This window comes from Coptis chinensis, chromosome 9 (genome assembly GCF_015680905.1).
Source record: "Coptis chinensis isolate HL-2020 chromosome 9, ASM1568090v1, whole genome shotgun sequence".
NCBI classification, from domain to species: domain Eukaryota; kingdom Viridiplantae; phylum Streptophyta; class Magnoliopsida; order Ranunculales; family Ranunculaceae; genus Coptis; species Coptis chinensis.
The window spans coordinates 68,536,510-68,606,890 of NC_141464.1; the positions used below are offsets into that span (position 1 = coordinate 68,536,510).

Below are 70,381 nucleotides of genomic sequence, written 5' to 3' on the forward strand. Positions count from 1 at the left end.
TAGATAAATGACAACCAAATTTATACAAGCTTTCACAGTATTTTAGCATTGGATTTGTCCATACAATTTACAACATAAAATGTAGCACAATTAAAACGATCCACGATCCACAATCAAAGCCCAATAGCTATATGTTTTACACACTACTCACGTCAAATCATAATTAGATAATGACAAACAACGTTATATAATGTTCGACAACATTTTATTATTACAATAGTCCATAAAATCAAATATGTTAAAAACTGGAAAAAAATCAACATTCCACAGTCACTGGTCAACGGTCAAAGTCAAAGTCGGAACGTCATGGTCAACGTCAAAGGTCAACAGTCAACAGTCAATGGTCAACGGTCAAAGTCAAAGTCAACACATCATGATCAAAGTCAACACATCATGGTCAAAGTCAACCCATCATGGTCAAAGTCAAAGTCAAACTGTCGTTTCCATGTTCGACAGGTTCAGGGTCAGAGCCATGGTTCATGGCTAAAGTCAAAGTGCATGGCTCATGGCTAAGGTAATGGTTCGAACCCAACTGGCCAAGCCCAAATCTTAGAACCCGAAAGTCTAAAAGTTGGAAGACCCATTTAGATCTATTTTAAGTCCTATGGACTGGCCCAAGAAATATTAGAAACTGGCCCAAAACCTTTAAATTAAACTGGTCCATAAATTAAACAAAACAAATAGAAAAGGGCCCAAAAGTTAACATAAAAACCGGCCCAAACTAAAATAGATTTTTGGGCCCAACCAAACAAACACATTTCGGCCCAACATACAATAAGGGGTTTGGCCCAAAAACTTAAGACAAAACCGGGCCCAAGCCTCAAGCCCAATTCGGTCAACAGTGCATCTTCTCCAACTGCCACCACCGGATCGACCACCGTCGACCTCCACTCGATCACCCAATCAAACCCACCGATTTTAATCCTCCTACAAACCCCTACCACTTTAATAAAACCAAAAATCTCAAATCCTTAAATCTCGATTTACCCAAAACTAGATATGTAAAGAATTTTGGACTGCCATTAATGGCTATCGAAGCTTCCAACAGCCCCTATCGATAGCCCACTACCACCATTCATCAAACCATAATCACACAACCAACAAAATCCATCCAAAACAGTTCGAATTATATTTTTACAGGAGGATGATGGGCGAGCCACCATTACTGCCGGTTCAAAGCTTCACCCACACCTACCCAATCCAGTTATACAACTCGACACAACAAGAGTATAACCAAAAAAGAAATACAAACACTTCCAAAACATATACAGGACCACTGTTTTGTTTGGGCACGAGGACTTGCGCGCCATTAACGAGCTCAGTTCCAACAGTTCAATAAAACTTGGTAATTAAAAACAACAACCAATATACAACAGGTTTTAACAATGCTACAGGACGCCGAGTAATGAACAGTAAAAATTTAGTAAAAACATTGGACAATAAAACAGTTTCTGTATTCCGGTGAAATAGCAAAATAGGTACTCACCTGTATGAACAGCTCCTACGAATTCCTCCGAGTCCGAGCCGTCGCGCTCCACTGCTCGAGCAAACGAGCTTCAAGCTCTGCCTCCATTTTCATTATTTTATTATCTTCAAAACCCTATTCTCTAGAACAATGTGTTTATATACTTGGGTCTAAAACCCAAACCCAACACAGACTCGGGCCCAGAAATCAGGCCCACGTATCCCGAATTTAATCCAACCAATTTTAAATAAATAAATAAATAAATAATTAATTAATAAATATGTATTTTAAAATACGGGCGTTACAATAGGGTTCTTGGAGAATAAAAAAAATGATAAAAATGGAGGCTCGAGCGTTGGAGCGCGACGACTTGGACTCGGAGAAATTCGTGGAGCTTGGGATTAAGGTGAGTAGCTATTTTGCTATTTCACCGGATTTATAGTTTACGTATATCGGTGTATACTGTCTAATATTTTTTTTTATACTGTTCATTGTCTTGTTTTTATTCGACGTCGTGCTGTCGAGTTGTTAAAACTCTAGTGAAACTCGGATTTGATATAGAACTGTCGAAACTCTGTTGAGGCTAGGAAATCCACATTTGAACTGTCGAAGCTTTATGGGCGCTAATGGCGTCGCCCAGAACAGTAACGAAATCCTATTGGCTTGTTGAACTTTCTTTACTTGTTGTGGTATGGATATATTGTTTTGAACCTGTATAATAGGTATACTGTGTTGTTTCGAGTTGTTGGTTTGATGTCGGGGCTGTTGAAGCTCTGTCCGAGCTTGGAGAAATCGTTAATGGCAGCTCAAACTCGAATTTCGTTTTTATTTGGTTGATTGGTTTGTTGGCTGGAGGCAGATAGAATTGTGGTTGGATTAAGTTGTTGGTGATGGGGGTCGTGTAGGGTGTGTGCGGTATCGCTCAACCCCCCCCAGCAAAATATAAAATTGCTTAGGGCCCCGCGTAAAGAGGCCCCAATATAATTCAGCCCAATGCTTTCTTTTCAGCCTACAATCGTTTTTCTGACCCTTATTTAAGGGTTAGATAACGTACATTGGAATCTATGAAATAACGTTAGATAACCATTTGTTTCCCTCGCTTTCTCCAACGTTTCTCTTGCGTTCTCTGACCAAAAAAATTCCTCGCATCCATTGGCATTTGAACTTTCCCTAGGGCCCCTGATTGTCTTGAGCCGCCCCTGGGTGTGTGGGGGCGGTAGATGGGAGCTGTCAAAGCTCTGTAAATGGCGGCTTGCCCAAACCCTGCAGTAAAGCAGTTTGAACGGTTTTTAGTTGATATTGTTGGTTGTGGATGTTGGTTTGAGTGTTGTAGAGTGGTGGGGTCATTGAAAAAGCTTGTAGCAGCCATTAATGGCGGCGGGAATTGTTTCACAGATCTAGTTTTGGAGAATATGGGGGTTTAAGAGTTGGGGTTTTAGCTTTTAGTAAAGTGGTAGGGGTTGTCGCGGGGATCAAAACCGTGGGCTTGGAATGGGTGGTCGAGTGGAGGTCGGCGGTGGCCGAATTGGTGGCTGCTGGAGGGAGAAGATGACTACCTGGGCTTGGGCCTGGGTCGGTTTCTCTTGGGTTTGGTTGGTTTGGTTGGGCCGAAATGTTTTAGTTTTGTTTGGGCCCGATTTAATTAAGTTTTGGGACCAGTTTTAGTATTAGTCTATGGGCCAGTTTCATTTGTTGTTGGGCCCGATTCTATTTTGTTTTGATTGGGCGGTTTCAATTCAATTCGTTGGGCCGAACCCATTTGTGTTTTGGACCAGTTTAATTAGTTTTCTTTGGGCCGGTTTCTAATTTATGTGGGCTGGTCCTTATGACCCCAATTAGGTCAGGTTGAATAATAAGTTGGTTTAGACTTTTGGGGCCGGGTTTTAAGGTTTGGGCTTGGCCAGTTGGGTCAGAACCATTACCTTGGTCATGAGCCCATGAGCCATGCACCAATCACCTTAGCCATGAACCATGGCTATGACCCTGAACCTGTCGAACATGGAAACGACAGTTTGACTTTGACACTAACAGTTTGACTTCGACCATGATGTGTTGACCATTGACCGTTGACTGTGGAATGTTGACTTTTTCCAGTTTTTCACATATTTAAGAATATGGACAAATATAGTAATAAAATATTGTCGAAAATTATATAACGTTATTTGTCATTATCTAATTAAGATTTGACGTGAGTAGTGTATAAAGCATATATATATATTGGGCTTTGATTGTGGACTGTGGACTGTTTAATTGCATGTGCTACATTTTATGTTGTAAATTGTATGGACAAATCAAATGCTAAAATGCTGTGGAAGCTTGTATAAATTTGGTGGTCATTATCTAATTAAGATTTGGCGTTGATATTGTGACAGTATATCATATGTTGGTATATATATATTAAATGCAATAGTTTTGGAGAAATAAATGTATAAACACTCCATTATTTTATATGTGAGATGCTACTATGAGATAGTATAGTATGTGTGGATATTTTCCCACGGGATTATGGCTTAGTGCAATAATATATTGGCACGTGAAAGAATGAAAGTGGTTATGAGATATAATTGAGATATTTCTAAATATTGTGGCTTAATGCAATAAGGTAATTGACCTGCACGTGATATAGTGGAATGATTGAGTCATAAATGTATGACACCTGAATAAATTACGTAACGAAAATCCTAGAACCTGACTACCAACTCATGTGATTTGCTCTGTGTAGGCGTATGTGATATGATTGGCCCTTATGTAGGGTGTATATATAAGATGTTGATTGACCCATGTGTTGAGCAATCGTAGCCGAATAGTGGCTTGATTATTCCGTTCGCAAATATTGGAATGAGACGCGCGATATTTTATGCCGAATAGTGACAGTACTTACATAATGGCTTTCGTGTGAGGGTTACCCTCGTCGCGGCATCCCGCCGGGGTAGTTACGCACGGAGTGGTACATTATGTAAGGGGAGTCATGTGGATGTACATGTTCGGCGTTGGGTAACGATTGTGGTAGCCAGGGAAACTAGGTAAGACATAGATACGACGTGAATTTTAGGGACACACAAAGAAAGGTTTAATTAATATAATTTTGGTAATATGTTGGTAAATGATATATCTTTAGATAGATGATTGTATATGTTTTGGCTGGTTAGTAGTTTAGTTCGAACCTAAGGCGCCTCGTGGAGGAACTAAATGCCTTTTTATTATGCGTATGGTATGTTGTATTAGTTGTTGGAAGTTAAGGCGCCTCAGTGGAGGAACTACCTGCCTTACCTATTGTAGTTAAGAATGTCGTATTAGTTGTTGGGAGTTAAAGCGCCTCGGTGGAAGAACTAACTGCCTTATAGATTGTGTAAATATATGTATAAGTATATGTTGTATTTTAGAGCTACTCACACAAGCAGACCCGATTTGCATGTTTGCTTATCGGGTGTGTTTATTAAATGAACATAGTTGATAAGTCTTGACAGGTTTAGTATTGAAGAAGATTGGTTGCTGCTCGTGGTTTGCGTTAGCGTCGCTTTTCAAGATAGGCTTTGTTTTCCTTTGAGGTGATATAGTTTTTCAGTTGAGACAAAGTTATTTGTATTTTCATTTGTTAATTTTTGTAATGAAGATGACTTTTGTTTAAGTTAAAATTTTTATTGGTTTTTAATTATCCGCATATTTAAACTGTTTATGGGTTTTTGGGAGTTGAAAGTGCGTCACACCTCAGAGATTGAAGAGTCGGGAACAAATAATGTTTTTCCGAATTCTGTCGAAATTCGGGTGTGACAGTTTTACAATATCTCTACTACTTATAAGAGGCTTGGGTGAGTTAGCTGAATAAGCTGTATTCGGTTCTGTCCGTTCTCTATTTCGCGACACATGATTTTTTGTTTTGAGAAACAAAAGTATGAGAGGAGAGAGAGAGGCGCGTGGGATAATAAAAAAAAACCTACGTGGCTTTTTATCTCTTTATGCCTTTTAACAAATTTTTTCTCTTTCTACTTTTAACCCTTCGCAACTTTAACTGTTCTATCTCCTAAACAAATTTTTGCTCTCTCTACTTTTATCCCTTCGCAACTTTAATTGTTCTCTCTCCTAACCCACGTGTCTAATGCAAACGTGCAAAGCACTTGCTTAAGTCTAGTATATAATAGAGTCCCGATTAATGGTTAGAACTTGAGTTCTCCGCAAAAAAGGGGGAAAACATAACACGTATACATAGTCTCGGATGACAACTTCTTGCTTTTAACTCTCAAAGACTAGAGACCCTAAACCAACCATCTCCACATTCAATCAAGGTTTTACAATATCTCTACTACTTATAAGAGGCTTGGGTGAGTTAGCCGAATAAGCCGTATTCGATTCTGTCTGTTCTCTATTTCGTGACACGTGGTTTTTTGTTTTGAGAAACAAAAGTATGAGAGGAGAGAGAGAGGCGCGTGGGATTAAAAAAAAAAGTACCTACGTGGCTTTTTGTCTCTTTATGCCTTTTAACAAATTTTTTCTTTTTCTACTTTTAACCCTTCGCAACTTTAACTGTTCTCTCTCCTAAACAAATTTTTTCTCTTTCTACTTTTAACCCTTCGCAACTTTAACTGTTCTCTCTCCTAACCCCACGTGTCTAATGCAAACATACTTTGCATGTGCTTAAGTCTAATATAGAATAGAGTACGATTAATGGTTAGAATAGGGGTGGAACTCGGGCAGGTTGGGTTAGGTTGAGGCATAACCCAAGCCTAACCCGAGTTTCAAATGTTTCAACCCGAGCCCGGGACCAAGTCCTAGTCGGTCCTTAAATTTTCAACCCAAGCTCTAGTCCGACCAATTCGGGTTGGGTCGGATTATATCGGGTTTGTCAAACTTATCGGGTTTTCTTTTGGAATTAGGAGGTAAAAAATTATATTATTCTCTTTAAAATAGAGATTCTCAACTTTAGTTTTTACAAAAATAGAAATATTGAAAAATATACGAACATGGGGTTCGGGTTTTTCGGTTTTTTGATATTCTAACCCGAGCCCAATTCAAAACCGAGTCGGGGTTTGATTTTACAAAACCAAGCCCGGACCACGGATATGATATGTTAGCCCAGGACCAATAGAAATCGGGTTTTAGTCTATCGGGCTTGGGCACCCAAATTCCACCCCTAGTTAGAACTTGAGTTCTACTCAAAAAAGGGAAAACATAACACGTACATAGTCTCGATGCTTTTAACTCTCAAAGACCGGAGACCCTAAACCAACCATCTCCACATTCAATCAAGGTTTTACAATATAGCTGATAATAACGATGGATAGTCTTCCGAGCGAGATCACAACACACATCCTATCAATGGTTCCAGTCAGGTATGTTTCTCGATGCAAGTCTGTATGTAAAACATGGCAGAATATTATAGGTGATGATAACTTTGTTCACATGCACTTCAATAGATCAACCCAAGCCGATAACCAATCAACTTTTATCTTCTTACCGTGTGATAGACATCCAGTAGATTATTATGTTGTAGAGAAAGATGGAGATTCACCCCTTTTCAAAGCCACAATGATCGAATATCCTCGTTCAAAAATTCGCTCACATGTATTATTATTATGCACGAATGGACTTTTTTGCTTTACCTATCGTGACTTCATCGCTTCAAATAATGGCAATGTTTGGCGTACGTGCATCTATAATCCTGCTAGAAAAGACTTTGTAAATCTGCCTCGCTTCGAGTTTCCTGAATATAGTATCACTAGTGTCGTCTGTGGATTTGGCTTTGATCGGCATAGTAAAGACTACAAAGTGGTACAAATATTCAGACGACGTAGTGGGTTTTTTACTGATAGCGTCAGAAAAGAAGTTCATCTATTAACACTAGGAACGAACACTTGGAGAGAATTAGATGTTCCAGATTTGTTCTTGCAATGCCCTGTATCAGGTGAGTCATCGGCATTCGTCAACGGGTTTGTGTATTGGCTCTCCACCAATAAACAGATTATGTGGTTTGATATGGCTCTGGAGAATTTTGGATTCATTCAAATTCCTGAATCCGTCTATTTAACAAACTATGAAGTTGAATTATTTGAAGATCAAACATTACAAGTCATTAATTTAAGTGGCTGTCTATCTGTAGCTGATTATTCCCTTCTTGATCGTATTACAATATGGACAATGAAGGATTATAACATCAAGGATTCATGGAACAAAATTATTATCTATAAAAACTTTGTGGTGGATAAGATGATTCGATGTGATGCAGAGGTTCGTATTATTTCCTTATGGAAGAAAGGTGAAGTCTTACTACTTTATGATTCAAGGGTACTGATTTCATATAACCTTGAAAGTAAAAGTTACACTCGTCTTCAAATTGATGGACTTCCAGAAAAGAAAAATGGAAAAGGTTATATCGCCTTCCCGTATATTGGGAACCTCACCTCACTGTAAGTAGTCTGTAGGGTTGAAGAGAAACTGCATGTAAAGATTGGAAGAAGGAATGACAAGTCGAACTACCGAGTAGGTGGAATCTTTATGTCTAATGATTTCTATTGCATATTTATCTCTTTTCTTATACTGTTGGAATATTTGTGTAAAGACCCCCACCCCAAGGCCTAAACCAACCATCTTCACTTGCAATTGAAACAAGGGTTTACTACATTTGATATGAGGGATGGATAGTCTTCCATAGGAGATCACAACACAAAGCATCTCAATGCTTTCAGCCAGGCACGTTTCTCGATGCTGGTCTGTATGTAAAACATGGCGGAATATTGTAGATGATCAGCAAATTGTTTACATATATGCATGCACTTCGATAGATCAACGCAAACCGATAACCAATCAACTTTTCTCTCCCTGGCCGGCTCGAGCTCCCTGCCGTCTGGTAGGCGTGTATTTTATATTGTAGAAGCAAGTGAAAGCTCACTTCTTTTCAAGGCTACAAAGATCAAACTTCCTAGTTCACAGCAGCTTCACTTAGATGCTAGATGTTTCGTGAATGGACTCTTATGCTTTTACTTGCCTACGCCGATTCCAGAGATTCCAATGCCGTCTTCAACCCGGCTACACAGGACAATGTAAACCTGTCACTTTAGATCCCCTCATTATGATTCGGCTATGACCAATATACTAAGAAATTCAAAGTGGTATGAATAATTTATGTAGGGAATTTTGTTGGTGATTTATGAAAAGAGGTCTATACTATATTCACACTAGGCTCGAATTACCGGATAAAAATACTAGTACAAATGCTCATGGTAATCCTAAAGCTGACTGTCAATATATGTGTTCTTACAGCGTAGCTAACTTAATTTGTTTATATATTTAGTTCTGCAGGCCGTCAATGTGACGAGACCAGAATGAACACTAAGAGTTTTGATGATATGATCATGGTAAGACAATATGCTGCCATTCTAGTTTGGAGCATACCGCTATAAAACAATGGCGGCAATTACTATGACAGGCACTCAAACCTTAATGTGCCAGTTTCCCAGACAAAACTAGTGTGGAGACTTCGACAACATCGATCATTCCGCCACTAAAATACAATTAGATGAGGTTGGAGGATGAAATAAATTGATCCTAAAGCCTAATCTCTTTTTTCTCACAACTCGATGGATTGTCTTCCAAGAGAAATCATCAAAGAAATCCTCTCAATACTTCCAATCAGATATGTCCTTCGAAGCAGATCCGTTTGTAAAACATGGAGGACTGTTATTGATGATCGTCGATTTGCTGACTTGCATTTCGGTAAATCAATAGCATTTGATACGACTCCTACTTTTCTCTTCGTACCTTCTGATGGCCATGCAGTGTATATTGTAGACCAACATGGTAAAGATTCCAACCTTTTCAAGGCCACAAAGATTGATTTTTCATGTCCTCCCCACTGCCCAATGTACCCAAAACCTTACACTGATGGACTCGTATGCTTCTCTTCCAGAAAGCTATTCCCCGATGGTCACACGTACATTTGTAATCCAGGTACGAGAGAATGCGTAAAACTGCCTAGTTTAAATTCCACAGAACTGAAACAGGGCGTTCTTCTGCCGGGTTTTGGTTTTGATCACTCAATTAAGCAATTCAAAGTGGTGCAAATGTTTTACTGGTGCAATAAGTATAATGGTCTCGCAATAGAAGCTCAAGTACTCACACTGGGACCGAATTCATGGAGAAATTTAAAAAATGTCCCTGAAGAGATTTGTGTTAGACACTCAACTGTAGTTGTTAATGGATCAGTGCATTGGCTTACCAACGGTACCCACAGCATCTTATCATTTGATTTAGAGACCGAAAACTTTGGGTATCTCGCAACTCCTCAACTTGCTTGTTTGGTAACTGGATATGAAATAGTAACCTTGCGAATTATGAATCTAGAGGGTTGTTTAGCTATAACTGATTCTTCTTATTATGATCATATTGATGTGTGGATTATGAAGGATTATGGTGTCAAAGAATCTTGGAGTAAAGTTGTTAGCATCAGAAACGCCGTGGAGTTTGTGACCATACTCCCAATTTCGCTAGGGAAAAACGGTGAAATTATACTACTTTGCAATTCAAGCATTTTGGTCTCTTACAAGATTGAAAGTGGTATATATACCCGACTCGTCATTGCTGGCCTTCCACAGTACAACCTAGATGATAACAAGTATCTATATGATGTTCATCCATATGTCGGGAACCTCTTATCACTGCAACCTGCAGAATCGAGGTGCAACCATGAAGAAGAGATGAGAGTTCAATATTGAAGTGAACGTACAATAGGTAAGGTGAAGTTGAGGGAGAACTGTCTCGTCGTGTAAAATCGCACAGAAAGCTAAATATCCATGATATTTCAAGACATATATCGACTTTTGTGGTTTGAGTTTCAATCAGAGAGAAAATATTTTTCTTTCATTGTACATTCTAAAGTTAATAAATACTTAAATATGCTATTGAAGTTAGTCTCCTACCAAACTCTTCAAATGACGCCCTTAGATGTGCAGATGAAAGCCTAACAAAACATACCTTTTCTTAATTCATATGTTGTACCCGGAATTCATATCTCATATATTGAATGCAGTTTTCTTACCAACGCCGTTCAATCAACATAAAAAATCAAGCCAAACACAATTCTATGTTTCCAGTCTTCATTTCCTTCTTCAGTCAACCAAGCTCTTTGAAGAGCTAATAATACAACAGACTATAATTTGCATGTTGAAAAACATGCTCTATTGAATTTCTCCCACCATCAGCAGCGACTGACTTACAGTTTTTCCAGATTATCAACTGCTTTTTTACCGTCGACTGGATCATCCATGGTAAACAAGACTTGCTGGCGCAACATCAGACTTATACTACAAATCATTTCATGATGCAATCAGTTGATGACTTGATGGGAGCTTTATGTTCCTTTCTTGAAATTCCAGCGTACACTAGCAATTTGTCTGCGCCATTCATTGATTGGAACCTGCATGATCGCAAATCAAGGAAGCAATACATAACCCACTTAGAACACATATTTTCCAATCGAAGTCAAATGAAAGAAAAGTTGGGACTGATATACTTACTGCAGGAAATCCACCATAATCACCTGGCTCTCTTATGTCTTTCGTGACACAACTATTAGCCGCAAGGCGAACCTAACATCATTATATGTATTATTACTATGAGTATAAATTCATCAGGGAGTAGATGAATGACTGACTAACAAAATATATATGTAAAAATGTAATATGCAACTATATTCCAGAAAAGAGACAACAAACAAGTAAGGATGACATTTGTAGCAACTATGAAGGTACGCATATTGGCAATATTAACAGGGGAGGACATGAAAGACGTTTGACAGACCTCATCCCATATGTTTTTTCTCAAGATAATTGCAAATCATTCTTAGCACAGATGGATGCCTCTTCTTGTCTTTGAGCTAAATCTCAGGCGTAAAAGAGCTAAATCTGGTGGATCTTTAAACTTCATGAGCTGGATGAAACCAGCCACATAGTCATGCAACATAGAAGAAAGAAAACACTAGCAAGTGTGTATCCAAGTATCCAACTATGATTAAATCAATATCACAGAGCCTCTAGGTTCAAACAGTATATAGATTCCAAACCTAGAAGCAACTACACTAGCATATAGAATTCTAGGGAACTTGGAATTAGATCACTAATTGATCTAATTCCTAGGAAGAACTATATTTTTAATTGACTTATCAAGCTCGGCCACGGGAAATATCTGAACTGAACAACTACAACTGAAATGACTAATACAGTGTTAAGAGCATGAATGCTGGTGGTGACATACCTTTGACGCAATAGAAACATGATCTCGTATGGCTACCCTGCCTCCCAAAGTTACATAGTCGCCCATCCTAAAAGCCAAATGGAATTTGAATTTCAAAATTCAGAGATGTGAATGATCAGAAAAGGGGAACAAATTCTAGAGATTGTCCGAAGGTACATACGTCACTGAACCAGCGACGCCAACTTGTCCACAAAGCATGCAACATCTCCCAATTACAACGTTATGACCAATCTGCAAATTTCGGTGGGTTCTACTATGTTATCCCACTAATTAGGAAAATAGTAAAGTAAAAGGCACCAACCCACCTGAACAAGATTGTCAATCTTGGAAAACTCCCCAATGACAGTGTCTCGCCAACTGCATTAACAGGCTCAGTTAGACAATCTACTATATGTCATCCAATATTCCAACTATATAATGATATTAATAGGATTAATTTAAATCAGTCAAATTCAAATGAAAGCGAGGACCCCTTCAGTAACCTCATTACGAATACTCAAAGGGCATACTCATTTACCTTCCTCTGTCAATGCATGTATTAGCACCTATCTCCACATGGTTCCCTATCCTTGCATAAAGCATCTGTAACCAATAATAATAAAATAATAATAATAATAATCATAAAAAAAAAACATATCTGTCAAAATCTGATATAGAAAATTGACACCATTATTGTGAAATTGTGCTGAAAGAATATTAACAGAACTGTGTATTCAATATTACCGAATAATAAGACTATCCTCGTGTGAAAACTCTATAAATTCAGTATTAAGCAGCCATAGTATTGAACAATTTAATGTTAACACAACCTATCTTATAACACTTATTCTAGGTTCATGTAGCAGTAAACTGCAAAACTAGCAGGCTGGCCCATTTATAAGTGTTGCACATCCATGGGGGTGGAAGCACCACATCATCCGGCTAGTAGTTTGGCAAGCTTCATCAATTGATTTCTATTGCTTGCTAGCAGAAGTTCTTTAGTTCTGTGTTACTGATAATATTCTACAGATGAAATGATAGCTCTAGAACTCAAAAATGCATTAAACACTTTTCATTGTAAAACTAGACTAAACGCTCTGTATATTATTTTTCTATATGTATTTTCTACGGAATCAGCATTTCCAAAAAAATTTACATGTCATACAGCCACCTGCATATCAGACTTGGCTGTTGGCACCTGTTCAATTTTTTTCTTTAGCTATTACCTTATGTAGTATCTGTACAATTCTGAGGTCCAAAAGAAGCTATTATGTCATACTGACATGCACTTTTGCTATTTTCAGGAGTCGGGCCCTTTGAGTCCAACATTTATCACAAATGTTTGTATACTTGAGTGACCGCTCATGTTCTTCTTCAAAGGTACTAAGATCATATCCAAATTACCGAAACACTATGCGGATAAGTTATTTTCCTGATATGTTCAAGAATCCAATCCTAACATAACTCAAAATGCTCGGTTTTGAGCATACAAAGTTTTGACTTGAACTTGACGATGCTATAAGATATCCCAATTTGACCATTTTTTGAGTATGGGGTGGTAGGTATAATATACTCGCAAAGCAATCTTTCACAAAAATGCTTCTATTTAAAGGAAAGAGTCTTAGGAACAAAGGTCTTCAACTAAAAAAATTGAAAAGAAATACAGTTGGAATAAAGAAGTAATCAGAAAATCACCAACTTGAGGCTTCTTCAACATGTTTCCTAGCTCATCCATGAAAAACCCAAATCCTGTTGTGAAACATATATACACGCCCAACTTCAGAACATGAAATGAGGCCATTCTAGTTTTCCTATTGCAAAACTCAGAACATTAGATATACAAAGTAGCGAAAATTCCAATCTTACCATCTTGACCAATGCATGCTCCATTGTGAACGATGCATGAATCACCTATAGAACAATTACTAAGTGCAGCATTATACCTGGTGACAATTCAAACTGAACCATCACTAATAACAAACAATGAAGAGAATTATACAAACATAAAGAAACAAACATACCCTATTTTCGTTAACTGCCCAATCGTAACGGCTGGCCCAACAACAGCTCCTGATCCAATATGAACATTTGGACCAAGTACAGATTTTGAATGAACTACAGCCCCAACTTCGATAAGTACACTAGGATCAATATTAGCTGACTTGTGATACATTCCACCCCCATTATGCCACTTCTCAAATCCCAAATCACTATCACCTAACATGAAAGTTGAATGTACTTGTATTGTATGTTAAAATGCCAAAAAGAGTAAAACATTAAGATAAGTGCAATGAGAAATGTTTTTGATGAACTTACTCGCATTCGTAGTGACATGGGTTGGTCCAGTTCGGTCAGATGAGTGTTGGGAGAAATGCCGGGTTGAGTAAAATGGGGAGAGCTCTTTTTTAGTACACTTTACTCTTGGCATGAGATGACAAGTAGTGAATAAGGTAGTTGAGGTTAGTTTTCTTAAAGTAACGGTCATACCTAATAATAACTAACTAACTAACTAACAGAATGTGATTGAAGCGGGAATGAGGAAAGGGAGTTTTGAGGGGAAAGATTATATGAAGCTGCCAAGTGCTTTAAAGTAGGGCGGGAAAATGGATCGAGCTGCTTGGGGTTTGGGTCGGGCCTAGTCCGTTTATAGGTTTGTCAAGCCCGTTTGCCTATATAATTGAGTTGAGAGCAATGTTCTAAAAAAACGCTAGGCGGTAGTCGGGCGGTGGGAGAGCGCCTAGTGACTAGTGCCTAGACGGGCTAGGCGCTAGGCGGTTTTTTTTCCTAATTTATATAGTAATACACACCTATACTATAAGAAATGAAGAAAATCATTTACCATAATTCAAAAAATAAACACAAACAAAGATAATTATTACAAAAATGTGTAATAGTTGAAGAATATCGACTTTATATAAAAACATACTCTTTGTTATAGTGACATATAATTTACATTAGATTTTAGATTTTTAAACTCATTCAAATCTTAAGCCTACACGTGCTTTTAATTTTCAACATTTAAGCATTAAAAAAAATGATTGGACCACCTAGAGGCCGCCTAGCCTGCCTAATCAGTCTGCCTAGACCCGTCTAGTCGGTCTACCGATTTTTTAAACGACTTGGGCCTAAGCGAGTAGGTTGGGGCACCGCCTAGCACCTAGAGACCGCCTAGATCGATTTTTAGAACAGTGTTTGAGAGTATGAGCAGATTTTATATGACTTAACAAATGAGACTAGCTAACTCCAATGGAAATATGGAATAGTGCTACTCAGACCCATAGTTCACGATTCCGAAATCGTCGGAATTCCGACAAATCAAAAAATCGGAATTCCGGGTGATGTATCGAAATTTGCAAGGTCCTCATTTTCACTGGAAATTATACATGGCCGGAATTAAAATGTTTTTTATTCATCTTTTATCATTTTATGTTCATTTAAACATTAAATGAAAATAAAAATACATGAGCAATTAATTTTAAACAAATAAATATTCAATGGAATTTTAATTAAATTGCAAATCAATTTGTTGGTTAAATTTTTAACCAACAAATACAAATTACCAAGTAGTCAAGTCAATTTTTTTTCACGTCTTAGGTCCATTTTTTTCCCAAACGACTTCCAAATTTTTTGAAAATTAGTTTACAACATTTGAAGGCTCAAAATAACCATAAAGTTAATAAAACGCTCAAAAAATTTCGACATAGTCTCCCTTGTAAATTTCACATTATACTTCATAAACCTGTCATAAATTTATACGCGTCATAAACTAACAAACATACAATCATACATACATGCATAGCCACAAAAACTTCCAACATAGTCTACCCTATAAATTTCACGTTACATGCTATAAACCTATCATAAATTCATACAAAATACAAAATACTAAACTATTTACTATACTAACAAACATATATAGCCAAACATACGTAACCTAAAATACAAAGTTACAAAATAACAAAGAAGTCTAAAATATGAAAAATTATTACAACCCAAATGTCTTCAAAAGTCCAAGTCCAAATGTCTCCCAACATCAATTAGAAACATAATTCCAAAACCTAAGTCTAAATTCAAAAGTCTAATTAGAAGCATATTTTAAACTAACACAAATCTTATAATACATAGTTATGCGCTTTCATCTAAGAATAAATGAATTGAGTGCAATATTGCTCCCAACTCATAGTTTTCATGAACGCCCAGTTATAATTATACACATATTGATCATAAGAACTTTGAGTAAGTGTTTCAGCAAGATTTGCCAAAACACACTAATTGAGGGTCGGAAGTAATGTTTTTTTTGGAGATGGTGAAGGAGATGGTGGTTGGGAAAAGATGAGACTGGACTTCGGTTTTGAAGTTGTCTACGTACCCAAATGTATTGCTTGGGATCAAGTCTCGATGCGTAGTTCTGGAAAAATGACGAAGGTTGGATTTTATAGGTAGGATTGGTGATAGTTACTTTCTCGTTCTCCAATATTCCAATCGTGGGATGAAGTTGGAGAACTGGCTGGACAACTGTCCAATCATGGGATGAAGTTGGAGAGCTGGCGGGACAACTGTTAGCTCGTGGGATGAAGTTGGAGAACTGGCGGAACAGCTGTCAGCTCGTGGGACGAAGTTGGAGAACTGGCGGGACAACTGTCAGCTCTTGGGATAAAGTTGGAGAACTGGCGGGAGATGAAGTTGAAGAACTAGCGGGAGAACTGTCGTGGGATAAAGTTGGAGAACTGGCGGGAGAACTGTCGTGGGATGAAGTTGGTGGAAGTTGTTTGACTCGCAAAATATGTGCGCAATTGATATTGATTTTACGTGTAGGTATGTAGGCTTTGAGCATAGGCTTTTTTTTAGATAAGCTTTGAGCATGGGCTCTAAGCGTGGGTTTTTTTATAGATGGGCTCTGAGCATGGGCTTGTATTGAATTGGGCTTTTATTAGGCCACATTTGTGGGGCCGGAACATCGCCCTCTCTTTGTTACATGGGCAACGCCTGTGTGGCAAAGAAGTAATTTTTTTTTTAACAAAGGATTGATATAAATGACCCAGTTCGTTACAGATCGTTCATAATAAAATGCTAGCTAGCGAAGGAAATGCGTTTCTTGTTCTCAAAAGTATTTGAGCCGTAGACCATTCTACATGATAATTTTGGCAGAAGATGATCCTTTAGGTAACCGTTGCAGTAACTCATACTCCCCTGTCGTGCAAGCCATCATCGAGTACAAGAATAACTCTTCAAGAACAATATCCTTATCGAACAAAACTTTTATGAGCATCATTTCTTCAACTCGACTTGAGAACCCGTTCAGTCTAACAATTTTAAGGTTATACAGCAAAAAACCATGACGTAGTCTCCCTTGCACACACTCTTTTTCCATAAATTCCGAAATCCATGCACCTTCTAGACAAGGGAACCGAACATCAATTGTAACATTCTCCAGCACAGGATAACCACAGAAAAAAAAGATTTTGACGATGCCATATAATGTCAAGTTATCAATTATTTTGCCATCCAACTTAAATTGCTTGAGATTCTTGAAGACAACGGTTCCCCTCTTTGCAAGTAGCACTCAGCATATATCAACTTAGGGAAATAAGGACTCACTGACAAAAACTGGACATGTGAAAAGCTAAATAGATGGTCTGAAATCCTTGATAACTTGTTGTCAATGGCTTGTTCATTCTAACAAAAGGACCGGCCCCCACTAAATCAGTTGGGATATTGCCGACTTCAGCGGCTATTCAAAGTATCAGCACACTCAAAGTTCTTCAGCGGCTATTCAAAGGATCAGCACACCAGCGGCAATTCAAAGTATCGAGCGGCATCAGCAGTTCAAAGAATAGGCATCGGCAGTTCAATGGGATCGGCAATGCACTCACATTTAGATCGGCAAATAGTGATTGTCCATCTACATCCTCATCCAATGCACTCACATTGTTGCATCTGATGGGTATTTTGAACCCGGATCGGCTAAAACAAGATTTTCAACTAGTTGAATTTGTCTCGGAAAATATCTCCAACCATCCGCCATATCTTGGTGCCATTAGCAAGATCTTTGGCGCATCTTTGAAACCAAATTGGCACCCCCCGAGTAGTAGTAGTAGTTTTTTTTTTTTTTTGAAACCAGCAATTGAAAAAATAGCAGCGCATACAGCGGCAAAGGATTAAATTGGAAGGGTTTCTACCCAACAACTTGATCGGCACTTTAGCAAATCCGACACTCCACCATATTTACTGGGGATCCATCTCCAAAATCCATTTTATGCATGGGTAAAGAAGAATTTTCTTTTTCTTCAATGGCTAATGGTGTTACATGCTGAGACCAGCTTCTCTCTATATGAGATAGGAAATAATAATTCACAATGCTTTGTACGAGTTCTTTCCTTTCACCAAAAATCCTATCAACTTAATCAGCACTTCTTCCAGCGGCAAAATCCTATCAACTTGATTTTCCTTATCAATAATCAGTGGTATCGATCTGTTGATGAAATGCCATTACATGGATCTCCCTCCACAGCCCAGCTCCTTGAGTACCACCTTCAGCACCTTCAATACCATGGACCGGTGTTCATAACGGGTAGGTGTTCTTGAGTTTAGTGCATGCCATGAAGGTGCCAGTAGCGAACTGCCATTCATAGCTACACCAGTTCAAAGTGCAAACTGATCAAAGTAGAGGGTCTGGACAGAAGTGGTTTCCAAATTCCGTTAGAATTAGGAATTCACATTAGATCGGTATCTTTGATCGGCAAACAAGGCGGCAACTTGAACTGGTTGGTCAAGTTTTGAATAAAGTTTTTCAAAGTTTAACAATACTAATCCGATGTGGGGAAGGATTTTAATATAGAAGCGGCTCAAACTCTCAAAGTGTTATATATATAGAGGTGGGTAATAGGGGTATTGTGCGCGGCATTCTGAAAGATAGGTTGATCTATTAGAAACAGTTGGGGATTTTTATCGATATTTGTTAATTGGATCGGGAAATAGAGGTAGAAGAGATCAATAAACTTGTGGGAGTACTGAACTAAGGAATATTTCGATTCAACGAGATCGGTTCGGTTTGAAGAAAACAAACTCATCGGTTATAGACCGTTCAGTTGTGATTGCTGATCAGCAATTGGAAAGCGGAGATTTTGGAGATTTGTTGTGAAAGGATATATATCTGAAGATAGATTTTTGGAGAGTTGTTGCAAAAGGATATATATCTAGAAACGTAGTGAAGTGGGAGAGTGGAATAACCATTTGAGACTTTAGCTTGCGGGTTGTGATTATTTTATAAAAGGGGGAGACGAAAGGTATTGTGTGTTGGAGTAGAGATAAAAGGAGAACTTGCTGGGTTGGAGTTACAGACTATTAGACCGAAGAGAAACTTGAGGGAGCAAAAAGGTTTGATCTTCTTTTCTTCGTCTAGCGTCAGTTAAGTGTTCGAGACTTCTTTGTTTATAGTTAGTCTATTCTCTGCTTGGATCTCTCTTTTAATCAAAGTCTGATATTTTTTGCTTAATGGAAAGAGCTTATAATTTGAAGAGGAGATGGGGTGATAAAGGAAATTTTAATATGAATAGGGTGGCGAAGGGTATTGATTCTAATAGTTTGAGAGCACAGTATGATATTGGAGATGATGTTTTTATTGAGTATGTTGGTAGTGATATCGACCAAAAGTGTGAAAATGACGAGATAATTTTATTGTTTTCACATTTTTGGCTGGGTTGTAGTGTTCCATTTTGAAAATCAGTTTCTGAGTTATTAGCTCGATGGAGAGTACATCCTTTACAATTATCTCCTGGCTATTGGGCTATATTTGCCCGTGTAGCGAGAATTTGTAAGGTTTATCAAAAGAGTATGTCGTCAGACCTTTTATTTGAGTTATTGAAGCCGGCAAAATAAGGTTTCTTCTAAAAGTTATGCATTGGGATATCATAACCATCACAACCAGAATTATAGGTTTTATGGGATGCTTTCGAACTACAAGAATGCGAAATTGTATGGTTTTAAGATCAAAGGCAATTGGAGGTTCGAAAATATTGATTATCCTAACAATATATTAGGTAAGATGTTAACTCAATATTCTTATAATTATAATTTTAAATAGTTAGCATCACATTTTGATTATCTTGTTCTCTTTTCTTTTCTTTTCTTTTTTTTTTTTTTTTTTTTTTTTATTTTTTATTTTTTATAGGGGATTTTTTGAAGTTTCCAAATAAATCAGTGTTTAGCAGCGAGATGATAAAAAGGAAATTTGTTAGTTTGTTTAGTCATAATGCAGATGTCTATGATCTGTCGTTTCCAGACGATATTGTAGATTATTATCATGATATAGAAACTGGACTGCTTAATGAGCCTAGGGAATTAGCACCTTACTGTGGCTCAAAGAAGAGAAAGAATGTTATTGTAGATGATAGCAGTGAAGATGACGAAGAAGTAGAAGGAGATGACTCTAAGGATAGTGGACAAGAAAATATTAGAAAGAAGAAAAGAAACGTACGTCCAAAAAAGAAGGAAAAGAAAACTGGGGATAACTTAAGTAAAATTGAGGAAGGGATTGAGAGTCGAGAAATGGTACGTATATAATATTTCTTTTAAAATATCATATATGTAATGCCTATAATATGTTTTGAAATGATGTTTCATTATGATAGGTTTTTTGTCTTCCTGCACAAAAAACTACTGATGTGCTTGATATTGATGATGATGATGATAATATCGGTGGGGAAGCGATGACTAACAGTATATTTGGACTTGATGTTAGTGTTGATCTTGTTTCTGCGATTTAGAATAATATTCGTTATTGATTGTTTAATGGTTCTCTTGGTAATGTAGATTGAAAAAGTTTTCGATGGTGGAGATACAATGGGTTCAACTTCTGTTGTCAAGATCAATTTTGGAGTGCCAACTCCTTTTGGTGGAAGTAGTTTTGGAGTTCCAACACCTGTTGTTGGCACCAATACTGGTGTAGCAACTTCTGCCGATGGCACCATTGCTGGTGTGTCGAGTTTAGTATCAACTGTTGTTGGCACTAGTGCTGGATTGCCGACTTCTATTGACACCGATGCAGGCGTGTCAACAGAAGTGTCTACTGTGGTTAGTACTAACATCATTGTTGGCTCAACTGTACCTTCTTCAATGCAGCCAGGGATGAACGACAGTTCTACAACACCTGTGCTCATCACTCCAGACGTGCAAGCCTTGGCAATTGAAGGTTAGATGTTGAATAGTTATTTTAATAGTATTGACTTATTATTATATATTATTATTTTAAATTATTTTGTCTAATATTTCAGATCCAGAGTTATTGTGTTTGGATTATCAAGGAAGTGTAGATTTTGGAAAAACCGTTAATATGTTGAATTCAAAGCTTGCAGAGGTAATTTTGTGCATGTGTGTGCGTGTGTTTTATTTATTTATTTATTTTTATCAACACATTATTTTTGTTCTCTTAGGTGTCGAAGATTGGGGATTGTGCTAAAGAAATCTTAGAAGCAAAAGAAAATTATAAGATTAAAACCAGTGAATATTCGAGATTGAGAAATATTTGGAAAGAGAGAGAGCTCATTTTTCAGGTGAATGAACGTATGAGAGGAGTACTTATGAGAAATGAAGTAGTTTTATATGACTATGAGATGAAAATGAATATCATGAAAGCTGAATTGTCGAAACAGAATCAAGAAATTGTTGTTCTCAAGGAGCAGAAGGTTTTGAGTGATGAAGTTGAGATTTTCAAATGTGAGAAATTGGAATTGGCAAAACGAGTTTGCGAGGCTGAGGGGATTAGAGGAGACTACAAGGTACTATTGGAAGAGAATGCATTTTTGAAGGAGTTAGATGAATATCATGAGAGGGTGGAAAATTTAAGGGTTGGGTGTGAAGAGAAGGATGATATGATTGAGAATCATGCAGTTGAAACTAAAAAATCTGGGGCGTTGTTGCGTGAAGCATCGGCAAGTGTTGGACTTTGGAAATCGAGAGATTCTGAGAAACGGGAAAAATTGCAGAATCGGCCGATTATACTATGTGTTATAGGAAGTTGGAAGATGTATCACCGTCAGATCTAAAAGGTGTTCCAGTTCCAGTGGAGGATAGCATTATATCGCAACTTCTTGAGTGAAGTTTTTGTTTTTTATTGTTAGGATGATGTGAGGCTAGGTTACGGTTTTTTCTTTCTCGATTATGTTTATTTTTTCCACTGTATTCATGATATTTGGTTTTTATCTATTTTTTATTAGATTGGTAATCAGAATAGGTCGGTCAAAATATATAAGAGTTAGGTAATCTGGCCTTGAGGTAGGTCGGCAAAATAGATATAAGTATTAAGGATAACGTAATTGGGGTGTCGCCGCCCCCATAATATAATAATAACGTAATAAAATTTTGGGTGTCGCCGCCCCCAAAATGTAATGATAACATAATGAAATTTGGGGTGTCGCCGCCCCCATAATATAATGATAACGTAATGAAATCTGGGGTGTTGCTGCCCCTATAGTGTAATGATAACGTAATGAAATCTGGGGTGTCGCCGCCCCCAAAGTGTAATGTTAACGTAATGAAATTTGGGGTGTCGCCGCCCCCATAGTATAATGATAACGTAATGAAATTTGGGGTGTCGCCGCCCCCATAGTGTAATTATAACGTAATTAAATCTGGGGTGTCGCCGCTCCTATAGTGTAATGATAACGTAATTAAATTTGGGGTGTCGCCGCCCCCATAGTGTAATGATAACGTAATGAAATCTGGGGTGTTGCCTCCCCCATAGTGTAATGATAACGTAATGAAATTTGGCGTGTCGCCGCCCCCAAAGTGTAATGTTAATGTAATGAAATCTGGGGTGTCGCCACCCACATAGTATAATGATAACGTAATGAAATTTAGGGTGTTGCCGCCCCCATAGTGTAATGCTAACGTAATTAAATTTGGAGTGTCGCTGCCCCCATAGTGTAATGATAACGTAATGAAATCTGGGGTGTTGCCGCCCCCATAGTGTAATGATAACATAATAAAATTTGGGGTGTCGCCGCCCCCATTGTGTAATGATAACGTAATTAAATTTGGAGTGTCGTCACCCCCACAGTGTAAGTGTAATGATAACGTAATGAAATTTGGGGTATTTGATTCCTAGTTAAAACGAAAGATGGATCGAATTTTATTGAATTATGAAATGATTACAATAAATGAAGAACAAAACATTCAACGATAAAACTTTTTCAAATGAAAAGCATTCCATGGCTTGACAAATTTTTCTCCAGTGATTCTACGAAGGAAATAAGACCCTTTAGATGCTAGCCTATCAATGATGAACGGTCCTTCCCAATTCTCTGACAGCTTCCTAGATTCAAATGAGCTTCTATTTTCAGCTAAGTACCCAATCTTTTGGTTCAAAACTCTTGAGGCGAAGCTTTCTATCATATTTGCATTTCATGTTTGCCTGATATTTTATTAGACATTGTAAAGCTTCTTCTCGAGTTTTATCGATTGAGTCTGCCACCAAAGTTAGAGCAGCATCATTGTTTCTAGTTTGTACTGCTTCTGTCCTTGTAGTTGGTGCAATTAATTCTGTCGGGAGGACAGCATCCATGACATAAGCTAGGTTGAAAGGGGAAAGATTGGTAGAATGCTTTGGAGTGGTGCGATAAGCCCAAAGCACTGCTGGCAACTCTTTAACCCAATTTCCTTTTGCTTCATTAAGCTTCTTCTTCAAAGTCGAGAGAATCGTCTTATTGGTTGCTTTTGCTTGTCCATTTGCTTGTGGATAATATGGAGCGGAAAAATTATGCTGAATTTTTAGTAAGGTACAAAATTTGTGAATTTCTTCCGCATCAAATTGTTTACTGTTGTCAAAGATGATGTTAGATGGAATTCCAAAGCGACAAACGATGTCTTTCCATAAGAAACGCCGTACATCTGTTGCTGAGATGTTGACAAGCGGTTGAGCTTCTACCCATTTAGTGAAATAATCAGTCGCAACCAATAAAAATCGCACACTTCCGTGAGCCTTTGGTAGGGTCCCATAATATCCAAGCCCCATTTCGCAAAAGGCCAAGGGCTTAGAATTGGGTGGAGTTCCGTTGCTGGGAGTTTGCCCATATTTGTATGTTTTTGACATGGTATGCATTTTTGGGCAAATTCCACTGAGTGTCTTTGCATGCTAGGCCACCAGTATCCTTGAGTCATGGCTTTATGTGCAAGACTATGTCCCCCAGAATGGTTTCCACAAAGTCCGGAGTGTATTTCTTCAAGAATTAGATGACCTTGATCTTTGGAAAGACATCTGAGAAGAGGACTGAAGTTGTTTGCTTTCCTATAAAGTAGGAGGTTGCCTTTAGTATTTGGAATTATGACAAATTTCCAGGCATCTCTCTTAATTTTGTAAGAAAGTGAGGAATCTTCAGGTAGAGTTCCATGTTGCAGAAATTCTAAATAAGTAGGTCTCCAATCATCTGGTGAAGAATCACCGTCGATAGATTGGAGATCCAAATGTGGTACTTCTGGAAAATTATTTGCTTCATGTGACTCATCTTCCATATCAACATTGCTTTGGTCGGCATCCTGTGTGAGTGGAGAATCACTCTCAAAATGATGATCGGCCAAATCTTGATGGTCGGCTAAATCTTCTTGAGCTGCTTCCTCTGAGTGAGATTCTGAACTTGTGCCGGCCGATTGAGCTAGCTCTTCTCTCTTTCTTTTCCTTGTTGTTACGGCATTTACTTGCTCGAATTCGAAATGTCGAGATGTCGTTTGGAAATAGCATAGATGAGCAATATATAAGTTTTGAATATTTTCTTCTATAACAGTTATGCTTGGAAAAGGTTGGAAATCAATATAGATTTTTCTTTGATTGTTAACATCAACTGCGGCAGAGAGATAGGCTAAGGCATCGGCGTGACGATTATCATTGCGAGAATGTTGGTGAACTGGAATGGATAGCTCATGTATTTTTCGGACATATGCAGCCATCCTATCATTTCGAGCAACAAATGATCTGCCAAATTGATTTGCAACAAGCTTTAAGTCAGTGAATAACTCGATCTTTGTCGCCCCCAGGTCAAGTGTTGTTCGCATTGCATAAAGAACCGCTTCATATTCAGCTTCATTGTTTGATGTGCAAAATCCAAGGCGAACAGATTTTTCAATTTTCTCGCCATCAGGTCGGATCAAAACACAACCAAGACCTGAACCTAATTTGTTCTTGGAACCGTCCGTGTGTAGAATCCATAAAGAAGGGTCGGCACTTGTGGATGGATCAGCCGATCCTTGTTGTGGATTAGGAGGAGGTTCCTCAAACTGCTCTTCCATGGTCGGTATGTCATCGACAAGAAAATCGGCCATAAGTGATGCCATTGTGTGGCCTTTCTCAGATGATCGGGCTTTGTAGATAATCTTGTAGGCACTCGAATATGTTTCCCATTCTACCAATCTGCTCGAATCATCATTTCGAAGTACTTTTCTCAAGGGGTATTCAGTGTAGACATTGATGATACGCCCTTGGAAATAAGGCTTCAATCTTCGTGCACTATGGACAAGTGAGAAAGCTATTTTCTCAATCTGTGAATACCTTGCTTCTAGAGCTGTAAGGGTCTTACTTATGAAGAAAATTGGTTGTTCATTTTCATCATCAATGAATAAGACGGCACTCACAGCTATTTCTGATGCTGCCAAGTAAATGTCAATTGTTTGTCCGGTGGTCGGACTAGCAAGAATTGGCGGCTGTACTAGGTATTCTTTCATTTTCTGAAAAGCTTCGTCACACTCATCTGTCCATTGTGGGGATCCCTTAATGGCTTGAAAAAAGGGGTGGAGCCGATCTGAATATTTTGAGATAAATCTACCCAAAGCTGCTATCCTACCCGTAAGTTGCTGGATCTGCTTCTTTGTTTTTGGCGAGGGCATTTCGGTAATTGCACGGATTTGATCAGGATTAGCTTCAATGCCTCGTTTGGTCATAAGATATCCAAGAAATTTACCCAATGCTAACCCAAATGCGCATTTTGTTGGATTTAGACGCATTCGAATATGCACAAGCCGATCAAAGAATTTTTGCAAGTGATGAAGGTGAGAAGACTCTTCATGCGACTTGATGACCATATCGTCAATATAAGCTTCCATAAACTTGCCTAAGAAGTCTGAAAATGATGTATTTATTAATTTCTAATATGTTGCCGGTGCATTTTTTAGACCGAAAGGCATTACCTTATAGCAAAATAAGCCTTGGTCTATTATGAAAGTTGTAAGTTTGTTCATCTTCAGCTAATGCAATTTGATAAAATCCCATTGAGGCATCCATAAAAGAAATTCGTTTAAACCCTGAAGTGGCATCAACCATTTCAGAAATACGAGGCAAGGGATACGGGTGAACAGGACATTTTTTTATTGATATCAGTAAAATCAACACAGATTCTAAGTTTCCCATTTTTCTTAGGGACTGCTACTACATTGGATATCCATTTCGGATATAGTACAGGCCTAATAAAATTAACACTTAGAAGTTTGTCGATCTCTTCTTTCACTTTGAGCTTTTGATCGGGAGCCATTCGACGAGGCTTCTGACGCACTGGCTTTTGTGTTTTGTCGATATCCAGCCTGTAACATGCAAGTGAAGGATCAATCCTAGGCATTTGTTCGACCGTCCACGCAAACACTGTGCAATTTTTCTTCAAAAGCTCAATGAGTTCATCCTATTCCTTCTTGGAAATTTCCGCATAAATAAAAGTGGTTTCTTTTTCCTTGTTGCCGATCTGTACTTCGAGGAGCCTGTCGATGGTCGGGGGGCCACCTAAACGCTGCTCCATAGCGTTTACCCGACCAATGGAATTCTGTAATTGCTATTTTCCCCCATCAACATTTAGGATGGAGTTGCCCTTGACTTCCGAATCTTTATAATCTTCGAGTACAGACTCATGGCACTTCAAAGCTGCTATTTGATCACTTCTAACTTTGCCTACCATACCATCACACCAGAACTTGATAGCCTGATGGAAAGTAGAAACGACAGCTCCCATTGAGTGGATCCAATCTCTTCCCAGAATGACATTGTAGGAGGAGTTACAATCCATGAGAAGAAAATCAATTGTAACTTCCTTGTTCATTAATGTCACTGGAAGAGAGCATCTACCAATTGATTTTGCTGCTGTTCCATCAAAGCCAATGATATGATTTGGATCGGGAACTATCATTTTCTCAGGGAGATTGAGTCCATTGTAACAACGCTTGTAGATCACAATTGCCGAACTACCTGTATCGATCATGATTTTCTGCACACGATGAATTCCAACAAAAGCTTGTATTACAACAGCATCATAATGAGGATGGTGCACTCCTATTAGATCATTGTCAGTCCAACAGAGAGGTCCTTCCTCATAAGTCTCAGTACCCATGCCGTGGAGAAAATCGTATCCACTATAAACATAGTTGTGGCTGAGATCAGTGATCTTGGAGTGATTGAAATTCTTGCGCTGGGTGTTAGACATTGAATCAACTCTGGCATGACCAACTTTGATTACATTGTGTGCGGTCACGACTAAAGCTTGTTTCATTTTACCCAGCACGTAATCCTGAAGCATACCTTTCTCGATCAAACCTTGAATTCTACCCCTTAGAGATTTGCATTGTTCAGTTTCATGACCAAAATCATCGTGGAATTTGCACCACAGTGATTTGTCACGTGTAACCTTGGTATCTTTTGAGAGAGGAAAAGGTGGAGATAAGATATTCTTTCCCTTAATCTTCTCATAGATAACAGCATACTTCTCGTTGAGGGTGGTAAGCTTTAACTCGGGAAGTTTCTTTTGTTCTTTGCCGTTCCATTGTTGTGGCCTACCATCACTCTTGGACTTTTGATCGGTTGTTTGTTGAAACTTCGGTTTTTGACTCTGTTCCTGTGGCTTGCTTATTCGATCTCTATCTCTGTGAACTCGTGCTGATGCATCATCTTCAACTTAAATGAACTATTGAGTTCGAGCAAAAAGTTCATAACGAGTTGTTGGGACGTCTTTTACTATAGAGTTGTAAATGCCGTCCCTGTCATAATTAATGCCTTCCTTGAAAGCATAAATGACAAGAATATCAGATGCATCGGGAATTTCAACAGCCGCTTTCCGAAATCTCACAACAAACTTACTGAGCTTTTCGTCCTTTTGTTGTTTTATACTGAATAGAGAATCAATATTTTTTTGTTCTTTCCAATTGTGACGAAAATGCTCGGCAAACGTATATACAAGATTAGTAAAATTATGGATGGATCTTTCTGGAAGCATGTTAAACCATCTTATCGACTCAATTCCAATGAGTGTGGATGGGAATAACTTGCAAAGAAGAGCATCGTCGAAAGTCCATAAGATCATCTTGTTTCTGTAATTAACAAGATGCATCAAAGGATCTCCATCAATCTCATCATACTTTTCAAATTCTAGCTGCTTGAAGTCCTTGTGATGAACGGTTGTTTAGATTCGGAGAGAGAAGGGAGAATTGATACCACTCTTTATAGCGAGATTTCGTATTTTGTTTTCTCGTGACTCCTTATCATTAATAGCCTTCAGTATCATTTCGTGGAGACGTCGTTCAGAAAATGGAACATTCTCTTGATGATGGTCACGACCGAACTGTGGACGTTTTGGCCAAGATTTCTTCGGAGGAGGTGGAGTGAGTTCTCGTCGACCCGTCCATGCAGGTGAAGGTGACCGAGCCAGTAAAGGAGTTCGGTTCCTTCGTCTCCTTTGGTGAAGATCGAGAGAATACGGACGAAGTGCTGGACTGTCACAACCATTTTCTTGACCTGATGCAAGTGAGTTTCCATCTCCATGGCTACCATTGTCAACATACTTTGGTCGACAATGAGCTCTTGGATTGGGACTACAACTTGAGCGACTAGGTTGTGAACTGGAACTGCTTGGTGAATAGTGCTGCTGTTGAGATCGGCGCATACTGCTGTTGCGACGAGGACTTGCAGTGGCTTGCCTACCCCTTCTAGAGCTTGTGGTAGGAACTTCATTGGTTTTTCGTTGGTTGGGTAGTCTATCTTGCCGACCTATATAGATATTTTGCCGATCTCCCTTGGTACGGTTCGAATCGGCAAAACCGGTTTTCGTCATGAGATCTTTTGTGAGTTGGTGATCCCTCACAGAGTGGTCGGCATCAAGGTCGGCAGAGGAGTTTGTGGATTCGCTTACGATTACACTGGAAAGTGTAGGCTTTCGGCGTTGCACATTTTGTTTGTGAAGCCTTTAAAAGTTTAACTCGCCTGATTTCTCTTGGTGCGGGAGTTTGTACTCGGAGTCTTTGACAGAGATGCTTCTGTGTTCAAACGATCCTAAACACTTTTTGCCGTGGATCCTGATTCATCTTCGAGAAGTTGACGCAGTTGTTTCTTCAGATTGTTATTCTTGCTCTCCAATTGTCAAAGACAACGGTCTACCTGAGTTGATGGATCGGATATATGAATACCCACTCTCTCAGTCGCAGATGGCAAAGGACCATCGGACTTGGAAAGTGAATTCCCAGCAGAAAGTGAATGCTAAACTTGTACGGTAAAAGGGATACTGTCATACCCCGAATTTCGACAGAATTCGAAAAAAAACATTATTTGTTCGCGACTCTTCGATCTCCGAGGTGTGACGCACTCTCAACTCCCAAAAACCAATAAACAGTTTAAGTATGCGGATAATTAAAAAAACCAATAAAAATTTTAAACTTAAACAAAAGTCATCTTCATTACAAAAATTTACAAATGAAAATGCAAATAACCTTATCTCAACTGAAAATCTATATCACCTCAAAGGAAAACAAAACATATCCTAAGATGCAACGCTAAAGCAAACCACAAGCAGCAACCAATCTTCTTCCACACTAAACCTGTTAAGACTTATCAACTATGTTCATTTAATGAACACACTCGATAAGCAAACATGCAAATCGGGTCAGCATTATAAAAATGTTGGTGTGAGTAGCTCTAAAATACAACATATACTTTTACATATACATACACAATCCATAAGGCAGTTAGTTCCTCTACCGAGGCGCCTTATCTTTCAACGACTAAAACAACATCCTTAAGTACAATAATTAAGGCCGGTAGTTCCTCCACTGAGGCGCCTTAACTTTCCACTAACCACACAACAACTATATGCATAATAAATAAGGCATGTAGTTCCTCAATCGAGGTGCCTTAGGTTCTAACTAAACAAATAATCAACCAAGCATATTATATACGTACCGCATTTCATGCTCAATTACAGGGTGAGTCGTTTCTACCCAAGTAATTAGTTTGACCCACCCTTCTGCAAAACCATATGCAATCATCTATCTAAAGATACATCATTAACCAACATATTACCATAATTATATTAATTAAAGCTTTCTTTGCGTGTCCCTAAAATCACGTCGTAGCTATGTCTTATCTAGTTTCCCTGGCTACCACAATCGCTTCCCAACGCCAAACATGTACATCCACATGCCTCCCCTTACATAATGAACCACTCCGTGCATAACTACCCTGAGCGGGATGCCGCACACCAGGTAACCCTCACACGGAAGCCATTATGTAAGTACTGCCACTATTCGGCATAAAATATCGCGTGTCTCATTCTATTTTGCGAACGGAATAATCAAGCCACTATTCGGCTATGCCAGAAGGGCCATTCAGATTCACTGAAATGCCAGAAGGGCTAATCAAATTACTTACGCCCGAAGGGCCATTCAGATTCATTGAAACGCCAGAAGGGCCAATCAAATTACACACGCCCACACAGGGCAAATCACATGAGTTGTGGTAGCTAGGTTCTAGGATTTTCGTTACGTAATTTATTCAAGTATCATACATTTATGACTCATAATAATTCTTATTCTATCTCATGCCAAGATACTTTAATTGTCTTTCAAACTCAACGCGTTTCGTTATAATACAATCCACATTATCACGTGCCAATACTATTCATTGCACGATATCCAAGTATCTCTATATCAAATCTCGAAACTTATAATTTCACGTGCCAATCATATATTGCACTACCCCATATGGAATATCTCAAGCCTTCTTACATACTACAATTCATTTCAGTAGCAACTCATAATAGCAATCAATCATGTAACGTATTCATTCCCTAAATTTATGTGAACTCAATTCACCATCAAAGGCACGCATTATTTCCATTGGTGCACAATATAAGTAGTATATAAATAATCAAAATATAAGACCATTCCACCAAATATCAAAATGAAACGACTTTAAAAGAAGGAACAACTCAAGTCCAAATATCACGCATAATTATTCGAGTCCAAATCACAAGTCAAGTCAAACTGATCAACCGTCAAAAAGCCCAAAACTAAAGTCCATGAATCTAAGTCCGTATGTAGTTTAATACGTATAAAAACATATATATCAAATTCTTATTATCATAATTCCCCTCTAATTACGTGCCAATATTTATATGCTTTACATACTAATTACGTCAAATCTTAATTAGATAATGACAAACAAGGTTATACAAAGTTTGACAATATTTTATTACTATATTTGTCCATATTCTCAAATATGTGAAAATCTGGAAAAAGTCAACATTCCACAGTCAACGGTCAAAGGTCAAAGTCAACGGTCAACGGTCAAAGTCAACACGTCGTGGTCAAAGTCAACACATCATGTTCGAAGTCAAACTGTCATTTCCATGTTCAACAGGTTCAGAGTCATAGCCATGGTTCATGGCTAAGGGCAAAAGTGCATGGCTCAAGGGCTCATGACTAAGAAAATGGTTCGGACCCAACTGGCCAAGCCCAAACTTTAAAACCCGGCCCCAAAAGTTTAAACATTTAAAGACCCAATTAGATATATTTTAAGTTATATGACCAGCCCACAAACCAAAATTAGAAACTGGCTCAAAACACCAATGGGTTCGACCCGGAGAATTTAACTGAAACCGGCCCAACACTTAAACTAAAACTAGTCCACAACTTAAACTAAACTGGTCCGAAACAAAGGATTAATCCAGCCCAATAACTAACTAGTGTTTAGGCCCAAAAACTTCAACTGAACTGGCCCGAAACACAAATGGGTTCGGCCTAAAAATTGAACTGAAACCAGCCCAAAGAAAACTAATTAGTTTTGGCCCAAACAACTTAAACTAAACCTGGGCCCAAACTAAACCAATTAAAACTGGCCCATAGAACTTAATCTAGAACTGGCCCAACAACTTAAAATAGATTCGGGCCTAAACAAAACCATACTCAAGGCTTTGGTCCAAAGCCCAAGCCCAGAAAAACCGACCCAGGCCCAAGCCCAACTGATCAACAGTCATCTTCTCCCTCCAACAGCCTCCACCACCGGATCGACCACCGTCGACCTCCACTCGACCACCCATTTCAAGCCCACGGTTTTGATCCCCGCGACAACCCCTACCACTTTAATGAAAGCTAAAACTCCATTCTTGAATTTAAAATCTTCAACCCAAAACTGGATCTGGAAGCTTCTCGCCGCCATTAATGGCTTCTCTAGGAGCTTTGACAACCCTCCTTCGACAGCCCCACCCACTACAATCAACTATACACTAATCTAGGTAAAAGCCCCACACTCCAATTAAACAAAAAAAATAGCCCAACCACCGGTTCGACCACCGTCGACCTCCACTCGACCACCCAAACACCAATAACCAACATCCAACACATAACCCCCCGACATCAAACAACCCATCATCCGTCCACAACACAACAAAAACCACATTTCCAGTTACATAAAAATGGTACTGGCGATATCTTGGTCCTAGTCTTGGCCGCCATTAATGACCTCTACAGAGCTCCAACAGTTCTATTAAGTATTTCAATGCTTAACTAAATAACTATACTAACATCTAACCAGTTCAAAAATTCCACGTGACGACGAGAAAAATAACCCGACATAGGAAAAGCAGAAAACTAAGCGCGAACTAAAACTCTGACAGTAAAGCTTTTGTGAAATAGAGTAAAAATATAACTACTCACCTTAACTAACAACTCGACAAATCCCTCGTAGTCCGAATCGTCGCGCTCCACCCCTCTAGCAATCCAACTTTTATCTCTGCCTCCATTTTTATTATATTATTTATCTAAAAACCCTATTCTCTAAAACAATATGAATATATACTCGGGTTTGAAACCCAAGCCCAACACAAACTCGGGCCCAGAAACCAGGCCCACCTATCCCAAATTCAATCCAACCAATTTTAAATAAATAAATAAATAAATTAATTAATAAATAAATACGTATTTTAAATACGGGCGTTACAGATACTTTCACCGTTGTTTGTTTTTCGAGAAGCCATTGACGTAACTTTTGTTTTGTGGTTGAGGGTATCCCCACAGACGGTGCCAAATATGTTTCAGCAAGATTTGCCAAAACACACCAATTGAGGGTCGGAAGTAATGTTTTTTTGGAGATGGTGAAGGAGATGGTGGTTGGGAAAAGATGAGACTGGACTTCGGTTTTGAAGTTGCCTACGTACCCAAATGTATTGCTTGGGATCAAGTCTCGATGCGTAGTTCTGGAAAAATGACAAAGGTTGGATTTTATAGGTAGGATTGGTGATAGTTACTTCCTCATTCTCTAATATTCCAATCGTGGGATGAAGTTGGAGAACTGGCGGGAGAACTGTCCAATCATGGGATGAAGTTGGAGAGCTGGCGAGACAACTGTCAGCTCGTGGGATGAAGTTGGAGAACTGGCGGGACAACCGGCTTCGTGGGATGAAGTTGAGAATCAAGGGACAACCGTCGGCTTCGTGGGATGAAGTTGGAGAACTGGCGGGATAGTTGTCAGCTCGTGGGACGAAGTTGGAGAACTGGCAGGACAACTCTCAGCTCGTGGGATGAAGTTGGAGAACTGGCGGGAGATGAAGTTGGAGAACTGTCGTGGGATGAAGTTGGAGAACTGGCGGGAGAACTGTCGTGGAATGAAGTTGGTGGAAGTTGTTTGACTCGCAAAACATGTGCGCAATTGATATTGATTTTACGTGTAGGTATGTAGGCTTTGAGCATGGGCTTTTTTGTAGATAAGCTTTGAGCATGGGCTCTGAGCGTGGGCTTTTTTATAAATGGGCTCTAAGCATGGGCTTGTATTGAATTGGGCTTTTATTGGGCCACATTTGTGGGGCCGGAATAGTAAGGTAGGTGCCCATCTGAAGTAGGTACCCAATGATGGAATACCCATCGTATTGAACAACAGTAGTCGGAGCCCAAATTTCTCCTACCTTCACAAAACCCGACTCACTAGTAGACGAAGGCTCCTAAGAAAAATCAAAATCAAGTATTGGTCTATTAGAAAAATAAATGATTTGAACTGTAAACAAACTTGGAAATAAACTTTATAAATACCTCAAACACTACATACTGGTGGGCCATCTCCTGATGTGGTTGGAAATGATACGACTCGATCTCTTGACTAGAAGGGGAATGATATGGCTCGCTCTCTTGCCCAGAAGGATAGTGATAATAGGAAGAGGCAGCACTACTTTCACCCGAGTAGTTCCCATAATAAGAAGAAGTATCACTTGCTCCATCGAGTTGTGCTCTCCTAGTTCTCTAGCGACTCCGAGAAACTCGTCTAGTTCCTTCCATGCGCCTCTCACCATCACCATCAAAAGGGTCAAAATCTGCATTCATGTCATATCGGTGATATAATTGATATGCATCCTCAACAAGACCACCACCACCGCCACCACCACCATCACCACCACCATCATCATCCTCATCATCATCATTGCCCTCCCCACCAACATCCATATCACCGCTCTGCCCACCACCACCACCACCACCACCACCATTATCATCACTTGAATCACCAATGATATTATTATCTGGTTCCCCATCGGAATGAAATACTTCATCATCAGTGTAATCATGATAATCTCCAATGGTGTCATTAGGTGGTTGTTCTTCTTCTTCCCAATCAAAGCGATGTCGATTTGGTAGGGGCCCGTGGTTCCTTATATCCTCTCCTAACATCTGTGCAATGAAGGGGTCAGGTAACCCGTCCTCGCTGTCTAAGTCGGGTAGTGGAGGGAGATTTCTAATCCACTCGAAGAAAGGGTCCTCGGCTTCAGACTCAGGAAAGTAAAGATGTAGATCAATCGGGTCATCTTGCTCCTTTACTCTTTTCAAGTGTTTCATCTTCAACCTCAAGTTGCAATTCACATAAACAAAGTCATGCAGAGTTTCATCATTCATGGTGTTCCTTTTCTTCAAATGGATCATCCCAAATGTGCTCCAGTTTTGCTCACACCCAAATGACGAACACGTTTGAGATAAAACTCGAATGGCTACTTCCCTGAGATTAGGTGCATCCTTCCCATATGAAAACCACCAATCAGCTGCATATATTCATTTACATGACTTTAGTAAAGCTTTAATATAAAGCTAAACACCACAATTTTTATTTAAAACCTACACGCTTACCCGGTTGAGTTGAACTCCTGCCATGCATAACGGCTAGTGTACTAAAGGAACCATTTGCATCCAAAAAGACCTTTAACTGTATATCACTTGTAAATATTTAAAAGTAAAGGCAAGTAATAAAGTAGCATGTTTCATTTCTTTCTTACCTCAATCATGCACTTTGCTTGTTTTGTAGGTTCGGCAACCAACTTTGCAATCACTACTTGCAAAGCATCTATCAAATCCCCCCAGTTTGCCAAATCATTACTATATTGCTCGCTCTGATTTCGATAATAAGCTGAGAAATGCATACGCATTCAATATGAGATAGAAAACTCCAAAATATATTTTTCATTCATTATAAATAAAGAACTCAAAACCTATAATTGCTTACCAGCCTTGTGCAAAACATGTGACAATTGTTTGTCCCATCTCCGGTCAATAATACACAAAATCCAAGAATGATATTTGGTTGCCCTCTACACTTCACATCTCATCTGCTCCATTGCAGCATGCAAATATCCCATGGTAGGCTTTTCATCACCATCCACTAATCTCAAAACCTTTACCAAAGGTTTAAAAACTCTAACAAGCAAGCGTCTTTATCTTCCTCCAAAATGACTTATCAGCTATGGTATCCTCAACCTTAAGTGCCATCACTGATGGTTTTCTTCCTTTAAGCGCCAACCAATTAGGTGATGTAAACATCTCTCTCAGCTTGTCCATTTTTTCGACCATGCACTTCAAAGCAATGTAATTGCTTGCAAATCTAGTAGGCCCTGGTCTCACAAGTTCTCCACCACACTTAACCCGCATCAAATCAAGAACTTGAGGATGATTGTAAATGTAGGTTGTGACCTCCCTAGCTCGCTCAACATTTTTCTTCACTGTTGTTTTTCTACCCAACTCCTTCAAGATTAAGTCAATACAATGCGCAGCACAAGGCGTCTAAAACAAATTGTAACGTGAAATTGAAAAAACAAAAGAAGTGTTTATAAGCGATTGCAATAGATTAACAAAAATTTATATCAATTATAATTTAAACATATTTACCAGGAGTAGCCATAAGCACTTCTCCAACTTTCTTGTAGTTGCTCCCATTGTCTATAACAACTTGAACAACGTACTCTTTCCCTATCATATTAATCACCTCCTTCATATGTGCAAGTATGAAAATATGGTCTTTACAATGCCCTGACACCTCCTTTGAGGTGTGGAAGACGGTCTACCCATCACAATATACCATAAAGTTCATGATATTCTTCCTAGTGGGCCCTGTCCAACCATCACACATAATTGTGACTCCATATTGCTTCCACTTCCTTTTCATTCCATCAACGTAAACTTTCAATTCATCAACATTTTTCTTCAAGTATTTATGCATTAACTCATGGAGAGAAAGACCCTGCACCCCAATTCCTGCCCTTGCTGCCTCATCTATCATAGGTTGGTAGAAAGGATTTTTACACACAGCATGTGGGGCAATCCCTGCCCATAGAGCAAACTTTGATACCAAGTCTTTAAACTGATCACCAAATCCCCTGTTAATAATATGTTTCACAGACGGTTGCCTTGCATCTTGATGTCTAAAGGCATCAAAGTCAACATCCCTAGGACGAGTTCTCTTATGAGAAGGATAGAAATCACGCAATGTGCCATCAACTGAGGATGTAAACTTTCTTCCATGTGCCACAGTGTCTTGCCCAGAACAATGATAAGAAGATTGTTCTCTTCTTGATCGAGTTCTTGTATAACGGACTTGTACATCATCCCCACTTTCTGAATCAACAATAATAGGATTGCACATAGTTTCCATTATATCTCTGTCAGCCCTTCTTTTATCATATTTCTCTTGTTTCTTCCCTAATAAGAAATTTCTCATTATCCACATCTTCACTAGGTACTTTAACACATTTTTTCCACATCTTCATATCTAGCCGCCAAATGTTGTTTAAGACGAGTGATACCACCTCCTTTAATGATTTTTTTGCAGTAATTGCACTCAAAGTGATTTTTCGAACCTTCTACCCTTGTACAATGATCCCATCCTATATCCTTAGATCTTACCATTTTTGACAAATATTCTACAACGTTCCCACTGCAAACAACACATTCCACAATATTTTCATAAAATCCAAAATAAAATAGTATATGCATACACATAAAACATGAATGGTTACACAAAACTAAGCATATATGAACAATAACTTATCGCATATTTTAGAGGCATCATATGAAGACTCATATATACAGTGTAGCTGCATAAAAAAACACGAAAAAGAAAAAGAAAAACAAGAAACAAGAAAAAGGAGCAACTTTGGCAGGGTGAAACGTTTAATAGTCTCAAGAAATATACAAGACTCATAACTCCCTTAGAAATTATCATTCCAAACCGACGATTTCGGAATCGTGAACTATGGTCTCGAGCTCACAAATTCATTTGTCACAACTCACAACTCACAACTCACAAATTTTGTAAGTTTGTTTGTCACAAGTCTTCAACTGTGTTTTTATTTTTTTTATTTTTTCTGGCGGGAAATAACGGAACAGAGAAACGAGGAACAAGGAACAAGCTCTTCTTCCAACTTCAAAGAAGAGAGAATCATGCAATGGCTAACAACAAAGTCAGTTATGGCTTCAATACCAAGATGGCGTTCTCTTGCTCTTTTTCTTCGTGGTTCATCTCTTCTCAAGTTCGTCTCTTTTTCTTCTCAAGTTCACAAAGTCAGTTATAGTAAAGTTTTAAACTTTGATGTGTTTTATAGTTATAGTGTTGAAATGGTTTGGTGAAGAATATGTTGTCAAAATATTTGTTTAAAGATACATAGTAAGAAGACTAAGAACACAACTCGAAATCGGGCTTCTTTTGCATAAATCAAATGTTGTAGTGTTGAAATGGTGGCATTGTCATTGACTCACTGGTTGTCACTCACAACTCACAACTCACAACAATGAAACAAAAACGAATCGAGGGCTTAGACTCGTATATTTTTCAAGTATTTAGATTTTTCAAAATTTAAATGGAAAAAAAAAAATCTTACTTTTTAGATCTAGAATTTGGAAACTAGAAAATTTCCACATCATCATACTCCGGTGAATAGTTTTTTGGGAGAGAGAAAAAGTTTTTAAGTGAACTGTTCGGTATTATCGAATACTATCGAATTTGAGATGTATTTGGGTAGTTTTCGCTATTTGCCGTCGAACAATAAGTTATTTACCAAAAATGCCACCAGCGATACATTCCGGAGTAATTCGTTTCGATGCCGTTTCGTTTATTTGAAAAACCAAAAGATCCACCGGAATTCTGACATTTCGTTCGGAATCGTGAACATTGCTCATACCTACTTAATTTTTTTCGCTATTTAATTTGGATAACATTGGTTTGCATTGACATACACTGTTACAAGAATAGGGTAAAGTAGTATGTCAAATGGTGTCACGTGAAATGTCTTTCAACTGCATCCTCAAATGACTATTTCCACTTGGGCTGGTAATCCAAAACCCGATCCGATGTAGACTCGAATAGGGCTTGGCCTAGCCCTCAACCCAACCCAACCCGTACAGAGTTGCACCCACCAAATCCTATGGCAAAGAAGTGCAACCTCACCTTGACAGAGGGGGAGGAGTTATGAAGGGTGGCAGCGATTGCACAGGGTCCCAAAATTATTCCTAACCATAATTAGTGTCTAATTAAAATTTCACACATTTTCTTTTCACCTTTCAAGTATTCCACTTATTTGGTGGTGGTAGGATATAGTTAAAACTTCCTATTTTTTTCTCAAAACAAATTTGGCTGTGGCCTTTTTTGCATAGGCCAGATTTAATTACAAAATCGATTATGAATGGCTACAAAATCGAAAAAAAAAAACATAAATCTCTCTTTTTAACTTAGAATTTTCTCACGAGCCTAGGTATATTTTTGCACAAAGCCCTGGAAATCTTGGAAGTCCCGAACCCGACTGAGGCATTTTTTTTTGGGTAAAGTTGAGGGCATTCTTAATTTGACACATTGAGGACTTTCTTAAGGGTTTTCATAAAGGCACCACTTATTTTACCAAGGGCTGCCCACACCCAAAACAAAACCAAACGGATCCTAAGGCCAAATGAGGCACCACTTGAAAATTGAATAGATACCACTAAAGATTTTTATTTTTTTATATATAAAAAAAAAATTGTTTAATTTTGATTAGTTTGGTTTTATCTTATGGTCCATTAAATCAATGTTCTTTTTCAATATTGACAAAATTAAAAAAAATTAATCATCTTCCATAAAATTGAACGAATGTGCATATTCAAATGCGCAATTGAATAATTTCATTAAATGTTTTGTTTTGATTTCAACTGTAATAATGTAGAGGAAACATTATGGATTTGATTCGTAAATTATTATGAGATTTATTTGTTTTCATGTTAGGGTTCCTCCAAGCCTTAATAAATTTTATAATTCAATCGTTTTTTTAAAATAAAATAAATAATCAATAAGTATCTTCAATTAGTGATAAGTTTTATAAATATTTCTTGTTTGATTTTGAATATTGTAAAATTTTGTATAAAAAAAAATTGTGTTCTGATTGTTAAGAAACTATTTTAAAATATTATTCTTTTCAGTCCTAATTATATGCCGTTTATTTTGTGGTTAGTGTGTGGTGCCCTTGGTAAAATCAGTGGTGTGTATATGAAAACCCTTTTCTTAATTATTTGATAATTGTATGTTAAGAAAATGTGTGTTACCAATCAAGATCTGTGTAATAATTTCTGAAGTGACCAAACCACATTGTTTTATCACGCCTAGTTGAATGCGTGTACCAACTTAAATAGTATTTCGCACAAAATCTATTAATATTCCTAAAAACGTTATATTAATTAATAGTTATGGTGTGTTAATTATGGAGAATAACACACCTGTATATATATTTTATTATTCTTAATAAAATATATTAATAATTATCAACATTTGCCAAAAATTTATATATCTCTACTAGTAGTATAACCTATAACTATCATGAACCCTTAAATTCATCCGGGTATTTTTCTTACGCATAATACCCCTGGATAAATAATTAAACCAAAACACTCCAATACCATTTAAAAGGATAACTTTGTCTTTTTATGCTTTTGTAAATATACGATACCTATATTGTCCTTAAATAAAAATATTGCTTAGTACTTTAATTAGGAGTAATTGGTCATTTCATGTGGCTGGTGAATAAAAAAAAACCAAAACCACGCATCATTTCAATTGTACGCAACCATAAATGCATTTAATTAGCCATTTAATCAATTAATTTATTAGACGTTAAAAAAAACGGAAAGTCCTTCAACCTTCTCTATCACCAATGAAGAGGGTTGCTCTCATTTTTTTTTAATATTCCATGTGACAAGATAAGAAGAGCAAATAAAATTAGAATCATCGTATATTCGTATCCATCACTCCGTCGATTAGCAATTTGCATAATTTGAAATCAGGTATGTTTATTTTTTTCCCCAAATCTCTCAGTCAATCAAATTTCAAAATCAAATTTCTATTTTATTAGTTCTTATGTTTTTTACCTTCCATCGGATTTGGTCCTATTGCAGGTACGGGATTATCGAAAGGCTTTATCTGACTCAGAGATATTTGTTCTTGATTATCTTTCATGAAATCCAAGGTTTGTGGTTTTGTCAATATATGTTCTTGAGGTATTTGAACAAACATCTTCAAGAAACCGATCTTTTTTTTTTTACTCCTTTCTTTGTTATTGTTGTTGTTGTTGTATTAGGATAGTTTAAAAAGATGAGTACTTCGAAAGAAAACAATTCAGGACTAATGGGACCCAAGAATCTGCAAGGTAATATTTTTGATCTTCTACTTGATGATGTGGGTGTGTTTTGGATTGAGCTGTAAAACTAAAACTAAAACCATGGTTCTGATTTGAATTTTTTTTGTTTGGTTTGTGGTTGATTAATAAAGGTGGTGCAAGAGTGGGATTTGGGAAGGTGGTAATAGCTGAAGTTGGACATAACCGACGAGCTTTGAGTACGATTAATCCGAATGTAATTGGAAATCAGCCTTGTGCTGTTGTGAACAAAAGAGGATTACAAGAGTAAATTCTAAAAACACTTGATAAGTTCTCTCTTTTAACCTAATTGTAATACTTGATCTTTTGCTTTATATGTATACTGTTTGATTTTGAAGGAAAAGCAATGGAGTTAATGATAGAAATCTAACTAATGTCCCGGTTCATCGACCAATTACAAGGTTAGGAGTGAACAATGTATTAAGTTTTGTATTTCTTTTTAAACTGGAATGAATTAAATGTGCTTTTATCGATAGTTAATGATCAGTTTTTGCTGTTTTATAAGGCGGTTTGCGGCGCAATTGGCAAACAAGAAGGAGGTCAAGCAACCTTCTCCTCTCAAGATATTTACTTCAGAGGTACATGTTTGTTGTATCCTTCTTTTTCGTTTTATGTTACAACTATTTGCAGGGTACTGATATTTCTAAATTGTAATCAAAACGTAAGAAAATAATATAGTCTGAGTTTTTGTTTTTTGTTTTTCTACTGAAAATGTTGGCTCTGGGACTCATTAGAAAGAATAATAGTCCATGGTCGAGGAACTCGTATAAACCAGTTTGAGCTAGCCACAGTAAAGTGTCCGAGTCTTTCTACTGATGGGTGAATTCACCTTTTGTAGTTGATGATTTTCTCTTGATCAACATCATACTTTGCATTTTACTGGTAAATCTTATTATAAATTACGAAGATAAATCAACTTATCAAGCCAATTTCTGGTTTCTAAGTCATGGAATTTTGAATAGTGATAAGAGCCCAAAACTGTAGTTTTAAACCTGTAACAGTCATACTTTTAGACCAATTATGTGAGTAATAATTAAGAGTTAACACTGATTACGTGTTTTTATGCATTTCAGGCTTCAAAGTCCATTATGTGCAGAAATGTGCCACTTTAGCGAGATAAAGGAGCAAAGGTCGGTTACTAAGGAGTTCCGTGACTAAAGGCCAAGATTCAAGAAGACAAAGCCTTTCTAAAGCCCGATCAAAAGCTGAAAAGTCGACGCGGGTAGAAACAGCACACAAGTTAGCAGAACTTCCGAAGGCCGTATATTTGGACTCAGATCTCGGAATGGGGCCTACCTTATGTCAAAACGACCGGCTCGGAAAGAGCTTTCCAATGGTCCAAGCCTTGACCCAATCAGAGGAGCAGAAGTGGACGAAAAGTCTATTGAAGCCAACTGCAGCTGAAGAGGCCTTTTTGGACTGAAAGAATTGGGTTTTGGGCCTGATTCTCTTGCCCAAAACATGGCTCCAAGCCCATGCACGATTTTTGGATCTGAATGTATAAAAACCAAAGCTTCACTCTTTGTTAATGGTAGATAGGGTAGATAGTTAATGGTAGCTAGTTAGACCTAAAAATATATAGAATTCTAGATCTAGTTTTCAGTAGATTAATTAAGTTTAGTTCCATTTCAATTCTTGTTTTAGATTAAACTCTTAGAATCATTATTCTTAATTAGTTTGATTAATAAAATAGCTAGTTTGTCAATTTCGATTCTTGTCATTTACAATTGTGTAGATCTAAATTCCCTTTATTACGAGATAGCTAGACTTAGATTAGTTAGATTATTAATTTAGTATTGAATCATTGTTTTATTATTCATTAGATTAATAAAATAGTGTTCTCCATAAGTTAGTTTCATTTCCATTAATTGTTTAATTTAAATTCGTAGATTCAATTAATTGTCATTATTAGTTTAATTCAATTATTGCATTAGTAGTTTTGAATTTGGTTTAAACAAGCAAAGTTTCAATCTTTATATCATGCCTTGTTTGAATTCCATTGGGAATGATAGCGTGATGATTCTCGGCTAACCTCTATTGAGGGGGTTGAGAAGCCTTGATGAAAGCTTGATTCCGATTATCGTAGAGTCATCGTAATTTCCTTTCCACTCTAGAAACGATTAGTTCACCATGAGAATGGGTTTAATCGTTCACATACTAGTTATGAATTGGTAGAAATGCCATGTGTAAATAGGGATTAGGAGTAACCATATTGTTCTGCTGGGCAAGATTCAATTCGGATTACTTACGATTCGTGGATAGTAGATTAAGTCGAAGTTAAGGTGGAATCAATCCCCTCTAACTCCTTATCATAGAATCAACGTAGCATTCCCATAGTTGTTCTAATAGTCCACTAGTTGCATCTTGTGGGTAGTTGCATCGTAGTCTAGTTGCCACTTCGTAAATCTCTCATTAGACTTTAGAGTTAAGAATACTTATACGTAGAGAACACAGCATGCGGAAGGACTAGGAGTGGAACGAATCACTCTACTCCACTATATCTCATAGGATTGAGAGTAGAAATTTTTGATAAAATATAGGCACATAATTTAGTTTTAGTTTACTTATGTTTGAGTTCATTGTTCATTTCGTAGGTAAACTATCAATTTTATCATTTATCAAATGGCGCCGCTGCCATCTTAGTTTCACTTTCGCATTGTTTTCATAGTGTAAGTACTTTTCTTAAAGTCCCATTTCACCCACCCACCCTTGTTTGATTCATACTGTGGTTGTCCGTTTCAAAGATTGAAAAAAAAAAAAAAAAAAAAAAAAAAAAAAAAAAAAAAAAAAAAACGAAGCACGATTCGGCTTCAAGTGGAGCCGCGCACTGCTTCAAGTTATCGAAGTCGAGCTGAATTCCAGCGCCAAAAGATTGTAACACTGGAGCGACCGCCCCCCATGTGGAGCGACCATACTAAAAACACTGTAATTTCAAGATTACACGAGCGATCACGCTTCTAAGCCGAATGACCCAGCCCTAAGCTAGATTTTTCCGGATTTCTACAGTTTTGATTCGAACTTTGATTTTTCAAGTTTTTCAGTGTTCTAACTTGTTATATACACTGAACACGCGTAAATAAGACGCTATTCATAAGCGAAGCAAGGACGCAATCAGGTATTCCTTTCTTCCACACCTCGCATCTCCTGTTAGAGGTTTATACTAGTATATCAGAATTGTTTGGAGTGTTGATGTGTTTAGCTAAATTTGGTCTTAGCCTTGTATGAGATTAAGGTCTGGTCGAACAAAAATACCAAACGTAATCACACAACAACATCAACAAACAATTCTATCTAGTATACCACCCACTCCACCTCTAGCTACTATTTCACACACACCACCTGACACAATGCCCGACGAAGGAGAGACTCCTCTCTCGGACTTTTATAAAGCCTTGAGCGATAGCCCCAAATCTTGCATCGTTCTAGCAGACCCTGTGGGGGATTTCCGAATCCCCCCAAATATTTTTAATTTGTTACCTGTTTTTCATGGATTAGACCATAAAAACCTTATCAGCACATGCGTAGGATTGAACAAGTCCTAACAACATTCCACCATCCTACGGTTGGTGCGGAACAAATTAAACTAAGGGTATTTCCTTTCACCTTAGCCGATAAGGCGGCGTCTTGGTTAACTGCCCAAGCGCCTAATTCTGTGGACTCGTGGGCTAAACTTGTTCAGCTGTTTATGGAACATTTTTACCCACCCCTAAAGACGGATGAGATGCTTTCCAAGATTCATTTCTTTCGACAAAATCCTCATGAATCATTTTCAGAGGCTTGGAATCGCTTTCACCGACCTCCTTATAGAGTGTCCACATCATAACTTAGCTTAAAGACACGTTAGTTCGTGGTCTTTTCAAAGGACTTTTACACCACCATAAAGAAGTCCTAGACATAATGAATGGGGTAGTTTCTTAAGCAAAGGAGCCTCTGAGGCTTATAAAATTTTTAGAGGATCAAACTAAGCGAAATAACAACTGGGGTAGTGACGATATCCACCGCTCCGCTAGTTCTTCTAATACAGCTAAGGCGCGGTATGTTTGAAATTAAACACGATCCCGAAATAAAACTCTAATCGAATCACTCACTAAAAAGGTAGAGGTCATTTCGCTCAACAAAAGCCTATCCCCGTCATGAATGTAAATTCAAATCCATGTAGTTTCGTTGGAGCCCCGAGCATCCCGACTTCCACTGTCCTATAGCCTATGAACAGGCTTGTTCCATTAATAGTGAACCTAACGCCCCTTGGAGACAAAATCCCAACTTCGGTTGGAGAAATAACCAACACGTCACACCTCCAAGGTACAATAATCAATATGTTAGGCCAACGCACAGTTTTAACCAAGCTCCACCACGACAAGGACAGGGTTAAGGTAATTTTAATAATTATAACAACCAAGTGCAACCTCGACTAGGTCAAACACAAGGTCAAGGTAGTTATAATAATTATAATGTTAATAGAGGTATCGTTCCGGTAAATAATAATTATCAAAATCCACCCATAAATAATTCACGCGAAATAGTTCCAGTCACACCACCCGTGACTACTACACCCACATAACCGGATCGTCTTGACACCTTCATACAAGTGAGCCAAAAACTTTTCCAAACCATGGCTCAATCTAACCAACAGCTTCTACAATCCGTTAATAATTTAAGTCAACAGTTGGCCCAAGATAAATCCCAACCCAAAGGTGTGTTTCCAGGTCACGAAATACCTAATCCTAAAAGAACAAACACAGCCTTTGAGGTAACCAATAATACTAGTAATGAATATGAAAATGTAGGTGAGCTAAAGGCCATCACCACTCTCCATTCTGGCAGAGTGGTTGATAACAAAGTAACTATGCCTATAGTTACCCCACCAAGAGTCCCCTACACCCGCTATTTTACTAGATACCCAAAAAAACTCAAGAGCCTACCAATCGTAGAGGTACCGATTACAACACAACCTAAGAAACGAAAAGCCACGGTTAAACATCCGGATGATACCATTGCTAAATATAGACAAAACCACCGCTTCCACAAAAATTAGTGTGTTAACTAGGGATACTAATTATGAGGAGATTAGGGACGTTTTCAAGAATCTAACTATAAACCTTCCCTTCCTCGAAGCTATTAAAAAGCTACCACACCATGCTAAGTTTCTTAAGGAGTTGTGTACTACTAGGCGTAAGACAAATATACCAAAAGACGCTTTTAACGAACAATTTCCAACTCTATCCTGAACATAATGGAATTGTTAAGTACAAGGACCCGGTCGCCCCATCGCATAATGCACCTTAGGAGATTCCTATACAACGACCGCGTTATTATTAGACACGGGGGCTAGTGTTAACTTACTCCCATTTTATTTGTATAGACAAATAGGCCTAGACGAAATGCAACCCACTAAAATGACATTGCAATTAGCTGATCGGTCTATTAAGTATTCTAAGGGTGTGGTCGAAAATGTTCTGGTAAAAATTCAGGATTTCTACTATCCGGCTGATTTTGTCATCCTCGATACGTAAGTCGTTAACCACTCGTCCCGATCATCTTAGGGCCCTTTCCTCGGCAACCGCCAATGCGCCATTAATTGCCGCGATGGTTCAATGTCCATGTCTTTTGGCCATCTTGTTGTTGAAGTCAATGTTTTTAAAACAAAGACACAGTTACCCGATTCGCCTATGGATGGAAAGGTTAGCATGATCGAGAGCTTTGCTCGAGATTATTTCAACAACATGTTCCCTGATAATCATATGCCCAAATTTCTTTCCTTTGGAAGTTCAGACTCCAACATTTTCATCCCTACACTAGTCGATACACATATTACGGATGAGGATGAGATAGATGACTTTCTCAAAGATGTAGAGGACTATCATAGTAATGTGGATATGACCAATCTAGATGAGGAATTCGATGAGTTTCTTAGAGGAGGTGATGATTCACCCTATCAAGAACTACTTTGCACAACATCCACCTTGACTCTTCTCCTTCCACCCTTTCAAAGGAATCTCGAGTTTGCACTCGATCCTTTTGTTTCTTCTGTGCTTCATAATTTTTTAAATCCACCTAGTAAACAAATACTTCCGAAAGACAAACCATTTGACACCTTCATTTTCAGACTTGAGACAGTCCCTACCTACACTATGAATGAGTTTTGTGCTAAACCCACATCCTCATTGTTTACATGCTGTCCTTCTACAACTTATCCATATCCACCATATTCTCCACAACCATTCACTTTTCCACACTTATTTACTAGAACACTCACTCGTTCAAAAATGAAAAAGAAGGTGCATGCTAGGTTACGTAATAGGGTTATCCGACTTCGCTTTCATTTCACTAGGTTGCGTCATAAGAAATCTTGGTGCTTGATTGTGTTTGGATATGTTTTCTGTGATATTTATTTATGGAATGATCCACAACTATTTTGGTTGTTGATATATGATAAACTGCATGTTCATATATATGTTTAGATAAAGTCTCGAGTATCTGACGATAAACGACTCAACTTTTGTGTTTGGTGCATTTCCTTTCATTTTCATATATTGGTGAGTGCACCATTAAGGTAACCGGGCCCTCCCTATGGAGTGTGTGGCTGTAAGAACTGGATCCTAAGTCCACGTTTAACATAATTCACGCTTTCCACTCTTGCATGTTTTCTCGATTTTTAGTCATGTCATGTTTCTCTATGGGATGAATTATGTCTTTTTTGTTTATTGTTTTTCATTATAAAAGTAAAAATTAATATATATATATATATATATATATATATATATATTAAAGGATAAACATAGTAATCTAGGAAGTCTCGGGAATCTGACTTTAAAAGACCCACTGCTAAAAAACAAATTTTCTAAGCTTTGTTGTAAAAAATTTGTTTGGGGGTGGGGTGTTCGTGTTTCCGTCCTAGAATGTTTTATGTCCCATTAGAGTTACTTAGGCCGTTCAATTGTATTACAATTCGGGTTGACATAATTCATGAATTTAGAGTTCAGTCGTTCGCATAACGTACGTCATGCACGCACTTCGAGGCGTTTTCCACTATCTTATATGTCATCCACGGTCGGAATAGAGTGTTTTATGGATCATTAGATTGGAAATTCTCTCCTGATCATTTCCATATCTCATTCACAAAAATCGGACCGGTAACGAAGCGGCAATTTTGATTTGAAGTTTCGAGAAAAATCGAAAAATTCAAAAATTTCGAATTGGGCTTGGGCTCAACCCGCGCCCTTACCTTTGCCCAACAGTCGCGTTCATCTTCTCAAAACCACCATTAACGCCCACCAAGCTCCAAACCTAAAAAATAAATAAATAAATAAAAATAAAAATAAATAAAAATAAACAATAAACCTAATTAAACCCACGCCAACCATCAAAAATCCGCTACAAATCTTCTCAAAAACCAAACCCCCACAAAATCCACCAACTTACATCACCAAAACCCACGAAAATTTAAAAAAATTTGTGAACTGTCGCGCCACCACCACTGGTTGCTTCAGTCGGTCGATTCAATTTCCAACACCACATCCCATTTAAACCCCCACTACATTCCAAACACTAAAATGGCTCAACAACGTCGAATTTTGCCAAAGCAAGCTTTTACTGGCGACCACTTCGCGCCGTTTTACGGTGACGAAATGATCAGTAGAGACTGTAATAGCTTGTGGTACTCAACTGAAGCCTTTTACCACGAAGACTTAGTTCGACGGTTTTACAACACGAAGGAGGTAGAGGGGACTAGAATTTTTGTTATGGTGGCGAAGAGGAGGAAGGAGGTAACTACTGGGTTGTTGGCTGAGATTCTAGGCATTCCACCTAGAATCCATCTGGATGTCATGTTGCAGGAGTCCCAATATAATAGGGTAGAACCATTGATGAACGTGACAGTTACCGAAGGGAACTACAATGCGAGATCGCATTGTGTTCGCCAATCATCCCTCAGAACCAACCAGCTGGCTGCAGCTCAGTGGATTGGTCGGAACGTCCTGGGGAAGGAGAAGGTCAGCGACATCGGTCTAAACTGCCTCCACATTTTATGGATACTCCAGGAGCAGAAATACGAAGTTCTCAGATCTTGGAGTTTTGCTTAGCATGATTAGGGGAGTAGGGAAGTCTGTTGCACCTCTCCCCGTGGTTGATAACCAAGATCATACCGGGTTGAGAGCACTCAAAGCGCCCGATAGGTCTTACATCACCCCGCACCCGAATCCCTCGCATTTTATAAGGAGTATGTCCAACAAGTTTGGTGGTTGCCTGAGGATTGGATAGAGGACGAGGAGGATGGTGGAAATGAGAATGCCGAGGAGGATGGGGAAATGAGAATGCCTCGAGGAGGATGAGGAGGACTTGACTTGTTTTGATGCGGATGCCCCGGAGCGGTGTTGGTCGATGCGTAACGCATGGCCGTAATTCATCGTGGCATGCGTTCACTCAACACTATCTGCGAAGACCTCCGGACTCGACAGGCTACTATCCATCATAACTTCGAGATCCGTACCCAAAGAGAGGATGAGCGGTGATGCTTGCACGATTCCCACCTCACGGGGATTCTCCTTCTAAGGACACACCATCGAGGCACGAGCGTCGTCGCCGAAAGACGAATGGTGCTGGCCCATCGAGAACTCAGGAGCCATCTCCGGACCGTGTGCCCTCCGCTACCAGTACCGGAGTGGTTAGGGATAGTATCACTACTACAGAATGACATTTATACCACTGTTTTTAAGTGTGGTATAAATATATTTACCACTGTTATACAACCGTGACAATAGGTGGTGTGGTATATAATAATAGCAAAACTGTGGTATATATGTTTAACGGATACCACGGTTTTTTAAAGAACCGTGGTTTGTAATGCCCATTATATACCACGGTTGTCAACATAACCGTGGCATATAAGCTATTGAAACCGTGGTTTATATTAGTGTATGTGTTATAATACCGTGGTATATAGTTATACTAAACACTACGGTTTATGCCAAACCGTGGTATATATATATATATATATATATATATATATATATATATATATATATATATATATATATATATATATATATAATAATGCTAGTAACAGTTTTCCACTTAAAACCGAACCTCGCATAACAAAATTTACATAGCCTTACCTACATACAACATTTCCATCTTCCCAACAAATTCCAAAATGTACAATAAACTATCAAACATTGCAAAAAAAAGATAATAATAATAATAAAAAACTTCCATTAATTTTTGAGTGCACTAAGAAAACAAACTTCAAATTCCTTTTCATAAATTAAAAAGGTAAGACTCATAAATTAAACCGAGGGATCCAACATAGTTAAAACTCATCCTCATTCGCTTCCGACCAAAACACCCCATTTTCCTGGATGAACTGAATAATATCGAGTCGAACACCGTCAAGTTCATCTTGCGTGTATGTCTCCTTCAATTCTAAATTTGTTATCTGGATGAGTCAAAGCACAACATGTGGAGTTACTATATAAGAATAAGGCTAAGTCGTTGAGCCAAATAAAGTGTTTGTCAAAACTTTCAATACCTTATTTTCAAATGATCCAAATGAACAAGCTTCTACTATTTCCCTCATAAACTTCATTGTATAATACCCACACTCTGTGCCACCTAGTTGATATGGGCCCTAACATATAGACTCACAACATATGTAAACATATACTTTTCAAAGAAAAAGACAATAATGTGTAGGATTTGTTTACCTTGATCTTGTCCCACTTCAGCGAAACTCGTTTCCCATCAACCCTTTGCAATGTGAGGACCGCACTTCACAATAAGCGATTTTGAGAAGTATGTCTATTTCAAGTGCTCAATAGAAGACATACATGAGAAACACAACTCCTTTATAAGTGTTAAGCATCTAAAAAAACTGATTGGATGGAAGTGTTAATATCTACAGCAGAGGCATTTTTATATATAAACTCATAACATGCCAGAGCAAACCAGAATAAATGTTGTTGATCTGCAAAAACTTACATGTCTCTCTCCTAATCTCTCTGAGTTTGACTGTCACGCTCATTCTTTTCTACCAATGCTTTTGCTTGAGGACAGAGACTCCATAAAAAACTTGACAACAATTTTCATAAAAAAGAGAAATAATATTGATGAATAATTTAGTATGAAACTAGTCAATGCACTTGAATAGGTTTTCTACATTTATAAGATGACAAGTAAAGATAATCATAAACACAAACAAATAGAGAAAAGCTAATCTCCACGGACAAGGCGCCCTGGTGGTATGCGTTGGTGGCGATCCAGGTCCTCGCTTCTTCGTCTTTCTTCGCTTTCTCCCGCCCCGAATTCTCCGGATGACGAAGCACCTTTAACAAAGTAGAATTTAAGCAATTAGCATACTTTCGGGAGCTCTCTTGATTACTATTGCCGGGAAGGCTTCTTCGCACAAGAGAAAAGTGTAAAATCAACAAGATTACCTCCAAAGATTGAAGTGAGATCATCAACAATATTTGTAGTTGAGGATGCCTTCCGCATGGTCGACGAGGTTCCAGAAGATGTCCGACGGGCTGTTTCAGGTGCTGGTTTTTTTTTTTTTTCAATTGGGACTCAAAAGTAGACTCCTAATGCAGAAAACAAAGACGAAAATAATAGTCTGCTAATATTTCAGAAAAAAAAAAAAAAACAATATCTTGCTTCTAATCTTATTCCCCTAAGCGTACCGAAGTTGTGGTTCTGTTAGGCCTTGGTGCACTGCTAGCTCTACCGCCGAAGAAAGACTCAAGATCATTCTCATTCTTTTGTTGACTCTCTCTTGCAGCAGCCCTCTCACGAGCCTCTGTAGCAGCCCTCTCACAAGCCTCTGCAGTTGCCCTCTCAGCAGAAGCTTGCTCTGCTCTTTGCCGTGCGTCTGCTTCAACTCTTGCAACAGCAGCTCTCTCTTTTGCTTCTGCAGCTACCTTCTCTGCTCTTTCCTTAGCATCGGCTGCTGCCCTTCACGCGTTGCCTGAGCTTGTATTCTCTCGCACAACAAAGACGCTCGGCATGCTCACGCGTGCCTCAAAGATTGACCTTATCAACAAAGCAGCCTTTTACACCCTTAGGCGCAGCATCGGCAGAAATTTCTCTCTCCGTGCCTCCCTAATTAGAGACGGGTATATAGTCCCAAGAGTGTGTCCTAATTCTTAAATTCTGGTGTAGTGCAGCAACTTAGGATCCACTCAAAGTTATCCAGACAACTTAGGATCCACTCAAAGTTAATTTTGAAAGATTCTCGTGAAGACACTTACAAACCGCTTTAAACTTAATAGATTGCCAAGTTGCCCACCAAGGTATCCACCAATGTCAAGTCCACTAAGTCGACTCTCTCTCACCTAATCCCCACAATCACCATAACTCAAATCTCTTTCATATTGGCCTAAAACATAAACGTATTCATAACTAGTTGCAAAATAACAACCATTATTATTATTCCCACTACTATAAATCCCATTTTCCATAGTTGAAAATGTAGTATCTCTTCTATCCTCAAACCCACTCCCGAAATTTGTGACTTACCGTTTTAAATATCTCACGCAGACCGAGGTTGTGAATTTGAAGGTCGTGGTTGCTTGACCATGTTGAGTGGAAAGAACTTCAAGACACAACTCCTCCGGAAGAGCATCCAGAATGCAGGGGATTGATTGAACTGAAATCAACTTCACTATTTATTTGTTGCTCTTCGGTTTGGACCATCGTGAACCGCTTCAGCCCAACACTTTCTCAAACCTCACTAACACTTTGAAGGGATGCATCTCTGCTACTTGCAGGCATGGTGTTACCTAGTGATGCATTTGATCTCCTCATTCGAAGCCGGGTTGTAGATCAGCCAAAGGCAACACCTTCTTCTTGACCCGAGAGCTTCCAAATACTTCGACATTCGCAAAACCCCTACAAGTAAATGTCGATTAGAGGAACAATAGTAAACATGACAAAATGCACCTATTATAACATACTCCTAATATCTTCTCAAGATTCTATATTGTCATTCAGTCGTCTTATATACTAAAACAGATAAAACACTATACATGTTAACATTTGAAAGAATTTCCAAAACAAAAAGATAGAAACAAACCTATGCAATCCTTCTTCAAGATGTGCATCCAATGACGAAATCACCCGAGGCACTGCTCTAATACCAATATATAAACAACCTATAATCAACATAAACTATTACGATGAAAAATTCCAAAGAACACAATTTACACTAACTCATTCACATTGCTCTAATGAAAACAATACTTTCAAAGGTTATACTTTTAACATGGTCTCTCTCCCAGAGAGAGCAAGATTCCCTACCTTTGCTTCTGATAGTGCTTCTCTTGCTACTGCTGTCCACATCCCTCTTTAGAAAGTAGAGAGTCCAAGGTACAAACAGCTCCTTAGGCATCCTAACTCCATCCCGCTTTGCGGGGCGATATTTGTTGTTGTAGAAGCCCACAGGAAAAAGTGACCAGGAAACATCTATTAACCAAAGCGAGTTTTAGGAAAGTACGTATTCATTGACCTTTTGGTCGTTAATCAATACAAATAAGAAGGAATCAAATGGGAGAATAAAACAGAAGAAAAAAAAATCCAATGGCTCGTAAGAGCGACAATAAGAAGGAATGCTAGGCTTCAGTGCAAGTTCAAAGAGACAAATGGAAGCCTTTATACAGATAATAATATTGAAGTTCATCTCAAGATGAGACCTTCAGAAGATGCCTTAAAGTTCAAAAAGACAAGATCTATGGTTTTAAAATTATGAAAGTTCGGCAATCAAGAAAAAAGGTTATATAGTTCATGTTGGCTGTAGTACAAACGATTTAAACTTCCGAAACATACTAGTTAACCATTTCCGAAAGTAGACAGGCTAATCTCAAACTTACCAATCACTTTCAAGAATTTCATTCCTCAACCTTCTTAGGGAAACAACAATTAATCTAGGAATTATATCATCTGCATGAGAAGAAAAGCATGGAATGAACTAGAGTTGAACTACAAATTTCAGTATATTCTGGAAGGAAAGGTCTAATGACTCCTCAAGTAACTAGAGTAGCCAAAAAGACCGACTCACTTGCAATACTTATGTGGACACATAACTGGAGCAGCCTTCAGCAAGTTCTTTATATCAGTCTGTTGGAAGAGAGAAAAAGCTATGTAGCAGTCACAACCTAGGAAATCAAACATAAACAATTTGTAAGAAAAACTGAATCTTAGATCAACTGGAACTATTTAATTAATACCGAAATTCTTTTGATTTTTTATTAACCAATCGAACCCAAACCAACGAAATATCCCAATTGAGAAGCGTAAATTTAGTCCAATCTTACAGTTCCAACACAAAGCTTAATTTTCCCAAATTTATCAACAAGAGAACCAAATAAACCTAACTTGAACAGTTCGATACAGTTAAAAAAAAACACTTATAAATTTGCTAGATGGGGTTTGGGTAGAAGAAAAAAAAAAGGAGATCGGGAGAGTGAGAGAGTGAGAGAGAAAGCATACCTGGTTTATTTCCTTCTTCCTCAGCGAGGGTTTGAATGAGGAGACACGAATGGAAAATGGAAAATAAAGACCAAAAGCACAATTTTTTTCTATTTAATTTAATTTAGTCCGTTAGTTCGAATATACCCTTTTGGCTATTATTTTAGTTGTTTCCTAACGGACACGCATCATTTAAAAATATTAAAATACTGCTTTGATAATAATTGGAAAAATAAATTGAAATATACTAACGGAAACCAAAAAAGCTCACAGTTATATCCGTTAGAAAGGTAGTAACGGATATATTTGTTACAAATGAAAATTTTGCCCTGTTACAAAATGGCCCTTATGGTGTAGTGATGGTGTAGTGACGGTGGGTTTCTCACTGTTGCGGGAATCCTAAGAGTCATAGAACTGTAGAAGTTGTGGGGAGAGACCGAGAGAATAGCGGGAATCCAATTTGAATGAGTTTCAGATCTTGTGTATTTTTTTTTTTTTTTTTTAGTATTTGACTATTTGGCATAAAGTCATAAACTACAGTAGAAAGTGGAAAATTTATATACCACTGTTTATGTTTAAGGTAGTGGGGATGTGGAGTACTCTCATGCTGGAAAAAAACTAACCATGGTATATGACCCAACTTATCCCACGGTTTTCATCTAACTGTGACATATACTAGTAAACCAATAACCAAAGAAATTTTCGCCGTGGTATATAAGTATTTCCCACGGTTTTTTAAAGAACCGTGGTATAAACGTTCTTATTGACCGTGGTATATGTGTCATTCTGTAGTAGTGTATCGTTTGATGTTTCTATTTTTATTTGTAGTTTCATTATTGCCATTTATTTTAGTGTAAGTTTTATTTCCGTAATTTGAATTTTGTAGTGAAATGTACTTCAAATGAAAATTTTATAAAATGAGGTTATTTTCATTGTGCGTGGTTGTTTAATATTGATCCCACTTTCCCAAATTGTTTGGGGGTAGTGTTATCTATTCCAGCATGATTTTTATATGACCCTCGTCTTAGAATTTATTGCGGAGTCAAGGTGAAAATATGGCCGTTTAGGCATATCTATGAATAAGTATCATGGTAGGATGAAATATCGATTAAATAGGTAGATTCTACCATAAATTCAACCTAAAAGATACTAGGTTTGTTTTAGAATCAAGAAAATGAGTTGTTTCCGTTTTCAGGTTTGGAAATCTTGGTATTTCTGGAAACTGCCGTAAAAACCTTTTGGCAACTTTCCGATCTGTTTTAGCAACTTAAAACCTATATAAACTTCATACATTCTACACTCACAACTCACACTACACCTAACCTCCATCACTCACCTTTCACTCCCACGATTCCAACGTTTCGTCTCAATTTCCGAGTTTCAGCACCTCCGAGCGCGCCTGCGCCCAAGAGGAGCGCACTCGCGCTCTGCAATTTTTTCAGATTTTTGTCGAGCGCCTTTTCGCTTCAAGGTAAAAACCGCGACCAGCTCAAAACACTGGAATTCCAAAATCTTCAGAGCGCGCTCGCGCCCAAGCAGAGCGCACTAGCGCCCTGACTTCCGTGGACCAGAAAAATTCCAATTTTTCTGCGGGGTGTTCCCGGATCATTCGCAGCTATTTCAGAGCATAATTTTGAGATGACATCTCCTACATTAATACCGGAACAGTCTTTCAAAGATTTGTTCTAAAGCACTACTTACGGTGCTTGGTTTCGCGAAGCGATCACATATGTAGGCTAGGAACCGCTTATGGTAAGACCTGATGCACTTTATTCTCCAACACTAGCATCTTATTTTTACGATAACTGCATTTTCTTTGAAAGACCAGATGGAGATCAAGTGTTCTCCATCAACATTGATAATGAACCAATGGAAATTACCAGGTTCTTGCTAGCATTTGTTCTTAGACTTGCTATGCCCGCTAAAATACAAGACCCATGGTGTTATTGGGTAGATAATATGTATGTCTACACTTATGAGTTTTTGCATGAGTCGTATGGCGCAGACATTTTCCGTATAGAGGACCAAGGGGAATATAACGTCGCCTTTGGTAGCCTGTCCATGAACATAGGAACTGTTATGTTTTGGATCATGCTAAATATTTTAGGGGAATGACGTTTTTCTTCTGTGAATGATGCCACTTGCAGCGTCTTCCTTGCTTTAGCCACGGGACGTATGTGTCATGACCTTCCCCAAACCTTGATGTCTAGTTTAGCTCGATCCCATAGCATGAGGCATAAGTACCTTCTTATGCCTGTTCTGATTTCCGTATTATGCTATGTTTCTTTCCCTCGCTTTTTGTACACGCTTTCACGGATTGGATTACGGCCGATTAATCGCACGACCCACCAATAGTATTATTCGATCTTTCCGTGCAATGACTTGGCAAGGGTGGAGGATACAACCTCATCAGGTTGCACCCTACACCCCGTCAGACCAAGTGGCTCTTAATAGGTTAGCAATAATAGATGATAAATGGCGGGAAGCCTGGCAAATTATCATGGCATGGCAGGACGCAAAGGAACCTCACTTCTTTATGGAAGAAGAGGATGAGGAAGATGATGAGTAATGTGGGAGATAAGGTAAGTTTTCATTCAAGTTAGTGTCTGCTTATGTCCCAAGTAATTTCATTCTTGTTAACCCCATAATGGGTAGAACTCGTATAGAGTTGAGTCAGTTTTTATTTCCTATATTAGTACGTTCTAACTTTGTTTTGCAGATGTTCCTGAATTTCACACGTTTCAATGGTATTTTTCCTACCCTCTTTATTTACAATACTTTGAGGACAAAGCATGCTTCTTGTTTGGGGGGGGGGGGGCATAGAAACACGTGTAATTAAGGCATCTATTAGGATATAGATAGAGATAATATGCATTTGTTTTCTAGTTAAAATTTCAAAAATTCAAAAATATAAATAAATAAGTTCATGCTATACATTTAGGAATATTGGTATTGTTAACCTTCTCTATGCTCTTAATAATCTAGAAGTCTCACGTAGATTTTGCATTAGAATAATTTTTAGAAACTTAGGTTAATATATAGGTAATAATCTTTGCATCTATCTATAAATATATTACATGAGTATCGATGATTGTTAGCAGTAAGTTTCTGAAATCTAGGCTAGAGTACTTATTCTACAAATCCTGTGAGAATATAGCCTAAAGCCTTATATGAGCGAAACATTTGAGAAATGACACAAGGGAGAAGTAAAATCCGGATAGAGAAATCACACGTCCCACTTGCTTGATCACTATGCCATATCCTAAGTGAGAATTTAGGCCCTCTTTGGATCGATATAGCCGTAAATTCAAACCTATGAATTATTTTCCGCTAGTCGCCCCTCTCGAGCCTTTCTTTAGCCTTTCATAAACCACAAATCCTTTACCCTCGTTACAAAACAAAACAAAATAAAAAATTCAACCTACCCAATTTAGATAAGTCTGAAAATAGAATGAGGAAGAAAAGAAGAAGAGAAAAAACTTGTGTAAACAAAGTTAGTTAATGGCTTTAAAAATAAAGAAAAGAAGTTTCCATCCAAAGAAAAGAAAAATAAAATAGAAATAAAATAAAACTCCAAAAAAAATAGAATAAAAGGGAGTCAAAAGCCAAAGAAAAGAAAAAGAAAAAAAAATACGGCTAAGGATGGAAACAAAGTATAGAAGCAAAAGAAAATAACAAGGTTTTCTCTAAGTTACATAATATGAAGACTCTATTATCTCAAACTTGTCCTTTTTGAATATCCATTTCTTTCCTTCTTAAACCATCTCCTAATCCCCGCAACACCTAATAAACACCTCTAGCTCAATTAGGAATAGGTTAGTGTGATAGTAAGTGGCAGATGTGTTTGATCGACTCCGGCTTCCTTGTTGTCATTGAGATTGTAAGGTAAAGTGTGCCCACTGCACACTGGAGTAGCGAAACTTGAGTGGAAAAATCAAAGTGTTGTATCTTGACTATTATTGTGAGAACCTACTTAAGGACGCTATTCCGAGTTTCAGAAACGAACATGCTAGGCATTTCATAGTATTACTCATTGTATATATGTTTATTGTAGATGATTGATTATTATGCATATATTAGCTTAGGTTTCGACTTGATTACTCTATATGCATTGCTAGTGAGAGGAATAGTTAATTTAGAGCATGGATAAGGAAATAATAGTTTTATTTCTTAGTCGTTGTAGTATAGATGAAGTTTGTGAGTACCTTCACTGGAAAACTCTCATGAGGCTATAACTCGTCCACTAGGGAATTCCTAGTGGTTTAAGGCCTTGTTGCGATATGGTCAATGCAATCGCGACTTAGCTTAAACGAGTAGTTAGAACTCCATTTTTGGTCACTTATTCTAATTTCTCATCTTTGCTTGAGGACAAGCAAAATGCTGTTTGGGGTGGTTTGATAAGAGCCCAAAACTGTAGTTTTAACCCTCAGAATCATACTTTTTAGACCAATTATGTGAGTAATAATTAAGAGTTAACACTGATTACGTGTTTTTATGCATTTCAGGCTTCAAAGTCCATTATGTGCAGAAATGTACCACTTTAGCGAGATAAAGGAGCAAAGGTCAGTTACTAAGGAGTTCCATGACTAAAGGCTAAGATTCAAGAAGACAAAGCCTTTCTAAAGCCCGATCAAAAGCTGAAAAGTCGACGCGGGCAGAAATAGCACACAAGTTAGCAGAACTTCCGAAGGCTGTATCTTTGGACTCAGATCTTAGAATGGGGCCTACCTTATGTCAAAACGACCGGCTCGGAAAGAGCTTTCCAATGGTCCAAGCCTTGACCCAATCAGAGGAGCAGAAGTGGACGAAAAGTCTGTTGAAGCCAACTGCAGCTGAAGAGGCCTTTTTGGACTGAAAGAATTGGGTTTTGGGCCTGATTCTCTGGCCCAAAACATGGCTCCAAGCCCATGCACGATTTTTGGATCTGAATGTATAAAAACCAAAGCTTCACTCTTTGTTAATGGTAGATAGGGTAGATAGTTAATGGTAGCTAGTTAGACCTAAAGATATATAGAATTCTAGATCTAGTTTTCAGTAGATTAATTAAGTTTAGTTCCATTTCAATTCTTGTTTTAGATTAAACTCTTAGAATCATTATTCTTAATTAGTTTGATTAATAAAATAGCTAGTTTGTCAATTTCGATTCTTATCATTTACAATTGTGTAGATCTAAATTCCCTTATTACGTAGATAGCTAGACTTAGATTAGTTAGATTATTAATTTAGTAATGAATCATTGTTTTATTATTCATTAGATTAATAAAATAGTGTTCTTCATAAGTTAGTTTCATTTCCATTAATTGTTTAATTTAAATTCGTAGATTCAATTAATTGTCATTATTAGTTTAATTCAATTATTGCATTAGTAGTTTTGAATTGGGTTTAAACAAGCAAAGTTTCAATCTTTATATCATGCCTTGTTTGAATTCCATTGGGAATGATAGCGTGATGATTCTCGGCTAACCTCCATTGAGGGGGTTGAGAAGCCTTGATGAAAGCTTGATTCCGATTATCGTAGAGTCGTCGTAATTTCCTTTCCACTCTAGAAACGATTAGTTCACCATGAGAATAGGTTTAATCGTTCACATACTAGTTATGAATTGGTAGAAATGTCATGTGTAATTAGGGATTAGGAGTAACCATATTGTTCTGCTTCGATTCATTCGGATTACTTAATTTATTAGTCGTTAGTAGGATTAAGTCGAGTTAAGGTGGAATCAATCCCCCTCTAACTCCTTATCATAGAATCAACGTAGCATTCCCATAGTTGTTCTAATAGTCGACTAGTTGCATCTTGTGGGTAGTTGCATCGTAGTCTAATTGCCACTTCGTAAATCTCTCATTAGACTTTAGAATTAAGAATACTTATACGTAGAGAACACAGCATGCGGAAGGACTATGAGTGGAACGAATCACTCTACTCCACTATATCTCATAGGATTGAGAGTAGAAATTTTTGATAAATTAGAGACACATAATCTAGTTTTAGTTTACTTACGTTTTGAGTTTCATCGTTCATTTCGTAGGTAAACTATTCAATTTTATCGTTTATCAAATAGCTACATGTACTCAAGTTTATATTGTTCGAGTCCTGCTTCTGTTCAAGACGCACATTGAGGTGATACACTGGATGTTATATGTACTTTCTTGTGTTTAGTTCTCGTTTATATGGAAGCCAAATATTACTGGATTTTAGTGAGAAAAAAATGCACCCTCTTTATTTTCTGTATTTCTCTTCCCCACAACCCGTCAGCTAGAAGCTTTTTACACAATTTGATAAATAACAGATGCTAAGTTTTCAGAGTAGGTTATGCTTTTCCAATTACAACATGAGTTGGAGTAGAAGGTGTCTTGTCGATCCCATTGATTCTCTTGAGACCCTTAGTTTTTGAAAGTTCAATTTTGTTGCTCAAGTTACTTTGTAATTCTAATGATGTTGGTAATATTTGGCTGGCAAGTATGGTGCATCGGTTGTTTAAAAGGAAATTAAGTTGGTGTTTTGGTTTTTTGGGTTTTTGGGTTTTTCTTTTTTTCCTTTGTTCAAAATACATCAGAAGATTTTCAAGTAACTTAGTTGTATAGATGTAAGTTATTTCATATCTCAGTCATGAGAACTAAATTCTGCCGTTGAGGTCGTTCAGCATGCTCAATTTTATATGCTTTTGATCTGCACCATTTTGTTACTGTAAATATAAATTGTTACTAGACTTATTAGTTTCTTGCATGTGGCTAGCACGAGGGTGTAGGATTCAGCCTTCATTTCGTTACTTGCTTCAACTTTAACCTTTCTTTGGATGATTTGGTGCAAGTCTACCTTTTCTTGATATCTCTTTTCTTCATTTTTTTTAAATATTCATTTTCAAGATTTATATATCTACAGAAAGTATGTGCTAGCTTACTGAAATTTCTCTTTACAAGCTTACATATGTACTGTACTGGGGCACATTGCAGAAAAGAAGATTGGGGATTCGCTGGAGTGGATATTGGTGTTTTGGATCTCATAGAAATGGGAAGCGAATTGGCCATTTTGCCTTAGTCCACGAACCTGCGATTAATCGTAAACTGGCTGGGGCTTCCACCGGAAATTCAGCCCTTCCGCCTACTGTTGTATTACCCTTCGCCCCTCCTCCCTCTTCCCCTGCTTCATTCCTTTAGTTATAACCCCCTTCTGCTACCCAATCACCAGCAGGATTCTTATCCTTCACTTCTCTATCTGCAAATGTCTATTCCCCTGGTCCCAATTCCGTCTTTGCCATTGGGCCTTATGTGCACGAGACCCAGTTAGTGTCTCCACCTTCACCACTGAACCATCCACTGCTCCCTTTACTCCCCCTCCAGAACCTTTGCATCAGACAACACCTTCGTCACCGGAGGTGCCATTTGCTCAGCTACTAACATCCTCGCTAGATGCAAGTTGCGAGAAATAGTGTAGCCACCAAAATTTCCACCTTCTCACTATGAATTCCAGTCCTATTATCTCAGATCCGGGAAGCCCAGTTAGCCACCTTATCACCCAATTCGGTGATCTCTAATTCAGGGCACTTCTTCTCTATAACACCCGTGTTTTTATAATGTATTTTTTCTATTTAATTAATTAATTTAATTGTTTATTTTAAAATTAAATCCGGATTGGACTTCGGGATACATGGGTCTGGTTTTGGGCCCGAGTCTGTGTTGGGCTTGGGTTTCGGACCCAAGTATATAAACATTTTTTCTAGAAAATAGGGTTCAGAAGATAATATAATATATTAAAAATGGAGGCAGAGAGAAGCTGGTTTGCTGGAGCATTGGAGCGCGACCGAATCGGGCTAGGAGGATTCGTCGAGCTGTTCATACAGGTGAGTAGCTCTTTTGCTATTTCACCGGAATACAGAAACCGTGTTATTGTCCTATGTTTTCACTAATTTTACTGTTCATTACTCGGCGTCCGGTAGCATTGTTAAAACCTGTTGCATTGAACTTCGTGTCTTTGTATTATTTAACTTTGTTAAATTTCGTTTTTGTAATTTAAAATGATTGAACTGTTGAAAGCTTTGAATTACTGTAATGGCGTCGCCCAAAACAGTACCGAAATCGTTTTTCTTGTTGAACTTTCGGTACTTGTTGTTGGTGTTTGGTTGTGGACTGATGAGGGTCGAGTGGGGGCAGCGAAGCTTGGAGGCATTAATGGCGCCGGCGGTTGGGTGGGCTGTTTTTGGTTTTGTTTTGGGTTGTATGGTGTTGGGGGGAGTTTAGGATGAATGTTGGGCGGTGATGGTATAGTGGTGGAGTGGTGTTGGGACTGTCGAGTGAGGGCGGTGGGAAGCTTTCACTGCCCATTAATGGCGGCCGACAGTAAATCGCCCAAACACTCCAGTAAAAGGTGTTGAACGGTTTTTCGGTTGTTTTGTGTGGTGAATGGGTGATTGGTTGAAGTGGGAGAGTGTAGTAGAGTGAGGGGGCGGCTGGAAGCTTGATAACAAGCTTTAATGGAGGTCGAATTTTAAATCTAGTTCTGGAGGAGATGGTGGAGTTAAGGGTTGGGATTTTTGGCTTTGTTAATGTTGTTGGGTTTTCTGCAAGGATTAAAACCGCCTAGTCAAAATTGGTGGTTGTGTGGAGGTGGTGGTGGCCGGATTTGGGCTGCTGTTGGGGGAAGAGATGATGAACAGTACCAAGCCGATTTGGGCTTGGGCCTGGGTCGGTTTCCTTGGGCCAAAACTCAAATTTGATGTGGGCCGGTTCTATTTTTATGTTGGGCCAGTTCATTTCTATTTAAGTTTGGACCAGTTCTATTAAGTTTAGTTTGGGCCCAGTTTAAGTAAGTTTTGGGACCAGTTCTAATATTAGTTTATGGGCCCGTTTCATTTGTATTTTTGGACCGAACCACTTAACTGTTTTTGGGCCCGTTTCTAATATTGCTTGGGCCAGTCCATATAATTTAATATAGATCCAATTGGGTCAGGTAGAATAAATAAGTGGGCTTTTAGACTTCCGGGTTCTAAGGTTTGGGCTTGACCAGTTGGGTCCGAACCATTTCCTTAGTCACGAGCCCGTGAACCATGCACCTTTGACCTTAGCCATGAACCATGGCTATGACTCTGAACCTGTCAAACACGGAAACGCCAGTTTGACTTTGACTAGGACAGTTTGACTTTGACCATGACATGTTGAGTTTGACCTTGACCATGAGGTGTTGACCTTTGACCGTTGACTTTGACTGTTGACCGTTGACTTTGACCTTTGACCATCGACTGTTGACTTTGACCTTTGACCATGGACGGTTGACTTTCACATTTGACTTTGACTTGGACAGTTTGACTTTGTCAGTTTGACTTTGACTAGGACAGTTTGACTTTGACCATGACATGTTGAGTTTGACCTTGACCATGAGGTGTTGACCTTTGACCGTTGACTTTGACTGTTGACCGTTGACTTTGACCGTTGACTGTGAATGTTGACTGTTCCAGTTTTTCATATGTTTGCTTATATGGATATATATATAGTAATAAAATACTGTCGGATATTGTATAACTTGGTTGGTAAATTATCTAATTTAGATTTGACGTGAGTAGTGTGTAAAGCATATTGGGCTTTGATTGTGGACTGTGGATTGTTTAATTGTACTACGTTTTATGTGTATATTATATGGACACATATAGTAATAAAATGCTGTGGAAGCTTGTATAACTTTGGTTGTCATTATCTAAGAAAGATTTGACCTTGATGATTGGGTATTTTTTTTAAACATGAAAAAGTATATCTAAATACCTTAGTTTCTAAATAATTAAGTTACATGTCATTTGGATGAATGTAGGAAAAACCTTAGCATTGATTATGTGGCTGATAAGAACTACGAAGGCTTGATTCCAATCTTGAAAGATTTGGATCGTGAAAGCGACTTTGAGCAAAAGTCACGACCACTACACTATATCTATAATATATATATTAGTTTGTGTGATAACTATGTGATTATGTTAGAAATTACTTGTTGTTTTGAGACTACATAAATATATATATGTGGGAGATAGAAGTTGTATATGAATATAGACTTTAGTATATGTGGATATGTTTTAGACATTAGTGTGTGTGGACTTGAATTTGGGGTAATGAACTATTTGTTTACGATATTGTATATATGAGTATGGTTATATAAATTGTATTTGTTTGATTATAAGTCCGTTTTACATTTAATGATATTTAAGTGCTTGATTTGCCTTGCCACGAAAGTGACTCTTTGCATGTGTGGTCTATTTTGACACGAGTAATGCTAGTATAATTATAAGTGATAATAATGTTTTAATGTGTCGCCCACATCTTTAGAACTCTCCACGCCTCAGGATTTGGTAATGAAAAGAAATGTTTATGACTTGTGATGTCATGTGATAGATGGGTATTCATTGAATGTGCCATGAATGACCCGGGTATTCATTGAATGTGCCATGAATGACCCAATCGTTTGAACTGCCCTAGAGAGGAACTAAGGTATTCGCCTTGCGGGTTGGTCGTATTCCTTGAATGTACGGGAATGTAGGTTTGGGTATTCCTTGAATGTGGCGGGAATGACTCAGGGCATTCATTGAATGTGCCATGAATGGCCCGTTAGTGTTATGATAGGTATTCCTTGAATGTGGCGGGAATGACCCAAGGTATTCATTGAATGTGCCATGAATGACCTGATATTTGTTATGCCCAAAGAGGCTTTGTGATTATGTGTATGGAAAGCCCGAGATGGTTTGACTCACAAGTTCCGAGTTTACAAGATGAAAGTATGTTTCCTGGAGGCGATATCCCGCTTGGGACGTATGTCTTGTAGTGGTACTCGGTGTGAGTGAGGCGCACGGATATGTGTGATTTGGCAAATGTGTGTAGTGCAAATCGTGGAGTAGGAACTAAAGGTTGGGCTGTGTCTTTGAATAAATGAGTCAACGAGATAAGTAATAAGTAAAGTAAAATATTGATTTTACGTGTGATGGAGTTATTGCATATGATGTATATAATTTCTTATGATAAATGTTTACGTGGTTTGTATGAGTTGATACTCACAAGGGATGAATGTACTCCTTGGTTGTGACTTTTTCTCGTTCTCATAAGTAGACGAGTGATACTAAAGTAAAAGTATATGAATTGTGTGATGTTATGGATGTGAAGTGTGACTGTGAATAGTATTAGTAAATGGTTGTGATTTCTATGTGACTGTGAAATGACTATAACTTGATATGTTATTACGAAAATATTAATGACTTGTGATAGTCTGAGATCTATGGTTATGCACGCAGAAACTTTATGACGTAATGATGTCATATGAATGACTATCATTGATATAGGTATTATGATAAGTGGTATTCCTCAAAGATACGGGACGAACCAGGTTATATCAATTAGACTTCAATATCTTAAATGAGGTTGGGTCATGAATAGAATTTTGACTGGCTGAGATAAATCAATTTATTGTGATGACTAACTCTGTTTTGCAGGAGGGTAGGATCTATTAATCTTTTCTGCAGGGACGTAAATATCCTACCCTAAGACGACGTGTCGGCTTAAAGGTAAGGTATACCAAACTCATATTTAATTAGGTTATCATATGTGCAGTTAATAAATGAAATGTAAGTGGTATTGTATTGTGAGTTATTTTGGAAAGTGGGAATGACGAGTAATATTATATGAGATTCTTGGAATTTGTATGTTGGGGGTGAAATCTTACTTGGGAAGAAACTACACGCCGTTTTTGGAAAACGGAACTATATTGTCTTCCAAGTTGAAATTGTTTGTAATGTTATATTATTCATTTGAAAGATTATTATATATATATTTTGTTGTTAGTCTACTCATACCAGCAAATTCAATTTGCTGACCCATGTTTGCTTTGTTTTGCAACGTGGGTGTGTTCTTGGGAACATAGATGGTGGAGTGCAGTGGATGAAGACACGTGACTTGGATTTGCTCTTGGAGTCTTCTGGTTTAAGTTTTTCGAAAGTGTATGGTTTTGAATTGAAACAAAGGTAATAGAGTTGGTTAGTAAAAATTTTATTTGTAAATGAAGCGTTGTTCTTTCAGTTTTAATTTGATCTCAGTTTTTAAATAGTGTAGTTGATAATATGTTAGTGGGTTTTGTTTCACCCTGGGTTTCCAGATGATGGAATATCAGTTTTAATTTTTCTGGAAATTTGGGGTGTGACATCTCCTTTCCTGGATAATGAGTTCAGTTCAGGCTGACATCCTTTTCTCGTACTGGAGAACCTCCTAAGCTCTGGAGTATTGATGGGTTCTCTACACGCAATTGGGGGCCACATCAAGGTTCTGGTTCCATAACACCAGATCCCATGACACCACCTTCCGGAGACAATTTCCATCTGGAGAATCAGATTTGGAGGTTGCATCACTTGCAAACTCGCATAATGGGTCCCAAAATGATGACATTGTCATTGGTCACAGGGTATCGTTTGAGTTAACTGCAAAAGTGGGTACCAACCGTATGGGAATGGATCATCTGGCATCAGTAGAATCTACAGCAGAGCCTTTATTAGACAGAACAATAGCGAGAGCTACAACTGAAAGAGATTGCCATTCCAATGGAGCAGAGAACTCAATCGACTATCATGAGAATCTTTTAATGAGATTGTTTTGTATTACAGGAAGCTAAAAAACCAAAATTGTCGATACTACCGGAAGACTGTACTATCATAGATGTGGATGAATACAAGGCAGCTAATGACTTGCCTTTGCCGATGTTCACAAAACTCACAAAAGTTGAGATCGTATGTACTATCTATGTTGTTGATTAACTAAGATAGCTCTGTGAAACGGGTTTTAAAAATTTTAACTGATGATCTTACACCTTCTTGGGATTATTGTAGGAGGAGGTTGAAATGGAGGACGTATCGCCAGATCCCATTATTGATATAGACAGCTGTGATTCGAATAATCCACTTGCCGTTGTTGAATACATTAAAGACATTTACTCCTATTATAGGAAAACTGAGGTACACTAACTTTAGTCCTGTTTTGTTTCAATAAACTATCTAGCCGTTTTAACGTTCATCAGAAAAAAAATTCCATATTCAAAGTAAATTTCTATAAGAACCTAGCTTTATGTGACCTTAGATAGAAACTATATAGGGATCGATGGGAAATAATATATGGTCGCAAACTTTACTATTCACTCAAATTTTGTTTGGAAAAAGATTTGTTTGTCTTCTCAAATACAAAAGACCATTTGAAGAATTGTTTTGTTGGTTGAGCTAAATTGATTTTAATAGTCCTTGGGTACTCTATGAGTCTGATATGTTTTGGAATTTTTTTTTAAAGAAGGAAATTACATATCTTCTAGTGGTTTCATCATCATGTACTCATCATGCGCTTCTGGTAGCCGTAGCTCTGTTGCTCTTGGCTCCCTCGATTGTACCATTTGTCCACTTAATATTAATTACGTGTCTTTAATTACCATAAATACATATAGTCCTTTCACATTCCGTCTCCCTCTCAATCTCCGCTCTCTCTCTCTCACTTTTCTTTTGCCAACAAAAAAAAAACAAAATGAAAAAAAATCATATTTTCTCCGGAGACAACAAGATATGCACCACTGTACAACTGGACTGCTTATGAAGAAGTTTTAAGAGAAAATCCTGTTTTAGCTAAAATGATGATAAGTGGTGTAGTCTACTCTCTGGGAGATTGGATTGCGCAGGTAACTTTTTGAGGCTCTCTGATACATTTAGTTTCTATTTCCATAGTTTTCTTCTCATATTCTGTTGATTTGTAGTGCGTTGAAGGAAAACCTCTTTTTGATTTTGATCGGACACGCATGTTCAGATCAGGCCTTGTTGGGTTCTCTCTTCATGGATCTCTTTCTCATTATTATTACCAGGTTAAGTAGGAGGTGATTATTATCTTTTGATATTTTGTAAGAGTCGTTAATTATACCTTAATTTTATCTTATTAATTGAAATTGAGTGGAAGCCCCACAGGTTTTTTGCTTTGCGTGCTCTATTCCCCTTCGAGGATTGGTGGGTTGTTCCTATCAAAGTTGTCTTTGACCAAACTGCACGGGCAGCACTTTGGAACAGCATCTACTTTGTGGTTCTGCGGTTGTTGCGTTTCGAATCACTAGCCAGCATCTCAAGTGAACTAAAGGCTACATTTTTGCCAATGCTTTGTGTAAGGATATTTATGTGGTTTCGTTTTCTTCATCTCCTCATTCTGTTGTTTACTGCAAACTTTTTAACTATATGTAGCCTAAGGTCACCCGTTACTTAAAAACAATGTTTTTTTTTTTTTTTTTGAAATCCTTTTCTTTATGGATAATATTGTAATGTTTGTATTAGTTTCTCTTTGTATGGAATCATTTGAAAACTAAAAAGTGAAAGCCCAGTATGTGGAATGATTTGTTTACTGAACTATGTTGGTCTATCATTTTATATGAGAGTGTGAACACTCTTCTTCTAATTGTCAGAACCAAGAAGAGGAGTTTAAATCCCTCGATGTCCTGACTGATTTAAAATGATTTTGTTTTTTGGACTTTGTCAATCCTCCTCTACTGGTAAATAATTCCAGATATGGTTAAAATGTTAAATAAGTAACTCAGTCTATGTCGTACTAAAGCATGGTTAAGAACCAAACTTACCAGTTCAGAGATATTTGATGATTAGTTTTATGTGTAATGGCATTGGTATAAGGGGGAACATATTTTCTTTAGTAAATGCAATGCCTTTTTGGTGTTAAGCTGTTTGTTGCTAACTTCTTTTTGTGGACTTTGAGTGATAACTTAAGTTGAATAGTACTTTTAAAGTTTTACGGTAACATAATCAATACCTAAACTTTTAAGTTGAACAATACTTTTAGAATGTTCATATGAGTATTATTTACTATAAGTACTAATTTTACAAAGATTAACTCTTATTGTTGTACTTTTGTAGTCATGTGTTGTCTGTCCAGAAGCAATGGTCTTAAGCAAAGAACAACTAGCATATGCATAAAAAAGATTGAGCGAAAATGAAAGTTGCAGCAAAAAAAGGCATGTGGATGTTATGAGTCCTCACTTTTCGAATATGCGCAAACAGACAAGGCAAAGAATAGGTAGTACATAAGTTCACATCTATTCCCATACAAATGTTCATATGGATGGTACAAGTACAACAAGGACCACTTCGACTTCTATTCACGATGATCAACTTCTATGTAATAAAATAGCAGCAAGTAAGCATAATTGTTTTTTTGGTATATATAATCAATCAACTTTTTGTTATTATTTCGACCTTGATATTTAATTATGGTTTTGCTCTCTTTATATACCTTTGCTATCTTCAATGCAGGTGCAGTCTAAAGCCACCAGTTTACTCTAGCGGCTCATTTTAAGGTGCCTGTGTGGTATCCGTGTTTTGTGGAGATACCTTAAGTTGGAATAAGAGCTTTTTAAGGACTATTCTTCTGTATTTCTTTCATTTCGTTATTTCACACCAATAGACACTCGTTGTCTTTTTAACATGTATAGAAGATATAGTGTAAAACATTGGTGGGCTTTTTCTAGGTTTTAAATAAAGCAAAAACGCGTGTTTGGACTATACAGCATATCCTTCAACCCCCACCTATAGCATCTCTGTTACCACTAAAGGATCTATGCTCCTCTATCCTTCTTCACATGTAGTCTAGAAATTTTGAGCGGTGCATCGTACCTTCAGTGATCCTAATTCTTACAGGCATGCTTGCTGAATGGCCAAATGATTGTAAACTTGGAATAAAAACAACAATGTGTATATCAGTTGCAAGGCTCTTAGTGCTTTTTCTATTTGGGATTGGTGCTATTGCTTTGGCAAGTAAAATAGTTAACATATTGGATTGTGGTGATCAAATATATAATTTTGTGCTTCTACCGCAGAACACAACTCCAAGTGCCATATTACTTGTTGGGAGCATTTGCCAGCTTGAAGCAGTATGCAGTTAATGTGGCTTCTTCCCTTCTCTTTTGGCCAGTATATCTTTGTCATTTTTTCTTACCCATGTAAATCACCATTTTCTTTAATTTGCTACCATGTATTTGAGATATACAAGGAAT

The 70,381-nt window shown here is 37.9% G+C and overlaps 5 protein-coding genes, 1 long non-coding RNA gene and 1 pseudogene across 6 annotated transcripts; 5 read left to right on the forward strand and 2 right to left on the reverse strand.

Moving 5' to 3' along the window:
- The first annotated feature begins 6,736 nt into the window (after positions 1-6,736).
- Positions 6,737-7,870, forward strand: LOC147477604 (F-box protein At3g07870-like). The gene is made up of 2 exons (XM_086586043.1): positions 6,737-6,792; positions 6,877-7,870. The coding sequence occupies exons 1-2, from the start codon at positions 6,737-6,739 to the stop codon at positions 7,868-7,870; spliced, it is 1,050 nt and encodes a 349-aa protein (XP_086442169.1).
- A 1,064-nt stretch (positions 7,871-8,934) lies between these two features.
- Positions 8,935-10,365, forward strand: LOC147477605 (F-box protein At3g07870-like). Its single transcript, XM_086583445.1, has one exon. The coding sequence runs from the start codon at positions 9,037-9,039 to the stop codon at positions 10,168-10,170; it is 1,134 nt and encodes a 377-aa protein (XP_086439571.1). The 5' UTR covers positions 8,935-9,036; the 3' UTR covers positions 10,171-10,365.
- Positions 10,366-10,400: 35 nt separating this feature from the next.
- Positions 10,401-14,263, reverse strand: LOC147477606 (putative UDP-3-O-acylglucosamine N-acyltransferase 2, mitochondrial). Its single transcript, XM_086583446.1, has 10 exons — positions 14,003-14,263; positions 13,708-13,903; positions 13,553-13,629; positions 13,386-13,435; positions 12,225-12,289; positions 12,013-12,064; positions 11,868-11,938; positions 11,708-11,774; positions 10,972-11,043; positions 10,401-10,871 (listed from the first exon to the last, which is right to left on the reverse strand). The coding sequence occupies exons 1-10, from the start codon at positions 14,169-14,171 to the stop codon at positions 10,806-10,808; spliced, it is 885 nt and encodes a 294-aa protein (XP_086439572.1). The 5' UTR covers positions 14,172-14,263; the 3' UTR covers positions 10,401-10,805.
- Positions 14,264-23,452: 9,189 nt separating this feature from the next.
- On the reverse strand, positions 23,453-25,753 carry LOC147477607 (uncharacterized). The gene is made up of 3 exons (XM_086586044.1): positions 25,307-25,753; positions 24,515-25,213; positions 23,453-23,605 (listed from the first exon to the last, which is right to left on the reverse strand). The coding sequence occupies exons 1-3, from the start codon at positions 25,751-25,753 to the stop codon at positions 23,453-23,455; spliced, it is 1,299 nt and encodes a 432-aa protein (XP_086442170.1).
- A 14,706-nt stretch (positions 25,754-40,459) lies between these two features.
- LOC147477608 (cyclin-B2-4-like) lies at positions 40,460-41,787 on the forward strand. Its single transcript, XM_086584892.1, has 6 exons — positions 40,460-40,522; positions 40,634-40,704; positions 40,816-40,884; positions 41,007-41,139; positions 41,232-41,294; positions 41,399-41,787. Exons 3-6 carry the CDS (start codon positions 40,830-40,832, stop codon positions 41,529-41,531), a joined length of 384 nt encoding a protein of 127 aa, XP_086441018.1. The 5' UTR covers positions 40,460-40,522; positions 40,634-40,704; positions 40,816-40,829; the 3' UTR covers positions 41,532-41,787.
- An 18,994-nt stretch (positions 41,788-60,781) lies between these two features.
- Positions 60,782-61,920, forward strand: LOC147477609 (uncharacterized protein At1g76660-like; annotated as a pseudogene).
- Positions 61,921-62,079: 159 nt separating this feature from the next.
- On the forward strand, positions 62,080-66,414 carry LOC147477610 (uncharacterized). Its single transcript, XR_015207833.1, has 2 exons — positions 62,080-62,186; positions 66,233-66,414. It is a non-coding gene; the product is annotated as an uncharacterized LOC147477610 (long non-coding RNA).
- Positions 66,415-70,381: the final 3,967 nt, after the last annotated feature.

Excerpts from the sequence above, each read along its gene's own strand:
- LOC147477606 (XM_086583446.1), bottom strand. The coding sequence starts at position 14,171 with ATGACCGTTACTTTAAGAAAACTAACCTCAACTACCTTATTCACTACT. Across the intron at positions 12,065-12,224 it reads ACATGCATTGACAGAGGAAG|TTGGCGAGACACTGTCATTG; the intron begins GTAAATGAGTAT and ends CTGTTAATGCAG. Across the intron at positions 11,775-11,867 it reads GGCGTCGCTGGTTCAGTGAC|GATGGGCGACTATGTAACTT; the intron begins GTATGTACCTTC and ends TTTGGCTTTTAG.
- LOC147477608 (XM_086584892.1), top strand. The coding sequence starts at position 40,830 with ATGAGTACTTCGAAAGAAAACAATTCAGGACTAATGGGACCCAAGAAT. Across the intron at positions 40,885-41,006 it reads GGGACCCAAGAATCTGCAAG|GTGGTGCAAGAGTGGGATTT; the intron begins GTAATATTTTTG and ends TGATTAATAAAG. Across the intron at positions 41,140-41,231 it reads AACAAAAGAGGATTACAAGA|GAAAAGCAATGGAGTTAATG; the intron begins GTAAATTCTAAA and ends TTGATTTTGAAG.
- LOC147477605 (XM_086583445.1), top strand. The coding sequence starts at position 9,037 with ATGGATTGTCTTCCAAGAGAAATCATCAAAGAAATCCTCTCAATACTT.
- LOC147477604 (XM_086586043.1), top strand. The coding sequence starts at position 6,737 with ATGGATAGTCTTCCGAGCGAGATCACAACACACATCCTATCAATGGTT. Across the intron at positions 6,793-6,876 it reads CTATCAATGGTTCCAGTCAG|ATCAACCCAAGCCGATAACC; the intron begins GTATGTTTCTCG and ends GCACTTCAATAG.
- LOC147477607 (XM_086586044.1), bottom strand. The coding sequence starts at position 25,753 with ATGGTCATCAAGTCGCATGAAGAGTCTTCTCACCTTCATCACTTGCAA. Across the intron at positions 25,214-25,306 it reads TGGCAGCATCAGAAATAGCT|ATTGAGAAAATAGCTTTCTC; the intron begins GTGAGTGCCGTC and ends AGGTATTCACAG. Across the intron at positions 23,606-24,514 it reads ATCTCTCTGCCGCAGTTGAT|AAGCTCAACCGCTTGTCAAC; the intron begins GTTAACAATCAA and ends CTAAATGGGTAG.